Genomic DNA, 72089 nt, shown 5'->3' with positions numbered 1-72089 from the left:
TCACAACCAAGATGGAATGGACAAACCATTGGAGTGGTTGTAGTGTAATTTGGTATTAGTTTATCTAGACTATAAAATTACACTAGTACACTATGAGTGTATTGAACAAGACCATTTGAGGTAATTTCTTTTTATACTGGCTATATAAGAGAACAAAACCTCTATTATTATGCAAGTGCATGCTCTTAATCGTGATATAATATCAAGCACGTATATTTAATATTTATTTCTTTAATTTATCAAAGAGTGTGATTTAGCTCGTTAAATCAATAGATCTGATAAGTTGAGAAATGATATCATTTATATGGTGTGTTATTGATTATAGAATGAAACTGTGTCCTAGTAAACTAGGTTGATGATGTCTCCTTGAGTAGCTCATAAGGATTGTCATGTAAACCCTGCAGGTGGACCTAGTCCGACATGACAATGAAGTTGAGTGGTACTATTCTTGGAGCTAGATATTAATTAAGTGAGTTGTCAGTAACTCATTTAATTAGTGGGCATTCTATATCTTAAACACAGGGAGATTAATGCACTCATAATAAGAAGGAGCTCATAATGTAATTTGAGATTGGTGTGGTAGTTCAATAATAACTCTTTAATGGTATGAGTTATTATTGATGAACTTGAACTGGGTGTTCGGGGCAACACAGGAAGCTCAAGCTCATCGGGAGACCAAAACCAATTTATCCTCTCGGTCCCTGTTGCAGCCTCTATAAAACCTTGTATTCACTAAGTTCACTTCTTATCTAAGTAATCGGTCGGACACAACCTTGCTTGGAGCAAGGGGGCCGGCCAAGCATAGGCTTGGAGCCCAAGTAGTGGCCGGCCAAACCATGCTTGGTGTCCAAGCATGGGGCCGACCACATAGGATTATAGGGAGATTTTATTATTAAAATCTTTCCTTTTATAGTCATTCATGAAAGGGATTTTAAAAAAAAAATTATTTTTTAAAATTTCCTTTTATAGTCATCTTCATAGTTTTAAAAATCTTTCCTTTTATAGCTATCTACACAAGATTAAAGAGAGATTTTAATTTTGTTAAAATCTCTCCTTATTTGTAGTTGTAATAATGTTTAAAAGAAAGATTTTAATTTTTGATAAAACTCTCCTTTTTTGTAATCATGATTTAAAAAGAGAAGTTTAATTAATCTTTCCTTTTTTGTAGTTGTCTACATATTTTAAAAGAGAGAGATTAATTTTTAAAACTTTCCTTTATTGTCATGTGCAATAGGAAATTTAAAAAGAAAGATTTTAATTTTCTCTTTTAAAGGGAGACCACAAATAAGGAAGTTTTAATTATGTTTAAAAATTTTCTTTTTGTAGACATCATGGTTTAAAAGGAAGCTTTAATTTTTTGTTGTAAATTTTTTTTCCTTTTTAGACTTCATGATGTGGTTGACCATAGGAAGAAGAAAAGAAAGTTTTAATTAAACTGTCCTTTTTTTGCCAAGATCAAGGATTATAAAAGAGATGGAGAGGGTGCCTCATGAGATAACACAACCTAGGTTTTCTCCTCTCTTCATTGTGAGGTCAGCACCCTTATTGTTTCTTTAAGGGCCGGCGGCACACAAGCCTTGATTCCTTGGTGGCCAAATCTCTTCCATGCTCTTCTCTTTTGTTTTCTTCCTTTGAGGCTAGCGGTTCTTCAAGCTTCATTATCTTGGTGGCTAGTTGCTTGGAGAGGAAGAAGAAGAGAAGAAAATTTTCTATTTTGGCATCCCTTGATGGCTCAAGAGTCTTGGAGAAGAAGAAGTGGTCCCGGTAGAATTCATCTTGGTAGATCGTCACCCAGACAACGCCCAAGAGGAGGTGAGGAATACAAAAGAAGATCAAGAGGTCTTTAGCTACAAAGAAAGGTATAACTAGTTGTCTTATTCCGCATCATGCTAGTTTTCTTTGTATGAATTTTGAATTACCAAACACAAGAGGCTAACGATTCTAGGCAATCGAATTTATGTTTCGATTTTGTGTTTCTTTTATTTTTCGATCTTGTGATTCGATTGTTCTTAATGGTTAAACCTAGGATTACTATAAGGAGATTAAATATTGAATTTCGTTGAAAGGCTTTGTTTAGGAAGTGGTGGATGATCTCATACCCAAGAAAGCCTAGTGTCTCGCCATGTTTAACCTGGAAGCCGATATCTGAAATAAATATTTAATTAACTTTGTAACATGGGCGAATTTGGATTAATAATGTTAAGCATTATTTGCGATCCAAGTCTAAACCTCTAAGAACAGATAAGTTGAATTTGGAATCAATAATGTTAAGTTCTGTTTGCGATTCCAAATTTAATTTCTAAAGAACACAATAGGTTGTTAGGAAAGGTTCGGGACTTGTACAAAATTTTGTACAGGGGAACCAGTATGATATTCTGAGTAGCAACCAACAATTGGTATCAGAGCTAGGGTTTACCTCTGTGTATTTGGTTTTTAGTTTAATTATGCACATGTCATACATATTTTAGGCAGGATAATAGTAAGATGTGCAAATAGATTTAACTCTGTGGTTGCAGGCATCCTAGATCCAACTATTATGACTCTAATGTGATTGTGTGTGATTGGACCCTTGGACATGTCGAGGGCATTTTATGTGTGTGCATGATTGTATGTATTAAATACAGCAGGAGCTGTATTAGTTTTAGGATTTTACATTATTGTTCGATCTAGACTCTATGTACATTCCTTTGTGGAATATAGGATCGATATATGTAAAATTTTATTTTTATCGCAGATCGTATCCTTACGAGGCGTGGTACTATTTGAGGACCTAAGGTGTAGTGAAAAAAGAAGCAAGATAGATGTGACAACAAGACCCGATGGTCGTAGCTAAAAATGGCAGCAGCTAGAGTTGGCAACACACAGAGGACAGTGATGTAAGAGGTCATAATAGTTGGAAAATTACTTTTCCATATTTATTGCTTTTTATTTGCTGTGATGTGTGTGTGCATGTGATGTGTGCTTGCATAAAAAAAATCATCACCTTAAATAACTAAGTGGAAGAGGGATTTTAAATAAATTCCACGGTCTCCATTACTGGTTTGTAAGTGATGCAAACAAACTTGCGTGTTGGCTCTGAGTGTCTTCCTCCACAACGGATAAGTTTGTTTGCAGATCACTAGATCAAACTTCCAAAATTGATGATTATAGGAAATTATTTAGGAGCGTATGATCTTCTCCAACTGAAGGGGCACAATCATATTTAATGGACTAAGTATCAAGTAATGGTACACACTTAGGCACATTTAATAGTATCCTCCCCAACGGAGTCACTGCTATTATTTGTGTGACCGAAGGAAAACTAACTATTAATTTGTCATAAAACTAAGTGAAACCCCTCTTACAAATGTTTGAATTTGTATACGTCCACACTAACGTGGCATACATAATTCACGGTGTTTGAGATAATTTTATTTGTCATAAAGTTAGGTTGACAAGATAATAAAATTAATGAGTAAAATCTCCTCTTAAAAATATTTGAATTTGTATACGTCCATACTAATATGGTATACAAAATTCACGGTGTTTGAAGTGTTGGTGAATTTAAATGATATTATTTTGAGGAATCAATATTATTTTAAATTCTAAAGTTTTGACCAAATATTTGATTGAAAACAGACCAACTATTAATTTTATTTGTCATAAAGATAGGTTGACAAGACAATAAAATTAATGGATAAAATCTCCTCTTACAAATGTTTGAATTTGTATACGTCCACACTAACGCGGCATACAAAATTCACGGGGATTTTGAAGTGTTGGTCTTGACTAAATATTTTTGTGATTCTTAGGATTTTAAATATTTTTCAATTCCCTAGATGTTAGAGATTACACTTACTAGTCCCAATTATAATGATTGGAAACAAAACTTAAACACTAAGGTGAACTGTCCTCTCAGAAATGAGAACAATAAAGGTATATTTTATTCATTAGTTGTTGAAACATGTTTAGTGGTGTTATCTACCGGTACCTGGTGTGTAGATACGGGAGTCATTGATCATGTCTGCAATTCATTGCAGGGATTCCAGGAAAATATCATCTACATGGGCACTGCTACAAAAGTAGCAGCTATTGCAGTGAGAGATATTTATCCTTTGATAGGAATAAAACATTGATTGTCTTTACGTACCAAGTTTTAGAAAGAAATTGATTCCAGTTTCTAAAACTATTTAAGGATGTATATTCTGTCTATTTTGATGACAAAGTTGTTATCAAGAAAAATAGGAAAGTTATCTGTTCTGGTACGCAATACTAACACAATGCAATAAATAACACATCTTCTAATTTTAATAAGAGAAAGAAACCTTTGGAAATGAACCAAACATATCTTTGACATATAAGGTTAGGTCATATTAACTTGAGTAGGATTCAAAGGTTAATAGCCGATGGACTTTTGGGTTCATTGATGGTGGAAAACTTTTCAACCTGCGAGTCTTGATTGGAAGGGAAAATGACCAAGAAGCTTTTTAAGACTAAGGGGTATAGAGCCAAAGACGTGTTGGAGTTGGTACATTCTCATTTGTACCTAGGACTATCCAGGCAAAAGGTGGTTTCGAATATTTCGTCTCTTTTAGACGACTATTCGAGATACGGGTACATTTGCATAATGTGCCGCAAGTCTGAGTGCTTTGATGAGTTCAAAGAGTACAAAGCTGATGTGGAGAAACATCATGGTAAAAGTATCAAGACACTACGGTAAGATCGTAGTGGCAAGCAATTCTTAGGAGAGTTTAGGAGTCACTTATCAGAACTCAGGGATTCAATCCCAACTAACTGCACCTGGTACACCCTAACAGAATGGTGTGGCAGAACGAAGGTATAAGACTCTTATGGAAATAATTAGATCAATGATGAGTTATTAAGAATTACCAAATTCGTTTTGAGAATATGCTCTGGAAACAACAGTGTATATTCTGAATATGGTATCTTCTAAGTCAATACCCTCTACTCCCATAGAATTGTGGAATGGACGTAAGCCTAGTCTGAAGCATATTCGGATTTGGAGTAGTCCAGCACGTGTGCTAAAGGGAGACACTGATAAGTTGGAATCACGTATAGAAGTTCGCCTGTTTGTGGGATATCTTAAAGGAATGAAAGGTGGTTTGTTTTATAATCCTAAAAATCAGAAGATCATTGTTGGCACCAATGCTCGATTTTTAGAGGAAGATTATGTAATGAACCATAAGTCCATGAGTGAAATTGTTCTAGAAGAAATTAGAGAAGACACGTCTAGTCTAGTACCAACAGTACAAGATGAAATATCACAAGAAACTGCAACACATGTCACAAATGATGCACAGTTACAGACAGTGCCTCGTCGTAGTGGGAGGGTTGTGAGATAACCTGAGAGATTGGTCATTACGATGATGTTACTCTACCTAAGGGGCTATTGGTCATTATGATGATGTTGTGAACAAGAAAGTACGGGCGAAGCCTCTGAGCGGATAATACCAATGCATAAGCCAACTTCTCGAGACCGGTGTAGCGAGACTCAGCATCTTTCAACATATGACTTAGGAAATACACCGGCTGCTCCTTACCATTCTGCCTAACTAGAGCCGAGTTGACTGCATATTCAGTTGAAGACAGGTAAATTCGGAGTGGCACGCCGACAACCGGCTTAGCTAATACAAGCAACGAATTGAGGTATTCCTTAAATTCTTCAAACGCCCAGTCGCATTCCTGGTCCATGAAACTTGGTGGCTCAGCGCAATATTTTGAAGAACGGCAAGCTCTGGTCGGATGACTCGGAGATGAACCGAGACAGGGCTATTATCCGACCGGTGAGACACTATGCTTCCTTCAAATTTCTTGGCGGCGACATGTCTTGTAGTGCTTTTACTTTCCTAGGGTTTGCCTCGATGCCCCGCTCGGTGACAATGTAGCCCAGGAATCGCCCGCTCTTTGCTCCGAACAGACACTTGCTTGGATTCAACTTGATTCTGTATATCCTGAGTGTCCGACAGGTCTCTTCGATATCTGTACATAGGTCAGCTGCTCGGAGGGATTTGATTAATATGTCGTCGACGTATACCTCCATGTTATGGCCGATCTGTCGTCGGAATACTTTATTCATCGACCTTTGATAGGTTGCTCCGACATTCTTTGTTAGAGTGTATACTAAAAGTCTAGCTTTTGTATAAACATTTATTTAGAAATAAAAAATCACAATGGTCAAATACCTACATTTATATGCTAAGTGTAGTTGTTCAGTTAATTTATATTGTAGATAACATGGTGTGTGGTGTCACACACAGAAGATCATGTTATCAATTCCTTATAAATTATAAACAGTTGTTCACGACTAAGATGGAAAGGAACAAGCCGTTGGAATAGTCGTAGTGTAATTAGGTATAGATTATCTTGACTAATAAATTACACTAGTACACTCTAAGTGTATTGAGTAGGATCATTTAAGGTAAGTTCTTTTTATACTGAGATAATTAAAAGAACTAGACCTTAGTTATTATGGAAGTGTGTGCTCTTAATCCTAATATAATAATAAGCACATATATTTAGTATTTATTTCTTTAACTTATCAAAGGGTGAGATTTAGCTCAATAAATCAATAGGCCTGATAAGTTGAGAAATAATATTACTTATAGTGTGTGTTGTTGATTATAGAAGGAAACTGTATACTAGTAATCTAGGCTGAGAATGTCCCCAAGAGGAGCTCATAAGGATTGTCATGTTAAACCCTGCAGGTAGACTTAGTCCGACATGACAATGAGGTTGAGTGGTACTACTCTTGAACTTAGATATTAATTAAGTGAGTTGTCAGTAACTTACTTAATTAATGGGCATTCGTTATCTTAAACATAGGGAGACTAACACACTCATGATAAGAAGGAGCCCATAATGTAATTTTGGATTGGTGCGGTAGTGCAATAATAATTCTCTAGTGGAATGAGTTATTATTGATGAACTTGAGTTGTGTGTTCGGGGCAAACACAAGATACTCAAGCTCATCGGAAGGCCAAAACCAATTTCTCCTCTAGGTCCCTGTCGTAGCCTCATTAATGCCTCTAATCCACTCATGAAAAGTCCATCTTGGTGTCCAAGAAGGGGTCGGGCCATGGCTTGGTGACCAAGCCAAAAGGGTCGGCCATAATCTCCTTAAGGTGGCCGACCACAAGCAATTTGAAGGGTGCCGACCATAAAAATTCAAATAAGAAGGGTTGTTTTGAATTTTTAAAATCTTCTCTTTGTAGATATCTACAAGTTTTAAAAGAGAGATTTTAAAATATAAAACTTTCCTTATTTGAATTAGATCACATGGTTTAAAAGAAATTTTAAAAGTTTTAAAACTTTCCCTTTTTAACCATCCTCATGGTTTTAAGAAAAAAGGAAGAGAAGTTTCAAATTTGAAATTTTTTAATTTTTGTAACCATGTTAAAAAAGAAAATTTTAGAAGATAAGTTTTAAATTTTAAAACTTGGTTTTAATTTTTAAAACTTTCCTTTTTAACATCCACATTAGGAAATTAAAAGATAGCTTGTAAAATTTTATAAGAGGTTTTCTTTTTTGCTTATAAAATTTTTACAAAAATTATTTCCTTCCTTTTTAAGGGGTCGGCCACCCTTGCTTGGTGCCCAAGCAAGGGGCCGGCCAAATCAAATATGTCATCCAATCATGATTGATGATTGAATCAATCAAGAGGAAAGGAAAGGAAAAATTAAAAAGGAAAAGGAAAAACAAGAGGAAGATTTTATTTTTTATAAAAAGTCTTTCCTTATTTGCCTTGGGCAAGTAATATAAAAGAAGGGGAGGGGAGGCCTCATGATACAACAATTCTTATTCTCTTGGTGTAGACTCCTCTTGTGGCCGACCCCTCTCCTCTTCCCTTTCCCCTTGCTCTCTTTTGTTCTTTGTGTTGGTGGTGGCCGAATATTAGAGAAGGAGAAGAAGGCTTTGGGTGGCGTTCATCTTGGAGGATCGTCGCCCACACGACGTCCAAGAGGAGGCGAGGAATACGACAAAAGATCTCGAGGTTATTAGCATACAAAGAAAAGGTATAACTAGTAATTTTCTTCCGCATCATGCTAGTTATTTTTCTTTGTAAGAATTCCAAATACAAGAGGCATTAGATTCTAGTTTTTCGAATTTGTTATTCGAGTTTGTATTTTTTTTATTTTTCGAATTTGTGATTCGATTGTTCCTTTTGGTTAAACCTAGAGTTATATAAGAAAATTAAATATTAGCTTTCCTTAAAAGGCTTTGTCTAGGAGGTGATGGATGATCCCATGCCCAAGAAGGACTAGTGTCTCGCCATGAAGTCCTGGAAGCTAATTTTGGAAATTAATATTTAATTAAATTTATAACATAGGTTGATTTGGATCAATAGTGCTAAGTTCTACTTGTGATCCAAATCTAAACCATTAAGAGGCGCAGCGGAAAAAGGAAACTCGATGGACCCGACGACATGAACCTGAGGGTTGGTAGCACGCGAAGGACAGTGATGAAAGAAGCCATAATAGTTGGAAAATTAATTTCCATATTTATTGCTTTTATTTACTGTGATGTGTGTGTGCATGTGATGTATGCTAGCATAGTCAAAATTCCTCACCTTAAATAACTAAGTGGGAGAGAGATTTTTTAATAAATTCCATAGTCTCCATTACTAGTTTGTAAGTGATGCAAACAAACTTGTGCGTTGACTCTGAGTGCCTTCCTCCATATCGGATGAGTTTGTTTGCGGATCACTAGATCAAACTTTCATTTTAGATGGTTATAGGAAATTAATTAAGAGCGTGTGATCTTCCCCATCGGAAGGGGCATAATCTTATTTAATGGACTAAGTATCAAGTAATGGTATACAGTTAGACACATTTAATAGTATCCTCTCCATCGGAGTCACTTCTATTATTTGTGTGACCGAAGGAAAATCAACTATTAATTTATCATAAAGATAGGTTGACAAGATAATAAAATTAAAACCCTCTTTTACAAATGTTGAGATTTTGTATACGTCCACACTATCGTGGCATACAAAATTCATGGTGTTTGAGGTAATTTTATTTGTCAGGTTGACAAGATAATAAAATTAATGGGTAAAACGCCTCTTATAAATGTTTGAATTTGTATATGTCCACACTATCATGGCATACAATATTCACGGTGTTTGAGGTAATTTTATTTGTCATAAAGATAGGTTGGAAGGTTATTAATGGGTATAACCCTCCTCTTACAAATGCTTAATTTTATATACGTCCACACTATCGTGGCATGTAAAATTCACGATGTTTGAGGTGTTGGTGAATTTAAATGATATTGTTTTGAGGAACCAATATTATTTCAAATTCAAAGTTTTGACCAAATATTTGAGCAGAGATAGACCAACTATTAATTTTATTTGTCATAAACTTAGGTTGACGAGATAATAAAATTAATGGATAAAATCTCCTCTTTCATTTTGTATACGGGTGTTAGTCTTGACCAAATATTTTTGTGATTCTTAGGATTCCAAATGTTAGTCAATCTCCTAGCTGTTATACTATAGAATAGACTTAGTAGTCCCAGTTATGATTGGAAACAAAACTTGGACATTAAGATGGACTGTCCTCTTAGAAATAAGAACAATAGAGGTGTATTTTATTCATTAGTTGTTGAAACATATTTAGTAGTGTTATCTACCGGTACCTTGTGTGTAGATACAAGAGCCACTGATCATGTCTGTAATTCATTACAGGGGTTCCAGGAAACCTGACAACTATATGAAAAGGAAAAATACCGCCTATTTCCCTCTTCTGAACAATAGAGGTGTATTTTATTCATTAGTTGTTGAAACATGTTTAGTGATGTTATCTACCGGTACCTGGTGTGTAGATACAGGAGCCACTGATCATGTCTGCAATTCATTGCAGGGGTTTCAGGAAACCTGACAACTATATGAAAAGAGAAAATACCGCCTATATGGGCACTGCTGCAAAAGTAGCAGCTGTTGCAGTGGGAGATGTTTATCCTCTGATAGGAATAAAACATGGATTTTGAGAAATTGTCTTTATGTACCAAGTTTAGAAAGAACTAATTTTCAGTTTCTAAACTATTCAAAGAACTTTATATTAGTCTCTTTTGATAACAAAGTTGTTATCAAGGAAAAGAGGGAAGATATCTGTTCTGGTACGTTGGTTGACAATAAATTCTATGATGCAACAAATGGAAATTAATAATACATCTTCTAACTCTAATAAGAGAAAGCAACCTTCAGAAAAGAACCAATTATATCTTTGGCATCTAAGGTTAGGTCATATTAACTTGAGTAGGATTCAAAGGATAATAGCCGATGAACTTTTGGGTTCATTTGTGGTGGAAAACTTTCCAACCTGCGAGTCTTGCTTGGAAGAAAAAATGACCAAGAGGCTTTTTAAGCCTAAGGGGTATAGAGCCAAAGACGTGTTGGAATTGATTCATTCTGATTTGTGTGGACCTATGACTATCCAGGCAAGAGGAGTTTTCTAATATTTCGTCTATTTTATAGACAACTATTCAAGATACAAGTACATTTACTTGATGCACCACAAGTCTAAGTGCTTTGATAAGTTCAAAAAGTACTAGGCTGATGTTGAGTAATGTCAAAGTAAAAGTATCAAGACACTACAGTGAGATCGTAGTGGCGAGTACCTCTTGGGAGGGTTTAGGAGTCACTTATTAAAAGTCGAGATTCAATCCCAACTAACTGCACCTGGTACACCCTAACAGAATGGTGTAGTAGAAAGAAGGTATATGACTCTTATGGAAATGATTAAATCAATGATGAGTTATTCAGAAAATTATCAAATTCATTTTGAGGATATACTCTGGAAACGGAAGTGAACATAGTACCTTCTAAAATCAGAACTCTCTACTCACATAGAATTACAGAATAGGCGTAAGCCTAATTTGAAGTATATTCGGATTCGGAGTAGTCTAACACATGTGCTGAAGGGAGACACTGATAAGATGGACAGGAGTTCACTTATTTATGGGTTATCCTAGAAAAACGAAAGGAGGTTTATAGTCCTTAAAATTAGAAGGTCATGGTTAGCACCAATGCCCGATTTTTAGAAGAAGAATATGTAATGAACCACAAGCCCATAAGTAAATTTGTTCTTAAGAAAATAATAAAGGACACGTCTAATCTAGTATAAACTAAACAAGATGAAATATCACAAGAAACTGCAACATGTATTACACATGATACACAATTACAGATAGTGTCTTATCGTAGTGGGAGGGTTGTTAGGCAACCCTAAAGATTCATGTTTTGGGAGAATTTTTGGGCTTGATCCCTAGTGAACATGAACCTGATCTCTGGACATATGACGAAGCACTCCAAGATAAAGATACAACATCTTGGCAAAGAGCAATGAATACAGAATTAGAATATATGTACTCTAATAAAGTCTGGGAGCTTGTAGAACCACCAAATGGTATAAAAGTCATTGGGTGTAAATAGGTCTACAATAGGAAAAGAGGGATAGACAGGAAGGTGGAAACTTTCAAAGCAAGGCTTATTGAAAAAGGAAACTTTTTCACTGGTAGCCATGCTTAAGTCTATCTGGATTCTTTTATCTATATGGACTATGAGATTTGGTAAGTGGATGTCAAGACGTTTTTCCTTAATGGAAGTCTTGAAGAAAATATCCATATAAAGCAACCAGAAGGGTTCATCACAAAGGGCAAAGAACATCTTGTGTGCAAGCTTAATCAGTCTATGGACTGAAGAAAAGCTTCAAGGTCTTGATTCATCCGGTTTAATGAAGTAATCCAGACCTATGAATTTATTCAGTGTCCAGATGAGTCTTGTGTATACAAGTAGTGTGATGGAAGCGTGGTGGTATATCTTGTACTATACGTAGATGACATTTTTGGTAGTTGAAAATAATATCAAAGTGTTGTCGGAAGTAAGGGTATGGTTATCCAAGCAATTCGATATGAAGGACTTGGGAGAATGCACACATATTCTTGGGATCAAAGAGATCACAAGAAAATAATATTGTGCTTATCCCGACCATCATACTATCCTAGTTTGTTTTAACATGCAAGACTCCAAGAAAGGTTTCCTACCTTTCAGGCATGGAGTAAATTTATCTAAATAGATGTCTCCGAAGACATCAAAAGAGATAGAGGACATGTAGGCAGTTCCTTATGCTTCGACTGCCGGAAGCCTAATGTATGTTATGTTGTGCATGAGACCGGATTTTTGCTTTGCCGTAAGCATGGTTAGCAGATATCAAAGTAACCCTGGACAGGGACATTGGACTGCTGTTAAACATATGTTAAAGTACCTGAGAAGCACTAGAGATTATATGCTGATTTACCATGCAGATAATTTGCTCCATGAAGGTTACACAGATTTTTGACTTCCAATCAGATAGGGACAATAGTAAGTCGATCTCGGAGTTTTGTGTTTACTTTAGGAGGTAAAACCATAACAATCGAGGAGTGTTAAGCATAGATGTTTTTCAAACTCCACCATAGAAGTTGAGTATGTGGCAGCCTCTGATGCAACCATAGAAATTAAATGGCTCAGAAACTTCATGATGGACTTAGACATGATTTCTGGTTTGCCCAAAATTATCACAATTTATTGTAATAATAGTGGTGCAGTAGCAAACTCGAAGAAACCATAAGTCCATAAGGCAAGTAAACACAATAGAGCGCAAGTACCACCCAATACGAGACATCGTATAACGAGGAGAAATTGTTGCTGCCTACATTGCATCAGATGATAACCTATGAGATCTTTTCACTAAGGCCCTTAAGGCAAGAGTTTTTGATGGGCATGTTGAAGGGATGGAGATCAGATGTATGACAGCAGATATGACAGCATAGTCTTTTAGTATAAGTGGGAGATTGTTAAAGTGTATACTAAAAGCCTAGCTTTTGTATAAATATTTATTTAGAAATAAAAAATCACAATGGTCAAATACCTACATTTATATACTGAGTGTAGTTGTTCAGTTAATTTATATTGTAGATAACATGGTGTGTGGTGTCACACACAGAAGATCATGTTATCAATTCCTTATAAATTATAAACAGTTACTCACGATTAAGATGGAAAGGAACAAGCCGTTGGAATAGTCGTAGTGTAATTAGGTATTAGTTTATCTTGACTAATAAATTACACTAGTATACTCTAAGTGTATTGAGTAGGACCATTTAAGGTAAGTTCTTTTTATACTGACTTAATTAAAAGAACTAGACCTTAGTTATTATGGAAGTGTGTGCTCTTAATCCTAATATAATAACAAACACATATATTTAGTATTTATTTCTTTAACTTATCAAAGGATGAGATTTAGCTCGATAAATCAATAGGCCCGATAAGTTGAGAAATAATATTACTTATAGTGTGTGTTGTTGATTATAGAAGGAAACTGTATACTAGTAATCTAGGCTGAGAATACCCCCAAGAGGAGCTCATAAGGATTGTCATGTTAAACCCTGCAGGTGGACTTAGTCCGACATGACAATGAGGTTGAGTGGTACTACTCTTGGACTTAGATATTAATTAAGTGAGTTGTTAGTAGCTTATTTAATTAGTGGACATTCGTTATCTTAAACACAGAGAGACTAACACACTTATGATAAGAAGGAGCCCATAATGTAATTTGCGATTGGTGCGGTAGTGCAATAATAATTCTCTAGTGGAATGAGTTATTATTGATGAACTTGAGTTGTGTGTTCGGGGTGAACATGGGATACTCAAGCTCATCGGAAGACCAAAATCAATTTCTCCTCTAGGTCCCTGTCGTAACCTCATTAATGCCTCTAATCCACTCATGAAAAGTCCATCTTGGTGTCCAAGAAGGGGTCGGCCCATGGCTTGGTGACCAAGCCAAAGGGGGCGGCCATAATCTCCTTAAGGTGGCCGGCCACAAGCAATTTGAAGGGTGCCGACCATAATAATTCAAATAAGAAGGGGTGTTTTGAATTTTTAAAATCTTCTATTTGTAGATATCTACAAGTTTTAAAAGAGAGATTTTAAAATATAAAACTTTTATTATTTGAATTAAGCCACATGGTTTAAAAGAAATTTTAAAAGTTTTAAAATTTTCCTTTTTTAACCATCCTCATGGTTTTAAGAAAAAAGGAAGAGAAGTTTTAAATTTGAAAATTTTCTATTTTGTAACCATGTTAAAAAAGGAAATTTTAGAAGAGAAGTTTTAAATTTTAAAACTTGGTTTTAATTTTAAAAATTTTCCTTTTTAACATCCACATTAGGAAATTAAAAGAGAGCTTGTAAAATTTTATAAGAGGTTTTCTTCTTTGCTTATAAAATTTTTACAAAAATTATTTCCTTCCTTTTTAAGGGGCCGACTACCCTTGATTGGTGCCCAAGCAAGGGGTCAACCAAATCAAATATGTCATCCAATCATGATTGATGATTGAATCAATCAAGAGGAAAGGAAAGGAAATATTAAAAGGGAAAAGGAAAAACAAGAGGAAGATTTTATTTTTTGTAAAAAGTCTTTCCTTATTTTCCTTAGGCAAGTAATATAAAAGAAGGGGAGGGGAGACATGATACAACAATTCTTATTCTCTTGGTTGAGACTCCTCTTGTGGCCGACCCCTCTTCTCTTCCCTTTCCCCTTGCTCTCTTTTGTTCTTTGTGTTGGTGGTGGCCGAATATTAGAGAAGGAGAAGAAAGCTTTGGGTGGTGTTCATCTTGGAGGATCGTCGCCCACACGACGTCCAAGAGGAGACGAGGAATACGACAGAAGATCTCGAGTTTATTAGCATACGAAGAAAAGGTATAACTAGTAATTTTCTTCCGCATTATGCTAGTTATTTTTCTTTGTAAGAATTCCAAACACAAGAGGCATTAGATTCTAGTTTTTCGAATTTGTTATTCGAGTTTGTGTTTTTTTTTATTTTTCGAATTTGTGATTCGATTGTTCCTTTTGGTTAAACCTAGAGTTATATAAGAAAATTAAATATTAGTTTTCCTTAAAAGGCTTTGTCTAGGCGGTGGTGGATGATCCCATACCCAAAAAGGACTAGTGCCTCGCCATGCAGTCCTGGAAGCCAATTTTTGAAATTAATATTTAATTAAATTTATAAAATAGGTTGATTTGGATCAATAGTGTTAAGTTCTGCTTGTGATCCAAATCTAAACCATTAAGAATATATAAGTTAAATTTGGAATCAATAATGTTAAGTTCCGTTTACGATTCCTAATTTAACTTCTAAAGAACACAATAGGTTGTTTAGGAAAGGTTCGACACTTATACAAAATTTTTGTACAGTGAAACCGGTACGATATTCCTATAACCAACCAACATTCTTCAGTCCGAACGACATAACATTGTGACAATACGTCCCGTCGATTGTAATGAAGTTGACATTTTTTTAATCTTCCTAGACGAGCGACACTTGGTGATGTTGGAGTGTATACTAAAAGCCTAGCTTTTGTAAACATTTAGAATCACATTGGTCAATATCTGCATTTATTTATTAAATGTAATTGTTCAATTAATTTATATAGTAGACAACATGGAGTATGGTGTCACACTCAGAAGATCATGTTGTCGGTTCTCTATAAATTATAAACAGTTGCTCGCGACTAAGATAGAAAGGAACAAACTATCAGTATAGTCGTAGTGTAATTAAGTATTAGTTTATCTTGACTAATAAATTACACTAATACACTTTAAGTGTATTGAGTAGGATCATTTAGGTATGTTTTTTTTGTACTGACTTAGTAAAAGAACTAAACCTTTGTTATTATGGAAGTGTGTGCTCTTAATCCTAATATAATAACAAGCACATATATTTAATATTTATTTCTTTGATTTATCAAAGGGTGAGGTTTAGCTCGATAAATCAATATGCCCGATAAGTTGGGAAATGATATTACTTATAGTGTGTGTTGTTGATTATAGAAGGAATCTGTGTCCTAGTTATCTAGGTTGAGAATGTCCCCAAGAGGAGCTCATAAGGATTGCCATGTTAAACCCTGCAGGTGGACCTAATCCAACATGACAATAAAGTTGAGTGGTACTACTCTTGTAGCTAGATATTAATTAAGTAAGTTGTCAGTAACTTACTTAATTAGTGGACATTCATAATCTTAAACATAGGGAGACTAACATACTCATGATAAGAAGGAGCCCATAATGTAATTTGGGATTGGTGCGGTAGTGCGGTAATAACTCTCTAGTGGAATGAGTTATTATCGATGAACTTGAGTTGTGTGTTCGGGGCGAACATGGGATACTTAAGCTCATCGGAAGGCCAAAATCAATTTCTCCTCTAGGTCCCTGTCGTAGCCTCATTATAGCATCAAGTCCATCCAAATATAAGGCTCTTCTTGGTGTCCAAGAAGGGGGTCGGACCATTGCTTGGTGACCAAGCAATGGCCGGCCACATCCTCTTGAAAGGAGCCGGCCCTATAGCTTGGTGACTAAGCTTGTAGGGGTCGGACATAATAATTCAAAAAGGGAGGGTTGTTTTGAATTTTAAAAATCTTTTCTTTGTAGAAAACTATAAGTTTTAAAAGAGAGATTTTATTTTTTTTTTAAAAAACTTTCCTTATTTGAATTAGACCACATGTTTAAATAGAGAGTTTAAAAGATTTTAAAACTTTCCTTTTTTAACCATCCTTATGGTTTAAGAAAACAAGGAAAAGAAGTTTTAAAATTTAAATTTTCTATCACCATGTTAAAAAAAGAAATTTTATAAGAGAGTTTTTAAATTTTAAAACATAGTTTTAATTTTTAGAAACTTTCCTTTTTTAACTCATACTTTAGGAAAGAGAGCTTGTAAATTTTATAAGAGGATTTCTTCTTGTAAAAATTTTAAAAATTATTTTTCCTTTCCTTTTAATTATGGCCGGCCACCTTGCTTGGTGCCCAAGCAAGGGCCGGCTAATAGGATTAAACCAAATTCAATCATAAACCAAATAGGATTGATCATAACCATTGATTGGAGATTGATTCAATCAAGAGGAAAGAAAAGGAAAAATAAAAAGGGAAAATGAAAAACTCTTGGATGATTTTATTTTTTGTAAAAGGTTTTTCCTTATTTGCCTTGGGCAAGTAATATAAAAGAAGGGGTGAGGGGGCTTCATGAGATACAACTTTTATTCTTTTGCTTGGGTGATCTCTTGGTGGCCGACCCTCTCCCTTCTTCCTCTCCCTTTGCTCTCTTCTCCTTGGTGGTGGTGGTGGCCGAATTTTAGAAGAAGAAGGAGGAAGCTTTTGGGTGGTGTTCATCTTGGAAGATCGTCGTCCACATGACGTCCAAGACGAGGCGAGGAATACGGCAGAAGATCTCGAGGTCATTAGCTTACAAAGAGAAGGTATAACTAGTATTTTTCTTCCGCATTATACTAGTTATTTTTCTTTGTATGAATTCTAAATACAAGAGACAATTAGATCTAGTTTATCGAATTTATTTTTCGATTTTGTGTTTTCTTCTTTTTCGAATTTGTGATTCGATTGTTCCTTTTGGTTAACCTAGAGTTATTTAAGGAAATAAATATTAGCTTTCCTTAAAAGGCTTTGCCTAGGCGGTGGTGGTTGCTCTCATATCCAAGAAGGGCATGTGCCTCGCCATGCAGTCCTGGAAGCCAATTTTGGAAATTAATATTTATGGAATTAATAACCTAGGTAGATTTGAATTAATAGTGTTAAGTTCCGCTTGCGATTCAAATCTAAACCATTAAGAACAGATAAGTTAAATTTGGAATCAATGATGTTAAGTTCCGTCTGCGATTCCTAATTTAACTTCTAAAGAACACAATAGGTTATTTAAGGAAAGGTTCGACACTTGTACAAAATTTTTTTTACAGTGGAACCAGTACGTTTTCCTAGGTTTAACCAATAGGTGATACCCTTGATAGGCGTCCAACATGCATATTAACTCGCACCCAGCAGTGGAGTCTACCATCTGATCATTCCAAGGCAGCGGGTAGAAGTCCTCTGGGCATGCCTTGTTGAGGTCCTGGAAGTCAATGCAGACTCGCCACTTGTTGCCCGACTTCGAGACCAACACTACATTTGCGAGCCAGCTTGGGAATTGAACTTCCCGTATGTTGCCGGCCTCCAGCAGGTTCTCTATTTCTGCCCGGATGATTAGATTTTGTTCAGCGCTGAAGTTTCTCTTCCTTTGTTTTACCGGTCGAGCGTCCCGTCGGACGTGAAGTTCGTGTTGCACGACACTGGGGAAATCCCGAGGAGCTCGTGCGTCGACCATGCGAACACATCGTGGTTTTGCTGGAGACAGGCGATTAACTCCGCCTTCTGTTCAGCTTTCAGATCGGACGTTATAAAAGTTGTTGCTTCCGCTCGGCGAGGATGGATCTAGTCCTCCTGAGTGGCTCCTCTCTGAGTGATATGACCAACTTAGTTTAGCCAATCGGCTGAACCTCGTTGCTAGTGAACCCATATAGTGGGGTCGCCATTGGTAGTAGCTCGCCTCGGTCGGTCTGGAGCTGATCGAAAGCCTTCTTGAAGATTATGTTTACACTCGATGAATGGTATAATTTGCGATTACTGCTCAGATGATGAGAGCATCGTCATGGGAGACTTCTACGCCCTCGAGGTCCCAGGGTCTGAAGCTGATTTCAGACTTGTTCACCTTTTCTCAGCTGCAACCTACTGCATGTATCTCTAGTCGCCGAACGTATGACTTCCTGGCTCGGTTGGAGTCACCGCTGGTCGGTCCGCCGACGATGATATTTATTTCCCCTCGAGCGGTATTGCTTCTATTTTCTTCCTCCCGAGTAGACGACCTGTTTTGCTCGCGAGAGGCTAGGGAATGGTCGATATTTCCCCTCTGTTGATGGTGGCGTTGTCGCTCGGGTGATCTTCTGGCACCCTCCCGCCGTCTAGTGGATTGATGCCTGTGTCGCCGATCAGGAGAGGGCGATCGGCGTCAGGCCGTGATAGTCACGCGTGTTATGTGACGCCGACTGGTGGAAGGAGCAAAACATGGACATTCATACCTTCCCTTTCGATATCTTTGGCCGGTCAGAAGCCACATGCTGCACGACATGCACCCTCATTTCCTGGTGAGGCCAGCCTTCGACTCTTGGCCTTTTCGACGATTGGTGGCTGCTCGGTGGTTGTCGTTCGGTCGGCACCGAGGACTAGGCTGGTGCCTCCTTCCTTCTTGCCGCCTAGGCCTCCTCCACATTTATATACTCATTAGTCTTCTTAAGCATGTGGTCGTAGTTGCGGGGCGACTTCCTAATGAGCGACCAGAAGAAGTCTCCCTCGACGAGCCCCTCAGTGAAGACATTCATCATGGTCTTAGATGAGACTGAAGGGATATCCGTAGCTACCTGGTTAAATCGTTGGATATATGGCCGGAGAGCTTCTCTCGGTCCTTGCTTCAAAGAAAATAAACTGACGCTCATTTTTTGGTAGCGCCTACTGCTCGCGAAGTGGTGCAGGAAGGCCATTCGAAAATCCTTGAAGCTTCGTATTGATCTGCCTGGCAGCCTTCTGAACCAGCACTGCACCGAGGCGGAGGGTGTGGTGAGGAAGACCCGACACTTCACCCCATTTGTGTATTGGTGAAGTGTAGCTGCGTTGTCGAACTTGCCCAAATGGTCGTCTGGATCGGTCGATCCGTTGTACTCTTCGATCATTAGAGCATAGTGCCTCAGCAACAGGTCTTGCAATATTGCTTCGAAAAACTGGCGATTGATCCGCTCGGGGGACACGTCGGCTCGCTACGCTTTACCTTTCCGGGCATCCCGAACGGGCGCTTCATCCGCAGAAGATCCCCACTCTTAATTCGCCTGTGTGATTTCCGAGGGCATCTAGAACAGAGCCCGGTGGAACGGTATCGGCGCAGGTGGTGCTTCTCCCTGCGTGCTGGTCGACCCTCTATTTTGTCCCCAGATGGAGAGTTGTTCCGGCCGGTCCTCATGCGTTGCTCGACCTCCTGACGCTGACGTGGCCTGTTGCTCTAGCCGATCAGCTACCGCCTTCTGCAGTTGCTGCTCGACTATTTTGGTCGCTCGAGCTTGCACAAGCATATCGAGCTCCTCTTGAGTGAGCGTCACAGTGTGAAGTCATCCAGCTTCTTCTATCTTCTCGGCACGGATGCAGGTGCGTTCCCACAGACGGTGCCAAATTTGATCCTGTCTGAGAGTTGAGGCGATGGATGCTGGGGGACGTGGCGCTCCTGTTGACCGTTAGTGGACTCTGAGCTAGAGGATCTTGCAATCACAACAGCGTCAGTGTCGAGTCAGGGAGGGATTCCACGATGATGACCCTCCGACGCTCAAATTAGTCACCAGCGATGTGGAAGCAGAGAAAGAACCGAATCGAAAGAAACAGAGTAACAGTAGCTACAGTAATCTTAGCATACCTCCGTCGAAGCTTGTGGCCCTTTATATAGGGCTCTGAAGGCGTGCGTGCATGCTCCTCGAGGTGTGCACACTTCTCAAAGCTTTCCCTGAAAAGACATGTCAGGAAAGCATCTTTGACACCATTCCTCAATGACCCGAGTATATCTCTGACATGACAGCGGAAGCTTCCGTCGTACGATCCTCTGCTTGGTCATGCCGCCGATCATGCGTCTGTCGGTGGCACGAGTTCCCACAAGGATATCGGCTGATCCTCCTTTTGTGTGTTAGTGGGCCGAGCGGGATGGTCGCTCAGCCAGTCCTCAGCCGTCTGGGTGGTCTGGCCCTTGGGCCGAGTGGAGTGGCCGCTCGGCCAACATTCCACTGTCCGAGCTCCGTTGTTGTGCCGAGCTATACCTGAGTGTGACTGCTAGGCTGCGATCCCGTTTTGCCGCTTCCGAGGTTCAATGTAAGTCCGAGCGAGCCGATCGCTCGGTGTATGCCTCGCCGACACACGATTTTCTGAGCGTCGGAAGCTTGGTATGCGACCGAGCTGTGGTAACATCGGGTTGATATCGGCTTGACTATCCTTCACCTCGGTCGGGCAAGCGGGTTGTTCGACCGACCAATGATACAGAGGTATTGACCGCCGAGACTTTGATTTTCATCGTGGCAATGACTCTTTGAGGGGTGGACCCTTATCACTGGATCATAATAAATTTAGGAAGTTGGATTGTTGGGCCATTTATTATGAACACTTCAAAATTTACTCTGATAGCTGATGAAAAATCTCAATTAATTGGTCCATAAGACTATACCTATTACTAGCTAAAAGAAATTAACAAAGATTAAGCCCCAATACTCAAGCTTAGTATTGTGGTAAGAGAAAATGTACATTTTCTAGACGGTTCAACTCTGAGCTACCATACTTCTTAGATACCCATTTTGGAATTTATCGGATAACGACAACTATCCCAAGGACTGAATTACTAATGCTAGTTAAAAAAAAAAAACAAAGATTAAGCCATCGATAACTACCGGTGTTGGCAAGTAGTTCGGATCCTCTGTCCCTATTTTTTTCTGTCCCCATGTCTCACTGTCGATCGGACGGGTTAGATTACATCTCAAGGATGCCTTGCATATCACGAGGATCATGCACACATCTTAAAGATGTCATGATGCATTGAGATCCGATCTGACCCGTCGGATTGGCAGTGGGACACGGGAACAGAGAGAAATGGAGACAGAGGATCCGAACTGGTTGGCAAGACACCAGACACATTTCTCAATCAGAGTTCCGAGTTATCGTAATATCAAATATTACTAAATAGCTATATGTTTTTTTTTCTAAATTCCTTTTTTAATAAATATTTATTACTAAATCAACCATTTAGAAATCCACATTAGATACTTTATTTAAAATTTATCTTTAATTTTAGATAAAATAGTTAATATTTTTTTAAAAACAACTATTCTATTTATTCTAAAAATTATGTATTTATGAATTGTACTTTTCCAAATTTAGATAATAAATTATATTCCTTAAATATTATAAAGGAAAAATAAAAATAGACAAAATGAATATATAAATTTAATAAAGTAATATTTTTATTCTAAATTATATATTTTAAATAGGAAAATTGACATAGAATTTTATAAAATAACACATCCATTATAAACTTTCCTGAATAACTTAGGGTGCGTTTGGTTTGTCCCATTTTCATTTTCATTTTTTGAAAAACACGTATTTTTCATTTTTTGGAAAATAACTTTTCCGCGTTTTTCGTTTTCTTATAAAACACTTTCTCATTTTCTTAAAAATGAATGTGAAAAATACAAACCAAACACGTTTTCAATTTTCTCATAAAATGAAAATAGAAAACAACATGAAAAACACAAACCAAACGGACCATTATTTTTTTTCCTAATTCATTGGACATTATCACTATTTTTATCTATTTCATAGCGGAAAAAAATTATTTTTAAAGTGTATAGGTGACATAATAAAAACTAATAATTATTTATTTTTAAAATTTTAAAATTTAAATCTCAAGACAGGTTAAATAAAGTAGAATGTAATTAAATTACACTTTAATTGTGTCACCCACTCAAATATGTAAGTTTTAAAATAAATTAAATATTCAGTTCAATAAAATTTATTTATATATATTTAATAGTAAAACAAATTAAAATTAATAAACTCAAATATTAAGAAACTTAAATATTATTGTTATTTTTTATTAAAAAAATAGATTATCTAGCTCGTCACGCGGCGTCATAGTCCACCGACCGCCGATCGGTGGACCAGTTAAATAATTGATGTGGTCGGTTCGAGTTCGTGACTCGGCGCTTTGTTCCGGTTTCCCTCACGCTCTACCCTCGTCTTCCCCATTCGTGGGTTACCCGGAGGGCAGTCGATCCAGATCGCGAAGGAAAGCGAAGACGAAGTATGGGAGTGCCAGCCTTCTACCGATGGCTCGCCGACCGCTACCCCTTATGCATCTCCGACGTGGTCGAGGAGGAACCCGTGGATCTCTTGAGACCCAACCCTAGCGGCGTCGAGTTCGACAATCTATACCTCGACATGAACAACATCATCCATCCCTGTTTCCACCCAGAGGGAAGGGTAAGTGAGAGTGCTTCCTCTCAAGCAAGGTGCTTTTTAGCTTATCGGCCATCTCCCTATTTTGTTTGCGTGAAAAAAGGGATTGCCCAGATTATTTGTACATTTGTGCAGTTCAGTTTAGTGATAAATTTTGATACCATTAAAAATAGTTTTTTCTTATTAGTTATAAGACATTATTTTTAAAATTAGTTTTTTAATTGTTGTCAATACACTCCGGCATGTCTGTAAATAAAAGTCTGCATGGTTTTTTTTTTTTTTTGGCACAAATTAAGCAAGTTAATGAATCAAATGGCTACTGTTGATGGACAATCCCCTTGAAGTGATCGTCTCTTTCTCTCTTTTTTTGCTTGTTTGTTTGTTTGTTTGTTTGTTTTTTTTTTAAAATTTATGTTGGACAAACTTGAATAAGTTCTTTTGTAGACAAGTATATATCTTGTTCATGTATATTCTGGTCAATTTTCAACCCTACATTAACCCTACATTAACCCTACATTCAAGGATAACAATCTACCTTCTTTGGTTGGATAAAAAATCTTCTTACTCTTTGAGAGCTTTTAGCTCATCAATTGTCAAACACTTCTTTAAAGGGAGGTGCTACTTTTTCTATTCTATTTAAGATGAAAGACTAGCAAATTCATTTACCTTTTTGGGTTAAAGCATTTTTGGTTTGGAGGTCCAAAAGAGCATGTATACAATTTGTAGGTTAATAATGCTTATGTGGTCAAGCTTATTGATAAAATCAAGATTTATCAAGTTGAGAAATGCTTTATTCCGTTGGATGCAAACATGAAATTGAGGTTTGACAAGGCCCTTTTAAATCATGAAATCTTTGATTATTTTACTACTTGTTGCAAGCCTTATTTACTTGATTACAAGGTCAAATAAGCAACATTTCTTTTTTGGATTTGTAAGTTATTTCATCCAACCGTAAAGGAAGCCACATTCTTATGTTTCAAAGAGGATACTAAAGTTTACTCAATTCAGCTCATGATATATCTTATTCAAGATGGGTAGTGAGCTTTTCTTGCAATGCTATATTAATGTTGACTTAGGTGGTGATCCAGATGATCGAAGATATATCTACGAATATATCATCGTATTTGGTTCAACATATGTTCTTTGGTGTATATCATGACAAAGAATGTTGTTTTCCCCTAGTCGAGAATGTGTTTGGCTAAAGGGATTGGTAGAGGTGGTCTATTTTCAGTCCTAAACTGTGGCAACCTAAGTGTGCTCAAGCTTGAGACCAACTTAGTCCTCACAAAAATTGAAATGTGTGAGATTTTTAGAGTGGGTATTCTTTCATTCATAAAAATGTGCTACATGGTGCTATTCAAGTTATGGTATAAAGGTAGGTAGTAGTTCAAGACCTTTATTAATTTATAAATAGAGTGGCTTTTCGGGCTATTTTATCCTAGTGTGCCACTATTAGATAGGGTCCTAGTTTAGTGAGAGTGTTATGGACTTATTTACTATGGTTTAAAGTAGTGTGAGATAATTTTTTGTACCTTGATAGTTGATACTTTAATAGTCACCCAGTGACTGAGACTAATGTGTCTCGGTACTTCAGAAATCAAAGGAGGGAGGCAAACAATGGCAGGAGAGTATGGGTTGCGAAACAAACATTTGGGGAAATATTTCCTCAATTTTGTCTAAAACACGCTCCAGGCAGAAAGTGTTGATTTCAACTAAGTGCCTGTGATTTTATAAAGAAAATAAAAAATAATTCTTTTGATCATTTTATTTGTTTTTATGTTTTAAAAAATTCACAAAATAAAGAATCCTTCCTTTTTTGTCTCCCTCCAGAGAAACACAAACAAGGATCAACTTTGTACTCCTCTTTCTCTATACTTCTTTCCCCTCACGCACTTGTTTTTGCAACACTAGTCTTCTCTCTTTGTAAATATTTATAGTAATTGAAGTGTCTCTATTGCATCTATGAGGCCAAATAATGTTCACTGCGTGCAGCCTGCCCCTGCCACTTATGATGGTGTTTTCAAAACCATGTTTGACTATATTGATCATCTCTTTGGACTGGTTCGTCCACGAAGGCTGTTCTTTATGGCAATAGGTCAGCTTCCTAAATAAAGTTTTCCTCTGTTAGATACAGAGTCTCCATATTCTGTTGTTGGGTATTATTACTTTGCTGTATTTCATTCTTTGCAAACCTTTCAGATGGTGTTGCTCCAAGAGCTAAAATGAATCAGCAACGTTCTCGGCGTTTTAGAGCTGCAAAAGATTCAGCTGAGGCAGTAAGAATCTTATCATTATCAAATGTGGTTAAGGACCTCAGACAATGCTTAATTGAAGTCATATTGCAGGCTGCAGAAGAGGAAAGGTTGAAGAAGGAATTCGAGCTTGAAGGAAGAAAGCTGTTTCCTGTAGAGAAACCTGAGACAGCTGATTCAAATGTTATAACACCAGGGACAGAGTTCATGGCGGCACTCTCAATTGCACTTCAGTATTTCATACATTTGAGATTGAATCATACTCCTGGATGGCAGTCAATCAAGGTGTTACTCTCATTGTATCATCAGATGCATGCGTTAGGATCATTTCCTTGCTCAGCGATGTAATCATTGCTGGTTTATTATTAATCATTTGATTTCAGGAAACTTCTCTCTGTTATAATATTCATGGAGATGTGCATTGGATGATTATTTGAAGGTTATATTGTCGGATGCTAATGTGCCGGGAGAGGGTGAACACAAAATTATGTCATATATTCGTTTGCAACGCAACCTTCCTGGTTTCAACCCGAACACACGCCATTGTTTATATGGCCTGGTGTGCTCTCTTTACCCTGAAATCTTACAAACCCTTAATCTGTGGTTATCCATCTGTTTTAATATTTCTTTGCTATTTTGCAGGATGCAGATCTGATAATGCTTTCTTTAACAACACATGAGGTCCACTTTTCAATTCTAAGGGAGGTATGTGAATTTGACCAATAACTAGCAATATGCCCTTAATATAGAGTTCAATGACGACAGGAGTTTATGTAGCTGACCCTAAACAGTTGGGACTAATAACTTGTTATTGTTCTATGTAAATTTGGTTTGTAATTTGGTCTTGAGTACGTAGAGAAATATCTTGGTAATTATATTACTCAAAATCATATTCTTGCAATACCAGTGTAGGGTTTGAATCGCATAATCCTTTTGTACACAAGGGGAAGATCACATTGTTGGACTCCTGACTTTTAAAGCACCTATTTGCTGAAATTGAAGTCTTTGAGGAAGTGTTTCATTGATGTCAATGAAGTTTGTAAAGCTGCATCCAGAGATTACAAGTTCAATGTATCAAGAAGCTGAATTCTCCGTGTACCATAAACGTTTCTAGTTATGAAGATATTTAGCATGAATATTAAGTATATGTTTGTATAGTTGTATACTTTCAGTAATATGTTTGCTTGTTATTCACTACCATGTGCATCATTTGTTCTTGGTCACCTTTTGCCACTACAATTTACATTTCTTTTAAGTTATCTTCACTGAAAAACAATGTAACTGACAGGTGATAACCATGCCAGGGCAACACGAGAAATGCTTCCTGTGTGGCCAAACTGGACATCTTGCAGCTGACTGTAGAGAGGATAAGAAGTCTATGGAGAGTTCACCTATCTACAAAAAGAAATATCAGGTTTATTCTAGCAACAAAATGTATTTAATTGTCTGTGTATTCATTACATCTGTTGAAGTATTACATTTTAATCGTTAGCCTGCCCCTATAAATTCGACTCTTTTTTTTCCTTGTTCACAGTATCTTAACATCTGGGTTTTGCGGGAATACTTGGAGAATGATATGGAAATATGTGATGCTCCATTTCCAATAAACTTTGAACGGCATGTGGATGATTTTGTCTTTATGTGTTTCTTTGTTGGGAATGACTTTCTACCACACATGCCCACTTTGGAAATTCGTGAGGTTTGTAGCAAACCAATTCCTCACTCTTTATAGTCTCTTATTCCTTTAAACCTTTTTTTTTTTAATATTTTATGTCACAAGGTTTATATTTTCGTTTGGGATTGTGATGTATAATATTTTTAATAGGAGACTTGGTATGTGTTTGTTTATGCTAAAGATGATTTTCTGCTGCAGGGTTCAATAAATCTTCTTATGTATGTTTATAAACGGGAATTTGTAGCAATGGGTGGCTACCTAACAGATGCTGGAGAGGTACTTTTGTTTATTGATGTTCTATTAACTGGTTATTTTTGTGATTATTGTTAATATTTTTTAATTGATTTTTAAATTGCATGTGTATACTTGTTACGCATGATTTATTGTCCAGACATGATGGTTTATGTGAGAGAAGCTGTTACTCATCTTGGAGGCTGATTGGACTTTGACACGTTATAGCAGATGCAATCTTATATTGCTCTATGCAATTTAAATCTATAGATTGCAAATTTAATTATCTAGTATTTTAACCTAAATATCTTCCCGGTTGACTGTTGATCCTAGAGATGTAGGAATGATTCACATACAGTTGGAGGTGTAAACATCAGGAAATGAGAAAGAAGTGTGTTAAATATCGCAGAGAAGTATTCAACTTAGAACTGTATCATTAAGTTTACATCATTTCTGCTTGGACATTGAATTCTTAGCTTTTGCATATGTTTTTCCTGTTTTAGTTGAAGAATGCCAAATCAACAAAAGGTGAGCAATATTTCTCTCATGTTTCCTGGTTGCGATTTCAGTTTTTTCATAAATAAAGGGAATTTGCTTCTTCAGGTTCTCATCATGGCATGCTATCAGTGAATTGTAATCATGTAGCCATTAGATATCCAAATAAGTGGGATACTGCAATATTAAAGTGTTTGTCTGTATGCATTGAGTTTGCATCTAAGGAAGCATCTTATATCAGCTTCTTGTACCTTGGTGATACATCAATAATTCACACTCATCTGACAAAATAATTGTGTTCTCTATGCTTGTGTTGTTGTTTTTTTCTTCTATACTAGATTTATTTTGATATTACATACCTTCATGTCTGCAGGTTTCATTGGATCGGGTGGAACATTTGATTCAGTCAGTTGCAGTTTATGAAGACCAAATATTTCAAAAGAGAGCTCGCATTCAACAGGTGAAAATCTATGTTTATATATTGTTTTATTGGAAATTGGCTATTACTTCTCATTGAAAAAAGTGGGAAGTCCATCCAATCCGTCCCATATTAATCACTTTGGAGGAAGGAGGCCGCCCCCTTAATATAAGCACACCTAGTCTGCTACACTTGTTGATGTGGCATGTTGGGATTCTGGATATGGTGCTTGCTAACATCAAAGTGCCCTTTCATGCTTAAGCACGGTGGATCATATTTTTTCATAAGTAACTTTGGAACTGGGGCTCTATGAGTCTTAACAAACTTATTGAAGTGATTTCATTTAATCATTTTTGTCCTTTAGCCAAAAAGGTAGTCATGATTATTCTGTATGCACTAATTTTAGTGCTTTGACATGTTAACGTTTGTTGGCTTGATTTGATTTGGCATTCTTGTCGTTTCAAGCAAAAAAGTTGAATTTGGATTAATCCATGTAAGGTGGACTATCATTAGTTGGTGTTGCAAATTTAGTTTTAGTAGGAAACAATGTTAATGGACTTTTTAGTTCATTGAATGTGTAAAAAATTCGAGCCATTTATCTTCAACCAATGAGTGTCTTTCTTCTCTATTGTCATTATCTTATCCAGGTATGCTATCTCCTTAATCAATATTCAAAGAGCCAATGATTGGTCAGAGAGTTTCTACTGGTTTATCAGTTTGTCTTTCCAATTCTTTGTTGGTTGGCTTTTAGGGCGTAAATTTAACAGTTTAATAGGAGTAGAATCAAACAAAAATGTTAATGCTATTGTCATGAATGCCACTTTATGTCTAATCACGGCTTCCTTGTACGGAAGCCTTTTCCCAGTTCATTGGTTAATATTATATGGAAATTGTCTCTCTGGTAGGCTAAGCAATATATGGTCCCTCTTGTTCTATGAGAACTGAAAGGAGATTAGCAGTCTCCCTTTGTTTCCATCCTCCTGCTTTTGGGTGTTGTTCGGTTGGATTTCTATGTTGTCTACTACAAAATCCTCCATCTACATTTTCTGTTTTTGAGCAGAATAAAATTTTCTTTCTAAATGGGGTATGAATTTTCTGCCTTTTGATTACTTATCGGCTGAGTAGAAAAAGCTAGTCTTAGTGAGCAGCATAAGCAGGCACCCATATATAAATCCTTGTGTAGCGATGGCAGCCTCATGATTACATGCCTTGCTAAGCTAGTCTTAGTGAGCAACACAACTACACAAGCAAGAACCCATGTATAAATCGTGTTTGCCTGATGGTAGTCTCATGATTTCATGCTTCGATTGGCAATCAGATGGAAGTTAAAGAAAACACTTTTTTTTTTTTAAAAAGTTGAATAAATGAAATAAAATGAAGTCTTTTTTTCTAGACCCTTGCAAGAGCTTATGTGCCTTGAAGTATTAAAATTTTACTAGGATTGCTAGACCCGTATGTAGCTGATGGTAATCTCATGGTTACATGCTTTGATTGGTGATTAGATAGAAGTTAAAGAAAACACTTTCTATTGAAAGTTTAATGAATGAAATAAAATAATGTTTTTTTTGAGACCCCTGCAAGAGCTTAGATGCCTAATAGGTACCAAAGGCATAAATTATTAAAGCGCTCGCTTGGTTGCGCCTAGGTGCAAGACGTAGTCAGGCGAGCCTCTTGTGCCTGTGCACCTTGTAAGAGGAGGAAGAAATTGATCTTGAGGAAATTGATGAAGATTCAACTATACAATTTAGAAATATCTGGTGATGATGACAATGATATGATTGAGGAAGATGATGAAGATTTTGATGATTTAGCTATTTGAATTTATTTATAATTTGAATTATGCGCATAACGTATTTATTTGCTAGTGAATTTCATATTTACATTATTGTTTAATATTTTATAGACTATAGTTTTGTAAGTGAAATATTTTAATAAAAATTCCCTATATATGTTTGAATTGTAAAAATTTATACCTAGAACGCCTTTACTTCGGTAAGGTGTCGCCTCACTTTGCGTTGTGTGCCTTAGGCCCATTACACCTATGCGTTTTTGGGTGCCTCACGCTTTAAATAACTATGATCAAAGGTTTTACTAGATTTGCTAGACCTAGAAAAATAAAGTAAAATTTGTATAATAAAACAATAATTGGAGAAAAATTATTAAAAAACTAAAATTGATTTTTAACAATAAAACTGCATTTCTTGGATCAACCAGGAATCTAAGAGTTCCTTTATCTTTGATTTCTTTTTTGTTCTTTCTATTCCATGCCATTTCTTAGCCTAGAGCAATATATTATTCTAAGACAAATATTGCTGCGAACTATACAATGTATTACCTATTATTTTTCCATCCAATCCCCGTCTCTTACCATATTTTTCATTCAACTATTATGTTACTTTTGTGAAGGTTTCAACAAGCATATGCAGACAATCTATGTAATTGAGTCATTGTATAGTGTAAATGTAGCATTCGGGCATGTGGGTAGTATTATAAACATAAAAAAATGTATTAACAAAAATAACTAATATATAATAGAGTATATTAATCAAAACATCCTATTTGTACTTTCATATTGAAAAAATATTTATGGGAATTATCTAATGAAGAAAACAAGATGTAACAATCTATATTAGTTAACAATTTATATAACAATGTACAGTCAATGTTGTATGTAAATAACATGGATACAATTTCTATCCAAAGTGGTTATCACTTGCAAAACAAGTTTTAAGTGATAGGCTACCAACTAGGGTAGCTTAGCATTTCAGCTTAATTTGATCCTATCTAAACCAGTTCAAACGAGGCAAATATTTTCTTTTCAAACTGCACTTGAGGATTGGATATACAGTCCGTGGACATTTCACTGTCTCCTTACTCTGCCAAGGCCGATGCTTTGTAGAACCTTGCTTGTTGCCATTGAACAGGAATTTTATGCGCATATTTCTCCTTGTTCTTTGAACGATGTTGTTGCATGCTTATCAAATATTACTTTCCCTTTGTGTTAGTGAATGATTTGGTAAGTTTGTTGTTAGGCCTGCTTTCATTTATAGTAATATGTTTTAATGATGGATGCCAGGCATATGAAAACAATGAAGAAATAAAGCTCAAAATGCAGAAAGAGGGTTCAGAATCAGAGGATCTTCAATCTGCATCCACTGACAAGGTTTGCCTGGTGTTGATTATTCGTAAATGTAACTAATTCTGTTTCCAATGAATTAGGTACTTGTAAAGCATAAAATAAATTATCTGGCATCATTGTGCAATGAATTTATCATGAATTGTAATCAGTTTTTTCCTTTTTTATTGTCTCAGACAAACCATACAGATAAACTTACTTAAGTGATTGTTCCCAAGTATTTGATTCTACTTTAAATGCATCATGTTATGTTTATTTGACAGTCAATTTGATATGTTCGTCTGTTTCTTCTTTGTGATGCATTTTTGGACGAGTAATTTGACTGTGATATGATAAAATAGAGCACAAAAATAACTGTTTCAATAAAGCATACTCATTTCATTTCGTAGTCTAAACTTTAGTTTTATATTTCTGGTTCTATTTTGTTATCTATACATTTACTATCTAGCAGCTGAAGCCTACTTTGCTATTTAATTCTTACAAAATGAGATTGTTTTGGTTTTTGTGGAAGGAACCGTGTTCACGCTTCATCATTCAAGCAATCTTTTAAAAATAATTACTTGTGATTTTCTCCTCTCTTTCGTGAGATTACCAAGGCATGCCCCGAGAGATTGCTGATTGAGGCACATGATTTATCATGGTGCTGCACCAATTGGCATGAGATTTGTAACTACCTTGCATTTGACATCTTTAAGCATCTCTTCACAAATTCACTTTTTACTATCCAGTCCCCCTTATCTTACTCGGTGATATTTTTTTATCTTGTCCAAGGTCAAGTGCCTTCTTTCCCTCCCACTCGGGATAGGGAAATTTGATGGAAATTTGATGGATACAGAATTGGTCTGTCCTCCCCTTTTAAGGATATGTTTTTAGCATGATGCCCCCTCCCCTCCCTTTGTTCTGTTGGCCTCATCCTGCTGCGGGTGGGAGCAACACTTGTCCAGTCATTCTTCCCTCACTCAGTAGCTGGGACCTAAAGGGCATTCACTATTGGACCTCAGACAAGGGTATGACTAGATATCCGTAGCTGACAAACTGGACCTGATGCTGAAGGCTTGAGGGTTCCTCAGAGCTCAACACATGAGTTCTGACTGTTGGGCAGTTGACCATAATTTTTTAAAGTAGAAAAGAAATCCATCTTCTGTTAATTTATCCCCCACCTGTGTTTATCGTTTTATCAAAGCTGAGCCTATAATAGATTTCCGAAGCACCTTGTTTCCCCTCTGTGACTTCCTTCTCTTCTTTTCACTTCCACAATCCTACAACCACCCAACAACTTCTCTCCACCTTCACACAGGCACAAAAAAGCTTGCATGTATCATGTCTCAATCTTGTTGCATGCACGACCCACCTGGCACCAAACACTTTCTATTTCCCACCCTACAGAAACATGTTTTCCATTCACACATCAAGGAAATTCAAGTTCGAGCCACTTATCAAATCCCTGAGCCATGCGAATAAGCTCTAGCCCAGAGGTGGGCAATAAAATCAATATATCAGCCCCAAATTAAAAACTGAATTGACCCCCAAAATCAGTTTTTTTTCAGGTTTTAAGGTGTTCTTGTATTTTAGGTTTGGGTTGAGTTTTCAGTTTTTGGTATCAAACTCAAAAGAATGTGATCTGAGCCACTATTTATACCACATAATAGATTAATTAAATTATATCATATGGTTAACTAATAGTTATATATTTTATATGTTATTTATAATCAAATACCAACTGTGCAACTAATCAATTAATATTTTTTAGAGGAGTTGCCTGATCCTTTGCCATTCCTCTTCTGGCTTTTGTGTTCTGTTTTTTATGATCCCATATGTGCAACTTAGTTGCCTCCACCACCCATCCCTGCATCTGTCATATACCCTGTCTTAGCTATCATTTCTTATTCCATGTTGGCAACACAAGTATACTTGACATCCTTCCTGCTTTCCATGATTTCACGAGATTGTTGCTTACGTATGCGTTCACCCCCCTTCCACCATCCCTTCTATTCCCACGATGGCAACATGATTGTATTTCTAGAGTTTTATATATTTAAGTTTCCTATTAATCTTAGTTTTTTGGCTTTTGTGAATTTTTGGTGAGAATAATATAAAAGCCCGAAATCTCAGAAATCATTGAAAATCCAAAATCCCCCCAAACCACACGACCCAATCTGGACAAAAAAAAATCAATATTGATTATTTTTGGGTTTGTGTTTGTATGGGATTTACAGCTTGACAAAATCTAGTATTGTGTTGCAAAGTTCAACAAAGTATTTTTAAATCATAACCAATTTGGAAGAACAGTTCAGTTTTAATCGGCAATAAGATACTAAAATTTTATTCCATGTAGAACTACTTTATTGGGTAAATGTGTCACACAGTTATACTAGCTTTACTGCTTGTTTTACTTACCTTGTTCTATATGTTGTTTTTAGATCACTCAACTGTTTCCAACTTTTGTTTGTAGAAGATAGGGCATCAAAGAGCTTTTTAAAATATTGTGGATTGCTTTTCAGGTGAAATTAGGTGAACCTGGATACAAAGAACGATATTATACCGAGAAGTTTGGAGTACAAGAACCAAAACTGATTGACAATGTCAAAAGAGATGTCGTGAGTCACTTTAAATTTTTTGCTCTTTATATAAGATCGAAGTGACCATATGTCTCATAAAACTTTGCACTGCATTAAACTCATCCAATAGAGGTGTTCGCTAACAATAGTATGCAATCAGCCATTTGTTTGGAAATTGTGCTGGGAGACAATAGATAGGAGAGTATAAAACAAAATTGTTATGTTCATCTTCATAAATTCTCTTTTTTTTCCCTTCCAGAATTGTGTTTATAAACTTCTCTGGCATTGATATTGTTTTTATTCCAAATGTAGCTAAATATTGTTTGAAGAAGCTGCTTCTTCCTTCCAAAATATTGATTATCAACTTCTCTGGCATTCATATTTTTTTATTCCAAGTGGAACACAATATTGCTTGAGGCAGCTGCCTTCTATCTTCTAATTATAAATTATGCTTCACTATTGCATTATGTTTTTGGAAAGTGAAAGGAGCTATCAACCGATGCAACCTTTTTTAGTCCAATTTTTTTTGTCTAACACATGCATTCTGATTTCTCAGGTACAGAAATATGTCGAAGGCCTTTGCTGGATAATGAGATACTACTACCAAGGTGTCTGCTCTTGGCAGTGGTTGGTATTTGTTTTGAGAGCTTGCTGTTATGATAATGTTATTTTCCTATCTGCGGCTGTAATTACTTTACTATGCCTCCTGAGTTTAGTTTTTCTGTCTCTTGCTTTATCCCAGTCTGATATTACTTGAATTGAGGTTTAAGAACTTTCTACTCCTTGTGTAGGATGTCAATTGTCAATAGAATCTGACAAGGTTGGCAAACATATTGAACAATTGTCTTCTTAATGCCAAAGCAAGATTTTTATTTTTTTTTAATGTAATGCAATAAACATGATTTCTAGCTTAGTGTCTTTTGCTTTGTATTCCAGTATTAATATAGAAATAGGTATCGGCACATATGAACTATATACCACTTCAGGCATTTCATGTTAGTTAATTTGGAGATCTACTTAGTAGTTTTTATGGGCTTAATTTTTATAGTCTATTGACAGTGGATAATTTGGTGACTGATAGGATTTCTGCCTTCCTTTTTCTCCAAAAAAGAATAGAAAATTGTTTTTTGATAAGTTGCTACACGCTTGAAAACATATTCTCTTCTATTACTTTGAACACAACACCAATTTTCAGTTTTTTTTGCAATTTAAAAATGCAATGAATTCGTAATTGATAATTTCTCAATCTTTATTTTTTGGTAATAATGTTTACAATGACCAAAACAGTTTAAAACTGACAGATGTTCTTTCCAGGTTCTATCCCTATCACTATGCTCCATTTGCATCGGATCTAAAAGGTTTGGCTGATTTGGAGATCACCTTTTTTCTTGGTCAACCATTTAAGCCATTTGATCAATTAATGGGAACGCTGCCTGCTGCTAGGTCAGTTTAAATTCTGTGTATGATGGTTACGTTTAGTGGTTAAACACTACTTGAATGTGGACATAATGTTAAAAAAACAATGTTTCTGTTGGTGCTGAAGTTCAAATGCTTTGCCTAAGCAATATGGGGCATTGATGACTAATCCAAAATCACCATTATGTTCATTCTATCCAAAAGGTAAACTTGTTACATGCATTGCTTTTCTTATTTGCCATATTTCTTTTCTTATCAAAATGCCTTCCTAATGATAAAAAATATTTATATGCTTTTTGCCATTCAGACTTTGAGATAGACATGAATGGCAAACGTTTTTCATGGCAGGTGTGTCATTCTCTTGCTGACTATGTACAACTGTTTTTTAATCTAACCATTGACATGCTGCCTTATGGTGACTTTGTTTCCTACTTAGGGTGTTGCAAAACTACCATTCATTGACGAGAGGCTACTACTTGCTGAAACTCAGAAACTTGAAGACACTTTAATGGTGTTGATATGTTTTTTCTTATGATCTTTGATTCTGTATACAAAACATTCTTTTGAAACACTGACCATCCAATAATACTTCCAGGAAGAAGAGAAGTCACGCAATAGGATCATGTATGATATAATCTATGTTCATCAAAGTCATCGATTGACAGTGCAGATTGCTTACTTACATCAAACATTTTCCCATCTGTCAATTCAAGAGCAGCCACGCTATTGTATTCCAATCGAAACAAATTTCAGGTTACGATGTTTCCCATCATTATGAAGTCAATGATTGTGTTGGTATTCTTTCACTAATGAACTCTTAACTTTTTCCACTTCATGCCAGTGATGGAATGAATGGGTTCCTTTGTTTGTGTGAGAGGAATCGCTATAGTGCTTCAATATCTACTCCTATTAAAGGTTTAATCGATGTTGAAAACAATAGAGTCTTGTAAGTACTTGTTTTGCAGAAATACTGATTCCCATCTTGGAATTGAAAAACTATTTGAGTTTTACATTAATTAATGAAGCTTATGTTGACTATGCTTATTCCTCTGTCCTTTATTCTGTAGAAATGCTACGTTCATGAATCCTCTATATCACCCACATATCCCTGAACCTCCTAAAGGCGTAAAAATGCCAGCAAAGGTAATTCCAATATTATGATTATGTGAGTATCTACATATATTTGCATCAGTAATGTTTATTATCTAATGATTGTTTTATAAGATATAGCTGTCCATACATTGTTCTTCACATAGCTTTCACATAAAAGATAAATAGTAACTGTTAAATGGATAGGTCAAGCCTCATGTAAATTTTTCTATGAATTTTGCAACGACTAGGTTCCAAGTTCAAAGCATTAATGGCCTTGATGGTAGGCTTATCTGGTATGGTAAGATGACTTGAATCAGCAACCTTAATTTTGTCTGACTATACTAGATATCTCAATGATAAAAAAAAGGGCAGCCCGGTGCACGAAGCTCCCGCCATGCGGGGTCCCGGGGAAGGATCCATTGTACGCAGCCTTACCTTGCTTTTTGCAAGATGTTGTTTCCAAGATTTGAACCCGTGACCTTTTGGTCACATGACAACAACTTTACCGTTGCGCCAAGGCTCCCCTTCTAGATATCTCAATGATAATAGATTAAATTATAAAATGTATGATGGTATGCACCGTGAGGGCACAGAAAGGGATAGTCCTTTTTTTAGCCATAAGAAAGGATAAGCTTTAGACAATGCTCAAATGGAGAATAGGAGCTACAGACAACATACAAGAACAAGGACGAGCTAAGGAGGGAGCAGTATTTTTGCAAAAGGAGGGATGCATAATCTGATACAGGGAGCGAGCAATATTACATGAGAAAACTAAACTCAAAGAGAACCTAAATTTCATTAATCTGAAGATAGTTCAAACAAAGGGGTTGAGTCTCTTTCTAAATGTCCTGCATTATCCTAAAAACTAGACAAGAAATAATCTAACCCTTAACGTGGTATATTAATAATTAATTCTAAAAAATAACTTTCCCTAATAAATACATTTCCTTATTTTTTCTTGACTTCTCCAAATTTAAATCAAATTTTATTGTACATTTACTAATTCCCTATTTCCATAATATTTCAATTATAATATTATAAACCTACATTTAATTCTAGAATCTAAAATTATATCCATACAAATAATGTCAAGGATATTAGATTTAATAAATTTATGAAATAAGTTATTACATCTATAATTTTTAAATAGATCACTAATATTAGCATTAGGTGTGAACTTGGAATTAGGGGTGGCAATTTCCTCTGTATCCGATATCCGACCATAATGGAGGAGGGTATGAAGGTAATTTTTAAACCTGATTAAATAATCGGGTATTCGAGTATGAGTATTTTTAGGTTCAAGTATGGAGATTGATGTGGCAAAATCCTACCCATATCCTACCTGATTCCTTATATATATATATATATATATATATATATATATATACAGTGCTTTATCACAAATTTTTCTTTCTCTATTGTAGCAGCGTCCCGTTAGAATTAGTCGATATTGTGTTGTCGCAGCTACGGAACCATAGCTGCTACAACGTTCTTGTTTGTGGTGCTGCCACGTTCGTAGCTGCTACAACGTTAAATCGTAGCTGCTACAACGTTATGGTGTAACCACGTTGTAGCAGCTATGAAATCGTAGCTGCTACAACGTTCTGGTTTGTGGTCTAACCACGTTGTTACAACTACGAAATCGTAGTTACTACAATGTTCTGGTTTGTGGTCTAATCATGTTGTAGCAGCTATGATTTCATAGCTGCTACAACGTTTTGGTTTTGTAGCTGCTACAACGTTCTGGTTTTGTAGCTGCCCTACAACATGACTCTACTATAGTAGAAAAATAGTTTAGGGTTTTTTTAATTTTGACGGGTGTTGCTACAGTAAAATTCTGACGGAGCATGAAAACCATGCATAGTTGCGTAGCGAGAGTCAGGGAGCATATCAGCTCTGTGTGTGTCGCGCAGCGAGAGTTGGGGAGCATATCAACTGTGTGTGTGTGTTGTGCAGCGAGAGTTGGGGACTTTGTCTGTGCGCGCACATTTAATTTTATTGGGAAAGAAATAACTTTAGCTCCGAGTGGTGCAACTTTAGGCTTATTCCCAATAGCAATTGAATCACAAGGAAATGCAGAATCGGACAACACAAGATCAATTCCATTTTCAATGAACTTCTCGTTAAGTCGTTGCTTGAATGTACCTGTGTTCAATAAGAGATCTAGTAACTCCTCTTCCGAAGGGGATTTCTTTTTCTTATTATCCTCACTCAGTGTTACTTTTTTAATAATTTAATAAATATTCATAAATTCATTGAAATATTTTTTTTTAAAAAAAAGAGAATTGTAGATAGTAATAGGATGATGAGTAGGGTATGAATACCCGATCCTCCGACGGGTATGGGGATGAAAGTTAAATATCCAATGGGTATGAGGATGAATATAATAGATAAGGATGGGTATGGAGGATATGAAATCCGACCTATTGCTGTCCCTACTTAGAATATATACAACAAAAAAAAATCATTTTTACAATAAAATAATTCTAAAAGGTTGCTTGTGTGTTCAACATATAACGAATTAAGATCTTCTAATGGGTTTGCATTAAATCTATCTTCTAAATAAGTTGTTAAAGGTGCTTAAATTTTAAGGTTGATTTTGGTATATAGCTAGATTGACTTCCATCTATGGTATATACATCAGTAGATATTTTCTTATACTTATATGCATGTATCTATATAATATTTTTACAATGATGATTGAACAAATCAAATTGCATTCCTAAACTTTGAAATATTCTCATAATTAATTTTAAGTCCATCTTGTATATAAAGAATTAACATGGAAAATACATCAAATATGAAAAAAAAAAAATTCTACTTAACATGATAGAATTAAATTTTAATTTTAAATTAATTATTGCAGTATCATTATTCAACGTATTATCAAAAATAATTGAAAAAAATTGTCATTTATGCCATGAAAATGATCAATATTATTGGGATGACTAGAAATAGCTTGGGCAATATAGGGATATTAAAAAATTTTAAAGCTAATTATTCCTTTTTGGATAACCCAACTACCATCAATCGAGTGCAACATATATCTGCTTACGTATTATTGTTATTACTCTAGACATTAGAAGTTAAGGTTAGGATTATTGTATTTCTATGAGATTCAATAATATTAATTAAATCTTGTTGTGCTCTCATTAAATATATATATATTTTTTGTGTCTCGAACACATTGTCTTTCTAGATATTTTTTTGAATCAAAATTGAAGATAATTTTTTATAAAATATTCAAAGTCGGTGGCACAGATTTTACAATAAATTTTGTCAATCTTTTCTCTTTTTTTCTCAATTGAAAATGCAAAATTTGCAAGCTCGCTACCAGGAGGATTATATAGCATGAGCATTAGCTATTCTAGTCTTGCTTCATGGTTGTGCATTTATAGTATCCCTTTTTATATTAAAAGGATATGTAAACGGATTTAGTTTCTGATGTGTATTATTATATCACGAAACCCCATTTTCTCATTTGGTAATTCTGATTTGAACATCTGGGACAGATAACAATATATTAATGAAAAGATTATTGCTATGTAGTGCCATGCTATCTTAATGCTAAATAAAAAATTGCTGCTTGGACAGATATTGAGACCATACGATATTAAACCTTTTCCTGGGCTGTGGCATGAAGATAACTATGGGCGACGCCAAAATAGAGAGAGGTATATTTTCATACCCTTTTTAACCTGGAGACTCCACATAGCAACTATGGTGCATATAGGCCTGCTCTGTTCATCAAGTTGGATTTCGATTTGGAGTGGGCTACTCATTTTTATGCTTTCAGTATTACTTGCATTTTTCTGCCTTCTGATTGATTTCAGGCCAACGCTTACATTACAACTTATTTCTGCTTTCTGCTTTCTGATCGATATTAATTTCAGGCCACAGGTCTCTGGAGCTCTCTCTGGTCATCTTCTCGGAGAAGCAGCACATCGTCTTGTTAAAAATTCTTTACAGATTAGGTCCAACAATAATGCTGGCTTGCTTGACTTGGCATATCGCAATGGCCCAACTTTTGGCAGCAAAGTCAAACCTACTGGCCCACTCGGATATGAAAGAGGCTATGAGAGTCCGAATTATTATCAGTATTCAAATTCTGGTATGCAAGGTTTCTCAAACTCGAGGCCAAAAATTCATGACACTCAATTTAGTAAACAAAACACGAGGATGCCAGAATCATCAAACTCTCACGGTCAGTCATCATATTCAAATACTGGTATTGTACCAGATGTGTCGCAGCTGAGATTGGAAAATGGCCCAAAACAGCAGCCTCAGATACGAATGCAAAACCCTGGGTTTTCTGCACCGCAACAACAGTCCATCCTGGATGGTGGTCCGCCTCCTCCATTCCCACCTATGAACTGGATCGATAAGCAAATGACGAGAGGTTATAGGAGCAATATTAGTAGGAATGAGCCTATGGACTCACCTAGTGAACAAGTTACCAGAGGTCATTCTGGTGGATTTGGCAGGCAAGAGTTTTCATCCAGAAACATAAACGATAAGCAGCAGCTGATACCAAATAATAAAGTCTACCGAGTCAAATCAGCGATGTCACAGGACCCGCCCAAGTCTACTTAGTTATGAATCTCTTTGTACGATTGCACCTTTGCTTCCTAACAGGATGCAATTCCCATGTACTCTATTTCCCCAGTATATTTAAAGTATAACAGATGGAGTTTAGTGGATGGATCGTTTATTCCCTCCCTTGTGCTCTTTGCTGGCAGGCTAGCAGCTCAAAGTGAATGGAACGGATCACACTGGTCCAGTGTGTTAGATTATTACTCTGTTGTACGGGGGATAGCGCATGTATTTTGAATTCCCCCAATATGTAGGATATTTTCTAGTAATTACTCAGACTTTCAAAGTTTCAAGGATTGCCTAGCATTTTCGGGTTGTAGTGAATTTTTCATGGTTTCTGGAACGAACATATATTTACTGCTGAGCATTTGATTAAAATCAAAGTGAACAAATTAAATTTTTTTCAATCTGAATGAATTGAATTTTTTTTAAAGATTGAATAAATTGAATTGATTAAATATCAGTTATTCGGTTCTATTAATTTATTTTTCTAAATTTTTACTCCCCCTATCTATATTAATACCTATAATTGAGTACCAGAAAATACACTAATGGGGCGTTTGATTTAGGGGAATAGGAATGAGAATGAGAATCATTGATTGTCATTGTTAATGTTTGGATTATAGGAATATGAATACAAATAAGGGAATGAATCCTTGAAATTGGGTAATAATTCATTTCCATGTACCTCGCCTTCAATGAGCCATTATCCTATTTTCATCAATCAAAATATTCCTTTATTCCAAAAATATCCTTGACCTAAAATTAAAATTTTCTCCCTTAATATCAAATATCAAAATATATTTATTTATTTTTTTTTCATATCATTTCTCCCTCCTTGTTCTCTCATCATATTTTCACACTTTCTCTCTCCTTAATCTCTCCTATTACACTTTTTTTTTCTCATTACACTTTCTCTTATCATACTTTCTCTCTCCTCAATCTCTTCCATCGCACTCTCTTCCTTCTTTTTTTCTCATCACACTTTCGCTCTCATCATACTTTCTCTCTCCTCAATGTCTCTTGTGACACTCCCTCATTTTTTTCCTCAACACACTTTCTCTCTCATCATACCTCTTCCCTCATCATACTTTCTCTCTCCTCAATCTCTCCCATCACACTCACTGTTTTCTTTTTTTTTTTCTCATCATACTTTTTCTCTCATCAATCTCTCTCATCACACTCTCTCTCCTCATTTTTTCTCATTACATGTTCTCTCTCTTCATCCTCTCCCATCATACTTTCTCTCACATCATATTTTCTCTCTCATCTTCTCTCATCATGCTCTCTCCTACCACACTCTCTTTTCTCATTTTCTCTTATCACATTTTCTCTCTTTTCATTTTTTCTCATCACACTTTCTCTCTCATCATACTTTCTTTCTCATCATCATACTCATTCCCATTCCACAATACAATGATTCCCATTCTGATTCCTATTTCTAGGAAAGAACCAAACACCCCCTAAATTTCCATAGAGAATATAAAATTAATTCATAAACTAATCTTAGTACGGTAGTAATCCAACAAACTTATCAAGATAGTGTCGATAGATGTTTTTTTTTTTTTTACATTAGTGGATGATATGGTATGTTATAAGCAGACCCAAAGGTGACATGGCAATCAAGGTAAAGTGATGGTTAAAATCAAAATGAGATGATAGTCAGGGTCAGAGGAATGAGTTATTCTCACTAAGACTTAGCCCTTCACTCCTAGCACTAAGGTCTTCAATATGAATCCGGTCGACCAAAGAATCGGTTGGACCTGAGGGACCTAGTGCTCTACTTATGGAGAGACAGCTAGTATATAGCAGGTTGGCCCAAAAGTCGATTGGGCTTATCTAACTTTAGGGAACAACTCCTTATTCATTAAGTCACACAACATATAGTCAGTCGACCCCTAAGCTGGTTGAACTTAAAGAGACTTATCGCTCCGCTTAGTGCCAAGACACAAGTTAAACCTGAACTGCCCTAGCACCGGTCGAGCATGAGGTATGGGCATATGAGGTACAGTTCCCTCTGTTGGGAAATGCCCGATGCGGGTGCATGCTAGAACATGTTTCGAAAACATGCGCAACGAAAAATAAAATAATAATAATTCTTAATTATTACATTACACACACTACACACACAATGATACAACATGCAAACATGATCGTAAAATTAAAATTTTATAAAAATTGAATTTACGCTAGTTATATTTTGCGGATGACCTGTAACGAGAAGGACATCAACCGTAATGACGTTGTCGAACCTCGCCTCTATTTGTATCCACGCCGAGCTCCTCAAGACAACTTCTTGAGTACAAGCCTCTCCTTCGGAAGTTATTAGCCACGATCGAAGAAGAGAGATCAAGAGGAAGAAGAAGAGAAGCACACTGGGGAGAGTTTTTCTCCCTTGTAGTGGTCACGACAATAAGAGGGAGCACCCTCTTGTTGGCGTCGGGAGAGAGAGGAGAGGGAGAGGAGGATTAGGTTTCTAAAAACCAACCAACTAAATAATGAAACTTGTATCTAATTCTCTCCCAATTACAACTATATATAATTCACTTTAATGAGTTGGATTAGAAGGCCCAAATTCAATCCATTATCCCTTAATAAAAAATTAGTCCATTAACGCTTTGGTTTGATTCACAACTAAACCAAGTTGGTTTATAACTAATTCATTATTAAACAAAATATGGTTCAACTCTATTGATCCTATCTGAGAGTGAATCGACGGATGTTGGGGAGATGACGCTCACGTTGACTGGATGTCGATTGAAGATGACGCGGACCTCCAACGAGTTGAGCCTGCAACCACAAGTTGTTAGTGCCGAGCCAGGGAGGGGTTTCCCGATGACGGTCCTCTGACACTCAAGTCAATTATCGGTCAAGTGAATGAAGAAGAAAGGAGCAACAGCATAACTGTAGCTACAGTAGTGAACATACCTCCGTCGAAGCCTGGGGGATCCTTATATAGGGCTACCAGGAGACGCACGCATGCTTCCCAAGGCGTACACGCTTCTTAAAGAATACCTGGAAAGGACGTGTCAAAAAAGTGTGCCTGATGCCATACCCGAACAACCCGAGCATATCCCTGACGTGACAGTGGAAGCTTCCATCGTACGATTCTCTGCTCGATCATGCCGCCAACCATGCAGCCCGTCTGTGACACTGGTCCCTAGGAAGATATCGCCAACTGCCCCTTTTGTCTGTTACTGGGCCGAGCGGGAGAGTGACTCGACAAGTTTATCATTTGGGGGATACAATGGCCGAGCCGAGCATCCGCTCAGCTAATGATCTGCTACTCGGCTTCGCCTTGCCGAGCGAGGGAGCCCTGCCTGCCAGGTCGAGGCTGCGCCCACTGTTTAGCCAAGCGAGATGGCCGCTCGTCCTTTGTCCCTCCCTACTTGAGCTTTATGAGCGTTGAAAGCTCGGTATTTGACCGAACTGTAGAAATGTCGGATCGGCTATTCTTTATGCTGACCGGGAAGGTAGTTCGTCTGATTGGCCTCATGTCTAGGACATTGACCACTTTGACCTCCTGTCGAATGGGCCCCACTTTACCACTGGATCACGTGCCTTCCTCTCAAGTCTAGTCGAAGAAGACTGCAAGTCCGACTGACTAGACAAGTAGTCTGGCGACCGATTGACCGATCAGCCAATGGGTTGGTTGGATCCCGATCGACCTGTGTAGGACTGATCTTTCTTTGCTGGTCGGCGCTTTGAGCCTTCGTACTTGGATATTTTTTCCTCATTGTCCCCGGAGGGGTGCGAGCCGGGCAATTAATGTCGACGCCACCTGAATCTCCTCGGGGTATGCGTAAGTCACCCTCATTAAGGCCGAGCACGTGCCCACACCCATTAAATGCTGCCCTGTGGGAGGGCGCCACGTGTCGTCGCTGCAGTCGTCGCACGTTTGAGGTGACAGCCGTTGATGTGACGTTTGGTGGTTTGAATTCAGCGACTGGATGCACGCTTTGATTCCTATGCCCTAGATCGGACGGCTCCAGTCTGCCGAGCCATTCTTTATAAAGCCGCGGTGTCGGCTTCTGTTCCATCGTCTTGCGTCTGCTATGTGCTCCGGCGATTGTGTGTTTGGTTTCTCCAACGAACCTCGGCTCTTTGTTGCGGTGCTCCACTGTTCCCTGCGGCAATCCTCTCCCTCTCGTAAGCTTTCCTTCTCCCTTTCTGTCGCTGCTCTTCCGCTGCTTTTTCTCCGCCACTGTTCTGGCGTCTGTCTAGCGTCCCTTTTGCATTTTTCTCCCCCTTCGTTCGTCGAATTCTTTGCTTTTCAGTTTTGCGGCGATGACGAGTTCTTCTCAGCCTTCTGACCCAGCTCTCGGTCTCTGGTATAATACCATAGAGACTTGGTTCGACGCAGGCGACGCCGCGAGCCTATGAACACCTTTGACATCCCTTTTGACCATGAAATAGTTCTAGCCTCCCTGTTCGACCAGCCCAATGATTTGCTAGTCGACACAATTTGTTTCTTCTGAGACCAATTCGTGGCCGGTCTTCGATTTCCCATCCACCCTTTCATAACCGAGGTTTGCAATTACTTCCGCGTCCCGCTCGCCCAGCTTGTTCCTAACTCCTTCTACCTGCTGTGCGGCGTGGTAGTGTTGTTCCGAGTACATAACATTCCACTGACCCCTCAGGTCTTCCACTACTTCTATTATCCCAAACAGTCCGAGCTAGGCACTTACCTTTTCTAATCCCGGATCGGTTTGTTTTTTTTTTTGACAAAATGCCCACTTCCAACAAACATTGGAAGAAGTACTTCTTCTTTTTGAGACTCCTCGAGCGGTCAAGCTACCAGACCAAATGACAGGGCGGGCTTCCTCCTCAACCCGATTTGAAAAAGTACAAGACCCGGTCGGACTACCTCCACGCCCCTAACACGCTGGCCGACTTGAAGTTCAACATCCATAAGTTGTTATCGGAGGGTGTGATGTACGTGTTCGGGCTGAGTCCGACCCGAACGAAGTTCCCAAGTAGCCTAGGTATGCAATTTCTTAACCTTCTTCCCTTGAGTCTAACTAATTTTTTTCTTCTTTTGCAGCTGACATTATAATGTGCGCTCGGGCAATCGACATAATGAAGGTCAGGCAAGCTGAGATTGAAGCAGCTGCAGCCAAGGAGATGGAACGACTCGGCTTAACCTCTGTCGGCTCACAGGAGGGCACAGGTGGGGAGACCCCAACTATGGGTGAGGGGACCGCCGAACGGACGCCCAACGTAGGAGGGGCGGTTGACCCACGCCTGGTCCGAGAAGTGCTGCCCGCCGTCCATACTAAGGGCTCGGGGTCTTCGGGCCATGAGGTACCGCTGACTCGAAAGAGACGCCGAACGGACGCACCCTCTCACTCCGCCACTTCGGCCGTACAAGCTTCAGCGGGGGGAGGCACCCCATCTCCAGCCGCCCTCGAAACAGTGGAGGCTATTTCCTTCGATCGGACTCCGTCTTTGGCTAAGCTACTAGAGCCGCTCGCCGTTCAGTCGATCACTTCCTTGCCTCCGGCTAAGCGGAGGATAACACGGTTCGCTATTCTTCCAGTCCCTCCTGCTCAAGCTTCCGGCTCGACAGCCTCTTCTCAATCGGCGCCGAGCGGGTGACGATCCATCACCGCCACATTCCGCCTGCCGACGGAGAACCTTCTTGCGCCGGGCGACCAACCCAGCTCTCCCCAGAATTAGGTCTATATTCGTGGTCGGCTCGCTCGTATCTGGGAGGAAGCAAGGGCATGAGCGACGATGAAACCTCCCGGCGCACTCGCCAATAGTCATCTGGAAATATCCACCGGGGTTAGTATTCTCAACTATCAATTCATGAGTTACCTCCGATCGACACTAATGCTTGCTTGCAGTTCTGGGTGGAGAACATTGCCATGTGCCAGCGGTTGGCTCAAGTGGAGGACGAGCTGAAGAGGCTCAAGATCTCTGGAGGTGCTTCTTCTTCCTCCCAGGGGCCACCGATCGCTCAGGTGTAGGCCGACCTGGAAAAGGCCCGACAACTTCTCACGATAGAACAGTAGAAGTCGACTGACCTGGCCAACAGGTTGGGTCAGATCGAGGCGCAACTGAAGACTTATGACCGGAAGCTCGAGCTGGCTTCCAAAAGGAAATAGCGGGTCATCGCCGACCTGGAACAAAAGAACCAGGAGGCTTATCAGTTGGCCAAGAAGATCAAAAATGCGGATAACTCCCTGGTTGCCGAGCGGGAGAGCCATTCGGCTAAGGAGGCTGAGCTTCAAGATCAGGTGAAGCGCCTCGAAGAGGATCTGGAGGCCTCCCGTACTGCACTGACAACCTACCAGGAGGCTGAACTGGGCCGCTTCGCGGTCCTAAGGCAACAATATCTTCGCGTTGACCAATTCCTTGAAAAGGCGACCAATCGGATTATCTGATCATTTGAGCTGGCCATCGATGCGATGCTCAACTAGCTAAAGGCGAACGACCACATCTCTGAAGCCCTGTCCGATAGTGATATTAACCGTGTCCAGCTCCTCGACTCCATTCATGACGAAGCCTTTGACTATATCGAGTGAGTGAGGGGTTTGTAGAGAATATATATATATTTTTGGAAGCCTTGAATGTATTCCTGCCGCTCGGCAGTGTTTGACTTATTATCAATGTAGTCTTTTTGTGATTTTTCTTCATATGCTATCTTTTTGCTAGTATCTGGCTGTATAGTCCTGAACGGCTGCTACAACCGTACTTTCATTATTGATAAATTCGCTAGGATCATACCTCCTAGTTTTAAGGTCACCGTTCGACCCGGGGGTTTATAGTCGCCGCTCAACTCTGGGTTTTAACATCGACGCTCGACGGTCTTCTAAGCCGGAATTTTAAAGTCGCCGCTCGACCCTAGGGTTTATAGTCGCCTCTCGACTCTAGGGTTTAACGTCGTCGCTCGACGATTTGGTGAAGACCGGGCTTTAAGGTCGTCGCTTGACCATTGGTGGAGACCTGGGTTTAACGTCACCGCTCGACGATTTGGTGAAGACTGGGGTTTCAGGTCGCCACTCGACCGTCGGTGGATACTTGGGTTTAATGTCGCCGCTCGACGATTTGGTGAAGACCGGGGTTTAAGGTCGCCGCTCGACCGTTGGTGGAGACATGGGTTTAACGTTGCCGCTCGACGAGAATTTTGGTAACCTTTCATTTTTCATTCTAATCCTGCACTCAAAGGAAATAGGAAAAATGGAGAGTACACCTCAATTACATTGGCGTACCTTTTATCTAGCTCGGTATGACTGGAGATGGTTCGCGCTCCAAGGATGTTCTAGTTGCCGCCCGTCTTCATCCTCTAGGTAGTAGACGCCTGAGCGAAGTTTCTCCATGACTTTGAATGGTCCAACCCACGGAGCTTCTAGTTTAGTGACGCTGCTGACCAATTTCACCTTCTTTCACATGAGGTCGTCGACTTGGAACGACCTCGGGATCACCCGTCGATTGTAGTTTTGTCTCATCCTCTGCCTATAAGCCATCAGCAGAATGACTGCCTTGTTGCGCGTCTCATCCACAAAGTCCAGCTCTAGAAGCCTCCGCTCGGTGTTGTCATCGTTGTAGTGTTGTATTCGATTGGACTCGATTCCAACCTCAACCGGGACGACCGCTTCACCGCCGTACACCAGGTGGAACGGGATTACCCCCTTGCCTTCCTTAGGGGCCGTGCGGATTTCCCATAACACGCCGGGGAGCTCATCCTCCTAGCTCCCTCCGATGTGGTTGAGCCGAACTCGGAAAATCCGCAAGATCTCTCGATTGGCGACTTCAGCCTGTCCGTTGCTCTGAGGGTATGCTACGGAGGTGAAGGTCTGCTGGATGCCATACTCCTCGCGCCACTCTTTGAGTTTCCGTCCGACGAACCGTCTACCATTGTTTGACACGACGTGGAATGTCGAACCAACAGATGATATGCTGTTAGATGAATTTTTGGACCATTTGCTCGGTTATTCTTGCCAGCGGCTCGATTTCAACCCACTTGGAGAAGTAGTCCACTGCGACGAGCAAAAACTTTCGCTGCCCAGTCGCCATGGGGAAGGGTCCCATAATATCCATGCCCCATTGGTCGAATGGGCATGACACAGTGGAAGCCTTCATCTCTTCGGTTGGTCGGTGGGAGAGGTGGTGGTACTTTTGGCAGGACAGGTAGTTAGCTACTGTCTGAGCGACATCCTCCTGTAGAGTCGGCCAGAAGTACCCGACCAACAGAATCTTCCTTGCCAGCGACCGACCGCCCGGATGCCCTCCACAGGAGCCTTGATGTACTTCTTGGAGTATATAGTCGGTGCCCCCCATCCGACGCATTTAAGCAATGGCTTGGAGAAGGCCTTCTTGTAGAGCTAGTCCCCGACTAGGGAGAAACGACCAGCTCTTCTTCTTAATGTTGGTGCAACCTTAGGTCAAAGTTGACTTGGTTGACCAGACTCGAGTTGACTTGACTCGAGTTATGTTTTGATGTTTGACGATGTTTGACGAGAAGAGAGTTGTATTCTTGATGTTTGACAAGAATAGGTGTTTGGGAGATTGTAGGTGCAACCTTAGGTCAAGGTTGACCTGATTCGGGAAAAGTCCAAGCAGGTAGCTTGGCACGCGGAAAGTCCAAGTATGGAGACTTGGCACGGGGAAAGTCCAAACAGGGAGTTTGGCACGGGGAAAAGTCCTGGTAAGTGAAGCCAGGCAGTCGGAGAAGTCTTGGTGAGTGAAGCCAGGCAGTCGGGAAATCCTGGTGAGTGAAGCTAGGTGAAAATCCTAGTGAGTGAAGCTAGGTGAAAGTGGAAGCCCTGGTGAGTGAAGCCAGGCAGTGGGAAAGTCCTAACTGGGATGTTAGGCAGTGTGGAAAGTCCTGGTGAGTAAAGCCAGACAGTGGGAAAGTCCGAACTGGGATGTTAGGCAGTGTGGAAAGTCCTGGTGAGTGAAGCCAGGCAGTGGGAAAGTCCTAACTGGGATGTTAGGCAGTTGGAAAGTCCTGGTGAGTGAAGCCAGGCAGTGAGAAAGTCCTAACTGGGATGTTAGGCAGTGTGGAAATCCTGGTGAGTGAAGCCAGGTGAAAGTCCGGGTGAGTGAAGCCAGGCAAGGGAAAATCCAGATGGATCATGGATGATCGGACATCTGGTGTTGAGGAAAGTCCAAGTAGGTCAAAGGGATTGACCGGACACTTGGCGGGGAATTCTAGCAGGTCAAGGGAGTGACCAGATGCTAGGAATGAAGTACCAACAGGTCGAGGTTGACCGAATGTTAGTTTGGAAGGCTTGGGACTTGGTTTGGGCAAAAATCAAGTCACTAGTTATCTGATCGGTCTGGTGACCGATCAGTAACCGATCAGTGTGCTACTGATCGGTATCTGATCGGTCTGCAGACTGATCAGAAGGTGATCAGTAGCCGCGAGAAAGACGCCTGATCGGTCTGTGGACCTATCAAGAGCTTCCCTGATCGGTCGTGGCGACCGATCAGGAGACGATGTCGCAGAAGGAAGAGCTTCAAAGCCAAGAGTTGGGATCGGTCTGTGGACCGATCCAGCTGTGGCCTGATCGGTCCACAGACCGATCAGAGTACGCACAGAATGTTTCTGTGCACTGACTGATCGGTCTGGGGACCGATCAGCGCAGGGCCTGATCGGTCCACAGACCGATCAGGGAACTAGCCGTTGCGACGCAACGGCTATATTCCTTCGTGTTTTTCTTCGCAGGTATAAAAGAAGCTACAGGGCTTCGTTGCTGCCGCTGCTTCCTCCTTAGAACTTCTGTTCTTGTGCTCTAGGGCTTCTTCCTCTTCTCTTATGCTACAGAGCCGCTGTTCTGGTGCTTGAGCTTTGTTGAGCTCTTCTTCGCAAGCTTCGCGTGAGCTTCTTCCTTCGGCTGGGACTCCGACTGAGCTGCTGCTGTGGTTGGCGTCTGAGAAGCTATTGCTTCTTCAACAGTCGACAAGAAGGCAAGGGTTGTTTACATTTGCTGTGTATTTACTTCTTGCTTCTCTTGTATTTGTACTCCTTATCTTGCTGTTGCAAGAAGTAGTTGTAGCGAGGTTTCTCCACCCATAAGGAGCTCATATCTAGCCGGTTCTCCGGGGACTCATCCACCGACGGATTGGTAGGCTTCGTCCACCTTACGGACACGCCGAGGAGTAGGAGTTCATCTCCGAACCTCGTTACATCGGTTTGTTTTTTCTTCTCCTTAGTTTCTTCCTTGTATTTCCGCTGCGACTAACCCTAACTGTAGGAAGAACGCGAGAATTTGGGGCGGCTATTCACACCCCCCCTCTCTAGCCGAGTACGAACGATCCCAACAAGTGGTATCAGAGCCAGGTTGCTCTTCGACGGATCAACACCCGGGGGAGCACGGGCTAGAGATGGATCTCTATGGAGAAGATGTCACGATTCAACCCTTCTACGAGTCTCACGACAACTTCACATATTGGAAGGTAAGGATGATGTATTTTCTCAGGACTAATATGTTAAATTGGTTTTATGTACAAGAAGGGTTTTCCCCTCCGATGGATGAGGAAGGAAAACCTATCAAGAAGAAGGAGTGGACGAAAGAGCAAATCCGACAATCCGAAATCAATGACGAGGTAACAAAAATTATTGAATTTGCTTTACCTAATAATGTTTTGTGCAAGATAGATAGGTACAACAACGCCAAGGAATTGTGGAACAATTTGGCAAAATTCCATGAAGAGGAGCCTAGTGAGCCAAGTAGCTCACATCATGGAGGAAGCGAATTGGGAGTTGAGGGCTACTCAACATCCAAGGAAGAAGAGGAGGAGAGCTCTTGTTCAAGATCGGAGCAAGAAGAGGCATCTACCTCCGGAAGGGATGAAGAAGAAAGCTCATCTACATCCACAACCCTAGGTAACTCAAACACTGTGATTTCAAGCAAATTACACATAATGTGTTTTGAGTGTAGGAAGTTTGGACACTACAAGAGTAAGTGTCCAAAGAGGGTTAGAAAGACTCCACCGGCACCAAAGGTCAAGGAAGCCGGAGTCCCGACATGCAAGAGCAAGAAGCACGTGGTGTGCTTCCAATGCAAGCAACGGGACACTATAGGAGTCAATGTCCAAGGGGGAGGCAACCTCACAAGGACAAGAGGCCAAACACATGTAAAGGGGGAGCTAAGGCAAACCCTAAGGTAACATTTAAAGCTCATTCTTGCAATTCTAGTAGGATGCATGCTAGTAGTCTTATTGCCATTGTCAATAATGATAAGCATGTTAACACTAGAAATCGATACATGTGCTTAGGAGTTACATGTTAGCCTAGATAAGAACAATTCTAGAAATGCTAACCCTAGAATTAACTCATCTAAGGCTAAGGAAAATCTAGATAGAAATCCCAAATCATCTAGACACATGCCTAGGAATACCTCAAAGAAAAATGATAAATCAAAACTTGAGGTATTAGAGAAAGAAAATCAAGTCTTGAGGTCAAGACTTGACTCTCTAGAAAAGATTCTTAAGGATTTGACTCTAGGGTCTAGGGGTCAAAAACCCAAGTCCAAGGACAAGAAAGGTTTGGGTCACAAACCTAAGTCCCAATTGGTCAAGCCCACTTATCATAATGTTTCATTCGATTATGAAACAAAACCTAGGGCTAGGAAGACCATTACCAAGGTCACAAGGGGAGTCACCCCTATAGTTGACCTTGATGAGACCCAAATGACCAAGGCTTTAAAGCCTAAGAGGGTCATTAGGAGGGTTGCTAGGGAAGTTATCCCTAGTGAATATTTAGTGAACCCAATGAGCTCTAATAGGTATTGGGTTCCTAGGAGCATCTTCTCTACCCCATAGATGGGTTAGAGAGTGTCAACTCCGATTAGAAGGGTAGTTAACCCAACTTTGAGGAAATTGACACTCAAGGAGCATTTTCAAGGTTTTGAGAACTTTTGAAAATGAAATGGAATTATCATTTACTCCTTTGAAGAGTTAAATGTGCCTAAAGATTGAAAATTTCATTTTTAATCTCAATTGGCACAATTTGGGAAAATCTAGAGTTCAAGAAGTGTCAAAATTAGGATTTTGGCATTTTGGGGTCTTAGTACTCTCTTAGGAATGTAAGACAATCTAGGCCTTAATTAAAAAGGTGCTGTTCTTGAGGAAATATGAAATATGCCAATATTTGAGGATATACTTAATGTTAAGTGGCATAAATTAATCAAGAAAAATAGGAATGCCAACTTAGGCTTGGACATTTTCTTGAAGCACTTTGAGCAATCTAGGTTTAGATTTTAAGTTAGCTAAGGTGTTAAGGATACTTAGATAGGTAATCTAGGTATTTTATTTGTGCTAACTTACCATGGTTGTTTGCCATATGCCATGCCATGACATCATGTTTAACTCATTATCATTTGAAATGTCATGATCATGCTTAGGTTAATTATATGTCATGCTTTAGTTTAAGTTTCATACTTTATGCCATGACATCATGACATTGGCACATGCTTTTATTTATGATATTATTTCATGCCATGTCATCATCTCTTACATTAATAATCAATGAATTTGATTTAAGGATAAAAACACATTTTGATATTGAGATCAAAGTGTAGTTTAGCAAATGCATGAGAACTTAGCCTAAGATAACCTAAACCCATATCTCACATCAAAATTGACTTGGATGTGTTTGATACACTTTAGATGTGTGTGAGATATTAGGATCATGAGTTAGGATCAAGGTACATAGTTCTTGTACCTAGATGAGCCTAATTCAAGAGATTGGGGGATCATAGGGAAAACTTGTGTACAAGTCATGTACATATAGTCCTAAGATTATGGTCCTAAATTAAAGGGTTTAAAATCATTTTAAAATTGACTTGAAAAACCTTGATGAAGCTTTTCTAGTGATAACATTCATCATTGAGCAAGATGATACAAAGATGAGTTAAACTTTGAACTATTTCAAAAGTTTTTGAACTTTGTATCAAGATTTGAAAATGGAAGTTATTTTCATCTAAAATTATTTTTCCATGATAGTATATGGTATGAGGAATATATCCTCAAAATTTTATAATTTTTGAAATTTTCTGGAATTTCTGGAATACATCAAGAATACAACTCTCTTCTCGTCAAACATCGTCAAACTCGAGTCTGGTCAACCAAAAAGGGGGTTATGTTTTGATGTTTGACGATGTTTGACAAGAAGAGAGTTGTATTCTTGATGTTTGACAAGAATAGGTGTTTGGGAGATTGTTGGTGCAACCTTAGGTCAAGGTTGACCTGGTTGACCTGATTCGGGAAAAGTCCAAGCAGGTAGCTTGGCACGCGGAAAGTCCAAGTATGGAGACTTGACACGGGGAAAGTCCAAACAGGGAGTTTGACACGGGGAAAAGTCCTGGTGAGTGAAGCCAGGCAGTCGAAGAAGTCCTGGTGAGTGAAGCCAGGCAGTCGGGAAATCCTGGTGAGTGAAGCTAGGTGAAAATCCTAGTGAGTGAAGCTAGGTGAAAGTGGAAGTCCTGGTGAGTGAAGCCAGGCAGTGGGAAAGTCCTAACTGGGATGTTAGGCAGTGTGAAAAGTCCTGGTGAGTGAAGCCAGGCAGTGGGAAAGTCCTAACTGGGATGTTAGGCAGTTGGAAAGTCCTGGTGAGTGAAGCCAGGCAGTGAGAAAGTCCTAACTGGGATGTTAGGCAGTGTGGAAATCCTGGTGAGTGAAGCCAGGTGAAAGTCCGGGTGAGTGAAGCCAGGCAAGGGAAAATCCAGATGGATCAGGGATGATCGGACATCTGGTGTTGAGGAAAGTCCAAGTAGGTCAAAGGGATTGACCGGACACTTGGCGGGGAATTCTAGCAGGTCAAGGGAGTGACCAGATGCTAGGAATGAAGTACCAACAGGTCGAGGTTGACCGAATGTTGGTTTGAAAGGCTTGGGACTTGGTTTGGGCAAAAACCAAGTCACTAGTTATCTGATCGGTCTGGTGACCGATCAGTGTGCTACTGATCGGTATCTGATCGGTCTGCAGACCGATCAGAAGGTGATCAGTAGCCGCGAGAAAGACGCCTGATCGGTCTGTGGACCGATCAGGAGCTTCCCTGATCGGTCGTGGCGACCGATCAGGAGACGATGTCGCAGAAGGAAGAGCTTCAAAGCCAAGAGTTGGGATCGGTCCACGGACCGATCAGAGTACGCACAGAATGTTTCTGTGCACTGACTGATCGGTCTAGGGACCGATCAGCGCAGGGCCTGATCGGTCCACAGACCGATCAAGGAACTAGCCGTTGCGACGCAACGGCTATATTCCTTCGTGTTTTTCTTCGCAGGTATAAAAGAAGCTACAGGGCTTCGTTGTTGCCGCTGCTTCCTCCTTAGAACTTCTGTTCTTGTGCTCTAGGGCTTCTTCCTCTTCTCTTCTGCTACAGAGCTGCTGTTCTGGTGCTTGAGCTTTGTTGAGCTCTTCTTTGCAAGCTTCGCGTGAGCTTCTTCCTTCGGCTGGGACTCCGACTGAGCTGCTGCTGTGGTTGGCATCTGAGACAAGAAGGCAAGGGTTGTTTACATTTGCTGTGTATTTACTTCTTGCTTCTCTTGTATTTGTACTCCTTATCTTGCTGTTGCAAGAAGTAGTTGTAGCGAGGTTTCTCCACCCATAAGGAGCTCATATCTAGCCGGTTCTCCGGGGACTCATCCACCGACGGATTGGTAGGCTTCGTCCACCTTACGGACACGCCGAGGAGTAGGAGTTCATCTCCGAACCTCGTTACATCGGTTTGTTTTTTCTTCTCCTTAGTTTCTTCCTTGTATTTCCGCTGCGACTAACCCTAACTATAGGAAGAACGCGAGAATTTGGGGCGGCTATTCACACCCCCCCCTCTCTAGCCGAGTACGAACGATCCCAACACTTAATAAGAGAACTTCCTCCCGATCGGACGGCGTAGCTCCCAATCGTAGAAACTTGACTATGGTCGTTCTCCAATCGCTAGGGAAAGTGAGGCCTTCCATCCTATCGACCTGCGCCACCAAAGATACTTTCTCAATCGGTTGTGTAATGATGACCGACGAGAGTGAGCTTGCCAATTTGGCTAGCTCATCCGCCGCTTGGTTTTCTGCTCGGGGGATTTTCTGGATGATCACCTCCTGAAAGTTTACCTTCAGTTTTTTGAAGGCTTCGGCGTACAACTTGAGCCACGTGTTACTGATCTCAAATGCTCCAATCAGCTGCTGAGTGGCTAATTGAGAATCAGAGTGGATAAGCACCTTGTCGGCGCCGACATGCCGAGCGGCTTGTAGTTTGGCTATAAGCTTCTCGAACTCATCTTCGTTGTAAGTTGCCCAGTATTCTAGCCGAACGGACAACTGCACCCGCTCTTCTTGTGGGAAGATAAGCAGTATGCCGATCCCATTGCCCTACCGGGTGGACGACTCATACACATATACTTTCTAGATCGAGTCAGGTTCAGGGTTTTGTACCTCCGTGACAAAATCCGCCAAGGACTGCACCTTGATGGTCGTTCGGGGTTGATATTGGATATTGAACTCGCTGAGCTCCGTTGTCCATTTGATCAACCGACCGGACACCTCTGTGTTAAGCAGGATTCTTCCCAAAGGGCTGTTGGTCATCACAATGATAGCGTGAGCGAGGAAATAAGGACGGATCCTCCGAGCGGTGAGTACCAATGCAAATGCGAGCTTCTCAAGACCAGTGTAGCGAGATTCAACATCCTTTAATATATGACTCAAGAAGTACACTGGCTGTTCTTCGCCATTCGGCCGAACCAGCGCTGAGCCGACAGCATGCTCGGTCGAAGACAGATAGATTCGGAGTGGTTAACCGACAATAGGCTTAGCTAGTACGGGTAGCGAGTTCAGATACGCCTTGAGTTCCTCGTGTTGGTTAGTCCTAGGAAAATCGTACCGGTTCCACTGTACAAAAATTTTGTACAAGTGTCGAACCTTTGCTTAAATAACCTATTGTGTTCTTTAGAAGTTAAATTAGGAATCATAGACGGAACTTAACATCATTGATTCCAAATTTAACTTATCTGTTCTTAATGGTTTAAATTTGGATCGCAAGCGGAACTTAACACTATTAATTCAAATCCACCTATGTTATTAATTCCATTAAATATTAATTTTCAAAATTGGCTTCCAGGACTGCATGGCGAGGCACATGGCCTTCTTGGATATGGGAGCAACCACCACCACCTAGACAAAGCCTTTTAAGGAAAGCTAATATTTAATTTCCTTAAATAACTCTAGGTTAACCAAAAAGAACAATCGAATCACAAATTCGACAAAGTAAAAAAAACACAAACTTAAAAAAAAATTCGAAAACTAGATCTAATGCCTCTTGTGTTTGGAATTCATACAAAAGAAAAACAACTAGTATGATGCAGAAATTAATTACTAATTATACCTTCCTTTGTATGCAACGACCTCTTGATCTTCTACCGTATTCCTCTTCTTATCCCGGATATTGTGTGAGCAACGATCTGCCGAGATGAGAACCACCCAAGCCCTTCTTCTCCAAGCAAGTTTCGGCCACCATATAAACTCCAAGAGATGTGAGGTTCGGCCACCACCACCAAGCTCCAAGGGATGCTAGAAACGAAGCCTCCTTTTTCTCCTTCTTCTCCTAGCTAGAACCGGCCACCATGGACTTCTCTTATGTTGATGCCGCCGGCCACAAAGGAGGAAGAAAAGAGAAGGAGAAGAGGCCCTAGGGCCGGCCACACCAAGGAAGAAAAAAAGAGGAAGAAATAGAATAGAGTTGTTAGCCATGAAGGCACATCTACCATCTCTTTTATAATCCTTGGTCTTGGTAAATAAGGAATTTAAATAAAAATTTCCTTAATTCCTTTGCCATGAAAAAGAAAAATTATTTTAATTAAAAATAATTTTCTTTTCTCAATAATAATGGCTGACCACCTTTTCTCCCAATCAAGGAAATTTTAATTCACACAAGAATTAAAACTTCCTAATTTGCTTCCGGAAATTTATAAAAAATTTCTCCAATAATTTTTCCCTTCATGGTGGTTTATAAAAAGGAATTTTTATAAATTAAAATCTTTCTTTTAAACATGTGGAAAGAAAGTTATCTCTAAAAATTTAAATCTCTTTCAATCTACAAATAAGAAAAGATATCAAATCTTTTCTTAATCTTTTGTAGAAGCTTTATAAAAGAAATATTTAATTTTTAAACTCTCTTTTAAATCATAAACATGGTTAAAAAAGGAATATTTTCTTAAAATTAAAATTCACCTTTTAATCTACAAATAAGGAAATATTTCAAATCTTTTCTTAATCTTTTGTAGAAAGCTATAAAAGGAAAGATTTAAATTTTAAACTTTCTTTTAAAACCATGGAATCCACATAAGAAAAAAAATTTATAAATAGAATCCTTTTTAATATGATGTGGCCGGCCACATCATGCTTGGACTCCAAGCATTGGCCGGCCACCAACTTGGCTCAACCTTTGGGTCTTGGCCGGCCCTAGCTTGGGTTCCAAGCTAGCTTGGCCGACCACCAAAAAGTGGGTAAGAAGGTGGGTATGTGGTGGGTATAAATCTCTATATACAAGAGGCTACGATAGGGACCGAGAGGAGGAATTAATTTTGGTCTCCCGATGAAATTAAGCTTCCCGTGTTCGCCCCAAACACACAACTTAATTTTATCAATAATAATTCATTCCACTAAAGAATTATTATTGAACTACCGCACCAATCCCAAATTACGTTTTGGGCTCCTTCTTATTACGAGTGTGTTAGTCACCCTGTGTTTAAGATGTCGAATGCCCACTAATTAAATGAATTACTGACAACTCACATAATTAATATCTTAGTCTGAGAGTAGTACCACTCAACCTTATCATCATGTCGGACTAAGTCCACCTGTAGGGTTTAACATGACAATCCTTATGAGCTCCTCTTGGAGACATTCTCAACCTAGATAACTAGGACACAGTTTCCCTCTATAATCAACAACACACACTATAAGTAATATCATTTCCCAACTTATCGGGCCTATTGATTTATCGAGCTAAATCTCACCCTTTGATAAGTCAAAGAAATAAATACTAAATATATGTGCTTGTTATTATATTAGGATTAAGAGCACACACTTCATAATAACTAAGGTCTAGTTCTTTTATCAAGTCAGTATAAAAAGAACTTACCATAAATGATCCTACTCAATACACTTAGAGTGTACTAGTGTAATTTATTAGTCAAGATAAACTAATACCTAATTACACTACGACTATTTCAATGGTTTGTTCCTTTCCATCTTAGTCGTGAGCAACTGTTTATAATTCATAAAGAACCGACAACATGATCTTCTATGTGTGACACCACACACCATGTTATCTATTATATAAATTAATTGAACAATTACATTTAACAAATAAATATAAATATTGACCAATATGATTCTTTTATTTCTAAATAAATGTTTATACAAAAACTAAGATTTTAGTATACACTATAATAATCTCCCACTTATACTAAAAGACTATTCTGCCATATATCCTGCCATACATCTGATTCCCAAACCTTCACCATGCCCATCAAAAGCTCTTGCCTTAAGGGCCTTAGTGAAAGGATTTTCCAGGTTATCACTTGATGCAATCTAGGCGGCAACAACTTCTCCTCGTTATACGATTTCTCGTATTGGGTGGTACTTGCGCTCTATTGTATTTACTTGCCTCATGGACTTATGGTTTCTTCGAGTTTGCTACTGCACCACTATTATTACAATAAATTGTAATAATTTTGAGCAAACCAGAAATCATGTCCAAGTCCATCATAAAGTTTCTGAGCCATATAACTTCTGTGGTTGCCTCAGAGGCTGCCACATACTCAGCTTCTATGGTGGAGTTTGAAAAACACATGCTTAACACTCCTCCACAGTTATGGCTTTACTTCCTAAAGTAAACAAAAAATCCCGAGGTCAACTTACTATTGTCCCTATCTGATTGGAAGTTAAAAATCCATGTAACCCATAGAGATCAAATTATCTGCCTTGTAAACTAATATATAATCACTAGTCCCACTAAGGTACTTTTAATATATGCTTTACTGCAGCCTAGTGTCCCGTTCCTGAGTTACTTCGATATATGCTAACTATACCTTGGGCAACAGATATCCGGTCTCGTGCACAACATAACATACATTAGACTTCCGACTGCCGAAGCATAAGGAACTACCTTCATGTCCTCTATCTCATTTGATGTCTTCAGAGACATCTCTTTAGATAAAGCTACTCCATGCCTAAAAGATAGAAAACCTTTCTTGGAGTCTTGCATGCTAAATCGAGCAAGGATCGTATCTATATATGAAGTTTGAGATATGCACAACATTCTTTTCTTGCGATCCCTTATAACTTGGATCCCAAGAATGTGTGCTCATTCTCCTAAGTCCTTTATATCGGATTGCTTGGACAACCATACCCCTACTTCTGACAACACTTTGATATTGTTTCCAACTACCAAAAATGTTATCTACGTATAGTACAAGAAATACTACTATGCTTCCATCACACTTCTTATATACACAAGACTCATCTGGACACTGAATAAATCCAAAGGTCTGGATTACTTCATTAAACCGGATGTTCCAAGACCTTGAAGCTTTGCTTCAGTCCATAGACTGATTGAGCTTGCACACAAGATGCTTCTTTGTCCTTTGCAATGAACCCTTTTGGTTGCTTTATATGGATATTTTCTTCAAGACTTCCGTTAAGGAAAACTGTCTTGATATCCACTTGCCAAATCTCATAATCCATATGAGCAACAATAGATAAAGGAATCCGGATAGACTTTAAGCATGACTACCGGTAAAAGGTTTCCCTTTTTCAACAAGCCTTGCTTTGAAAGTATACACCTTCCTGTCTGTCCTTCCTTTTCTATTGTAGACCTAATGACTTTTACACATTTGGTGGTTCTACAAGCTCCCAGACTTTGTTAGAATACATATATTCTAATTCTATATTCATTGCTCTTTGTAAAGATGCCGTATCTTTATCTTGGAGTGCTTCGTCATATGTCCGGGAATCAGGTTCATGTCCACCAGGGATCAAGTCCAAAGAATCTCCCAAAACATGAATCTTTTAGGTTGCCTAACAACCCTCCCACTACGACAAGACACTTTTTGCAATTGTGTATCATTTGTGTTACGTGTTACAGTTTTCTTGTGATATCACATCTTGTACAGTTGGTACTAGATTAGACATGCCATTTCTTTAAGAACAATTTTACTTATAGGCTTATGGTTCATTGTATAGTCCTTTTCTGAAATCGGGCATTGATGCTAACAATGACCTTCCGATTTTGAGGACTATAAATCTCCTTTTGTTTCTCTAGGATAACTCACAAGCAAGTGAACTCCTGCCCAACTTATCAGTGTCTCTCACGTCCTAGACCATCCAAATATGAATATGTTTCAGACTAGGCTTACGCCCATTCTGCAATTCTATGGGAGTAGAGAGTTCTGACTTAGAAGGTACTATGTTCACTTCCATTTCCAGTGTATATCCTTAAAATGAATTTGGTAATTTTCTGAATAACTCATCATCGATCTAATTATTCCATAAGAGCCTCATACCTTCTTCCACTACACCATTCTGTTGGGGTGTACCAGGTGCAATTAGTTGAGATTGAATCCCTTTTTCTGATAAGTGACTCCTAAATTCTCCCAAGAGGTACTCGCCACTATGATATTACCATAGTGACTTGATACTTTTACTTTGACGTTTCTCCGCATCAGCCTTGTGCTCTTTGAACTAATCAAAGCACTTAGTCTTGCGGTGCATCAAGTAAATCTATCTATATCTCAAATAGTTGTCTATAAAATAGACAAAATATTCGAACCTACCTCTTGTCTGGATAGTCATAGGACCATACAAATCAGAATGAACCAATTCCAACACATCCTCGGCTCTATTACCCCTTAGACTTTAAAAGCTTTTTGGTTATTTTTCCTTCCAAGTAAGACCCGCAGGATTGGAAAGATTTCCACTACCAATGAACCTAAGAGTTCATTGGTTTTTTATCCTTTGAATCCTACTCAAGTTAATATAACCTAGCCTTAGACTGCCAAGGATGTGATTGGTTCATTTCCGAAGGTTCCTTTCTCTTATTAAAGTTAGAAGATGTGTTACTAATTTCCATTTATTATATTGTGGGAGTTATTGGATTTATAAATTGTCAACCAACGTACCAGAACAGATATCTTTCCTATTTTCTTGATAACAACTTTATTATCAAAATAGACACAATATCTATTCTTTAATAGTTTAGAAACTGCAATCAGGTCCTTTCTAAACTTAGTACATAAAGATAATTTCTAAAAATCTATATTTTATTCCTATCATAGGATAAGCATCTCCCACTACAACAGTTACCACTTTTGCAACAGTGCCCATGTAGACGGTGACTTCCCCTTCATATAGTTATCGGGTTTCCTGGAACCTCTGCAATGAATTGCAGACATGATCAGTGGCTCCCGTATCTACACACCAGGTACCGGTAGATAACACTACTAATCATGTATTAACTAATGAATGAAATACACCTATTTTGTTCTTAGTTCTAAGAGGGCAGTCTACCTAAATGTCCAAGTCCTATTTCCAATCATCACAATTGGGACTACTAAGTCTATTCTATAGCATAACAACTAGGGGATTGACAAACATTTTAAATCCTAAGAATCACAAAAATATTTGGTCAAGACCAACACCTTAAAATCCCCATGAATTTTGTATGCCACGATAGTGTGGATGTATACAAAATCAAAGAGGAGATTTTATCCATTAATTTTATTATCTTGTCATCCTAACTTTATGACAAATAAAATTAATAGTTGGTCTATCAAATATTTGATCAAATACTTGAATTTGAAATAATATTGATTCCTCAAAATAATATCATTTAAATTCACCAACACCTCAAACTCCGTGAATTTTGCATGCTACGATAGTGTGGACGTATACAAATTCAAACATTTGTAAGAGGAGAGTTTTACCCATTAATTATCTTGTCAATAAGTCTTTTATGACAAATAAGATTACCTCAAACACCGTGAATTTTGTATGCCATGATAGTGTGGACGTATACAAAACCAAACATTTGTAAGAGAAGTTTTTCCCATTAATTTTATTTTCTTATCAACCTGACAAATAAAATTACCTCATACACTGTGAATTTTGTATGCCACGATAGTGTGGGCGTATACGAAAACTCGACATTTGTAAGAGGGGGTTTTAATTTTATTATCTTGTCAACTTGTCTTTTTTGACAAATTAATAGTTGGTTTTCTTCGGTCACACAAATAATAGCAGTGATTCCGATGGGGAGGATACTATTAGATGTGCCTAAGTGTATACCATTACTTGACACTAAGTCCATTAATAAGATTGTGCCTCTTCCGATGGGGAAGATCACACGCTCTTAATTAATTTCCTATAGTCATCTAAAATGGAAGTTTGATCTAGTGATCTGCAAACAAACTCATCCGATATGGAGGAAGACACTCAGAGCCAATGCGTAAGTTTGTTTGCATCACTTACAAACTTACAAACCAGTAATGGAGACTGTGGAATTTATTAAAATAAATCCCTCTTCCACTTAGTTATTTAAAGTAAGGAATTTTAAACTATCCTAGCATACATTACATGCATACACACACATCACAGTAAATAAAAGCAATAAATATGGAAATTAATTTTCCAACTATTATGACATTTTCATCACTGTCCTCCGTGTGCTCCAACCCTAGCTGCTGCCATCTTTAGCCACCGCCATCGGGTCGAGTTGTCGCATCTATCTTGCTTCTTATTCTGCTGCGCCTCTGATCCTACGATAGCACCACGCCTCGCAAAGATACGATCCGCGACAAATATATAATTTTACATACATCGATCCTATATTCTATAAAGGAATGTACATGTATTCTAGATCGAACAAAAATAAAATTCTAAAAATAACACAGCTCCTGCTGTATTTGATACATACAATCATGAATACAAAATAATGCCCTTGACATGTCCAAGGGTCCAATCACACACAATATCTATATGCCATAATAGTTGGAGCCTGCAACCAAAGAGTTAGCACATCCTACTATTATCCTGCCTAAATTATGTATGACATGTGCATAATCTATTTGAAATCAAACACACAGAGGCAAATCCTAGCTCTGATACCAATTGTTGGTTAGTCCTAGGAAAATCGTACCGGTTTCACTGTATAAAAATTTTGTACAAGTGTCGAACCTTTCCTTAAATAACCTATTGTGTTCTTTAGAAGTTAAATTAGGAATCGCAGACGAAACTTAACATCATTAATTCCAAATTTAACTTATCTGTTCTTAATGGTTTAGATTTGGATCACAAGCGGAACTTAACACTATTGATCCAAACCCACCTATGTTATTAATTCCATTAAATATTAATTTTCAAAATTGACTTCCAGGACTGCATGGTGAGGCACATGACCTTCTTGGATATGGGAGCAACCACCACCGCCTAGACAAAGCTTTTTAAGGAAAGCTAATATTTAATTTCCTTAAATAACTCTAGGTTAACCAAAAAGAACAATCGAATCACAAATTCGACAAAGTAAAAAAAACACAAACTCGAAAACAAATTCGAAAACTAGATCTAATGTCTCTTGTGTCTGGAATTCATACAAAAGAAAAACAAGCCTCCTTTCTCTCCTTCTCCTAGCTAGAATCGACCACCATGGACTTCTCTTATGTTGATGCCGCCGGTCACAAAGGAGGAAGAAAAGAGAAGGAGAAGAGGCCCTAGGGCCGGCCACACCAAGGAAGAAAAAGAGAGGAAGAAATAGAATAGAGTTGTTAGCCATGAAGGCACCTCTACCTTCTCTTTTACAATCCTTGGTCTTGGCAAATAAGAAAATTTAAATAAAAATTTCCTTAATTCCTTTGCCATGAAAAAGAAAAATTATTTTAATTAAAAATAATTTTCTTTTCTCAATAATAATGGCCGACCACCTTTTTCTCCCAATCAAGGAAATTTTAATTCACACAAGAATTAAAACGTCCTAATTTGCTTCCGGAAATTTATAAAAAATTTCTCCAATAATTTTTCCCTTCATGGTGGTTTATAAAAAGGAATTTTTATAAATTAAAATCTTTCTTTTAAACATGTGGAAAGAAAGTTATCTCTAAAAATTAAAATCTCTTTCAATCTACAAATAAGGAAAGATATCAAATCTTTTCTTAATCTTTTGTAGAAGCTTTATAAAAGAAATATTTAATTTTTAAACTCTTTTTTAAATCATGAACATGGTTAAAAAGGGAAAGTTTTCTTAAAATTAAAATTCACCTTTTAATCTACAAATAAGGAAATATTTCAAATCTTTTCTTAATCTTTTGTAGAAAGCTATAAAAGGAAAGATTTAAATTTTAAATTCTCTTTTAAAACCATGGAATCCACATAAGAAAAAAAAATTATAAATAGAATCCTTTTTAATATGATGTGGCCGGCCATATCATGCTTGGACTCCAAGAATTGGTCGGCCACCAACTTGGCTCAACCTTTGGGTCTTGGCTGGCCCTAGCTTGGGTTCCAAGCTAGCTTGGCCGACCACCAGAAATTGGGTAAGAAGGTGGATATGTGGTGGGTATAAATCTCTATATACAAGAGGCTACGATAAGGACCGAGAGGAGGAATTAGTTTTGGTCTCCTGATGAAATTAAGCTTCCCATGTTCACCCCGAACACACAACTTAATTTTATCAATAATAATTCATTCCACTAAAGAATTATTATTGAACTACCGCACCAATCCCAAATTACGTTTTGGGCTCCTTCTTATTATGAGTGTGTTAGTCTCCCTGTGTTTAAGATGTCGAATGTCCACTAATTAAATGAGTTACTGATAACTCACATAATTAATATCTTAGTCCGAGAGTAGTACCACTCAACCTTATCGTCATGTCGGACTAAGTCCACCTGCAGGGTTTAACATGACAATCCTTATGAGCTCCTTTTGGGGACATTCTCAACCTAGATAACTAGGACACAGTTTGTTGGGACTTTGACGTCCGCTAGAGGGGGGGGGGGGGGTGAATAGCGTCTCACCCAAATCGATCGCTTTCTATAATGTTAGTGCATAGCGGAAATACAAAAACAAATACTAACAAGAGAAAGCAAACCTAACACGTTGATTTAACGTGGTTCGGAGATAAAGCTCCTACTCCACGGCTGTCCGTAAGATGGACGCTCCCGATCTGTCGGTGGATGACTCTCCGGAAAACCTCCGGCTAGCTCAAGCTCCTTGTCGGTGGAGAAACCTCGCCACAAACACTTGAATACAAGCACACCGATCACACTAGGGCTTGGGAGACTCTAATAGGCTTTAACCAAGTCTATTTCGTCAACCATGCCCAAGCACCTCAAGCTCTTTTAAATAGAGCTCGAGAGGAAAACACTAAGCTGTTTTCCCACTACCAGTCAGCTGGTGTATGCACCAGTCGACTGGTGCTTGAAGCCGACCGTTACCCAACGTTCGACTACCAGTCGACTGCTACAGTGTACCAGTCGACTGCTACAGTGTACCAGTTGACTGCTACAATAACCAGTCGACTGTTACAGTACTGCTACAGTGTCACAATAGTACTACTATAGTGTCGCTATAGTACTGCTACAGTAATCCTAAAAACACATAGAATTTTGCCCTGAGTACAATCACTCAGCACTCGTCCTCGCCCAACCAACCTAAACCTAGCCTTCTAGCCTCCTCCATCAGCCTCGCGTCCCTCGGATGTCTCCCCATCCTTCACGTCTTACCTTCTGGAGCTTCCTTCGGCCTTGTCCATATTGTCGGGTCTTCCTTTGCCAAGAGGCTCCTCACCTCCGGGGCTTCATCCATTGCCAAGTCACACTTGGACTTACGTTGCCAAGACTACATGCTTGGACTTACATCGCCAAGACTCATCCTTGGACTTTCCTCCTTTGCCAAGATCACACTTGGACTTTCCTTGTTGTACCTGTATCTTGCACACTCACAATGCATATCAAATACAACAATAAACCTAACTTAAACCTTTGCCCAAACATCAAAACTTAGGGCACCTAGATTGCTCCAACAATCTCCCCCTTTTTGATGTTTGGCAACCTGTTTAAGTTAGGGAAACATAAATGCAATACATATGCAAATAAATATGCAAATCAACTCATGCATAAATAATGGAACCTAAATCCTTAGGCTCCCCCTTCACCTAAGCTTCCCCTTGAGCTAGGATTTCCCGCAAAGGTAAACTTCTCCCCCTTTGCCTAAACAATCGCTCCCCCTTCACCTAAGCTCCCCCTCGAGTTAGGATTTCTTGCAAAGGTGTATAGGTTTCCCACTTAAACCTAGACTTCCCCCCCTTTGCCATACATCAAAAAGAGCTCCAACAATATCATAATTGTTGAAAACATGTCATCCAAATTGACCCTAAACTCATGTATTTATCCTCCATGGATCTCATACATTTAAACGAGTTGACACGGTCAAGAACAATGTTGAAAAACACTTTTAGGCTGGTATCAGTCGACTGAACTAGGTACCAGTCGACTGCCCCCTTCGATTTCCATTCACAGAACCTTCTGTGTTCGAAATACACTGTTACCAGTCGACTAGTATCGGAACTAGTCGACTGCCCTCATCAAAATGAGCTTACAGAGATATTCTGTGCTAAAAAAACATTGTTACCAGTCGACTGACACCTTAATTCTGCAAAAATCAACCTTTTTAGGCCAACTTCAGAAATGCACCAGAAATTCCCTAGACCTCCAAACATTTCCAAATTTTGTGGAGAGGTCTATTGTACCCTTGTCTACTTGGAAAAAATACATTACAAAATGTATCTATCACCAATCCCAAGATTGACACAAAATCCAAAACTAGCTAAATGGTTTAATTGAACCTTGCCCTAAAGTCCTAGTTTTGGCTTCCTCTTGATGTATTTGCCCATACCAACCCACAATACATCCCTAGCATTGGTTTATATGACATCTATACATCAAAAACTAATTATCATGCAATATAACTAAAATGTCACATTTCAATGCATGAAATACATCCTAATTGTGTCAACCCCACTATGTTAGAGACTTAAGTCCGTCTCCTAACCACTTGGTACATTTGATAACCCATCTACCATGGGTCCCAAAGGCTCTTCCTAATCTTAGGAATCTTAACCTTAGTCACCTCCCTTGGTGACTCATCCACTATGGCTAGACCACTTCGGTGCACCTCGGGTGACACTTGGCCTACAAAACTCACCTTCTTAACCTTAGACACATTGTCTTTGGTTAATTTCTTCTTGTCCTTAACCTTGGACATCCCATCCTTGCCATAATTATATGCCACCCTAGCATATTCCTTCTTATTGGCCTTGGATGACTCTCCCTTGTCCTTGGTCACACCTCCCTTACCAATGTCATGTGCTACCTTAGCACTTGACCTCCTTTTGGTCTTGGAGGGACCTAATTTGACATTTTTGGGTCTTTGACCACCCAAATACATGTCAAGTCCTTTAGGTCGAATAATGAACCTCTCTAGGACTTTCTCCATTTCCTCAAGCTTTGTCTTCAAGGCTTGATTTTCCAATTCTAGGGTTCTAACCCTAGAATCAACATGTCCATCATGGGCATTCCTAGACCTACCCTTCCTAGGCATGTGTCTCCCCTTCTTGGGATTAATGCTTAGGATTTCACCCACTTTCCTTCCCTTAGGCAAAGTGGTTTGGGTCTTATTAGGTCTACCCTTAGTGTATGATTTCTTAGGGTTATCTACCATGTTAACCCTATTTCTATCATTATACCTAAATCCATGATTATGCTTAGATAAATAATCTACATTATTTTTAACAAGCATATAAGAATTGGAGATTGGATTAAACTTCAAAATAGGGATTACCTTCCCTTTTACCTTTGAAGCTCCCCCTTGACTTGTGCTCCTCTTCTTTTCCCATTTCTTCAAGTGCGTCAATTTCTTGAGCTCTCCTCTCCTTGGGCACTTTGTGTGGTAGTGACCCCACTCACCACATGTAAAGCACCTAATGTGCTTCTTCTCCTTCTTCTTCCTACGACTCACATTAGTTTCTAAATTAACTTTAGTGAGTTTAAGATTTACCTCCTTTACCTTCTTGAGCGAAGGACACCTACTCTTGTAATGCCCCATCTTACCACACTCAAAGCATTTGATGTGATCCTTTGTGCTCTTCTTGGTAGTTGAGGTGGAGGGTTGAGCTTCCAAGATCTCCTCTTCCTTGGATTGCTCTTCTTCCTCTTCACTTGAAGATGTGGATGATATCTCCTCATCTACCTTCTCCTCCTCGGATGTTGAGCTCGTGTCAAAATTCGATTGGTCCTTCTCTTCTTGGACCAATGAGTCCTTCTCCTTAGGTTTCTTCTCTTCTTGGATTTGTGTAGGACTCTCATGAAGAACAATTACCTTTTTCCAAAGGTCACTTGCATTCTCGTATTCACCTACATTCAATATCGCATTAGGAGGTAATAAATTAATTAAAATTCTAGTTACCTCCTTGTCCGTCTCCGATTGCTCCGTTTGCTCATCGGTCCAATATTGATGTCGGAGATGCTTTCCCTTCTTGTCCGTTGGAGCTTTAAACGGTTCCTCCAACGCAATCCATTGGTTCCAATTCATTTGGAACCACATCTCCATGCGCTTCCTCCAATAGTCGAAGTCCTCGCGCTCGTATGGAGGTGGGATTCGGATGTCCCATCCGAGAGGTCCCTCCGACTTCATCTTCTTCCTCTAGCCGCACTCTTGGCGATTAGTCCAACAAGAGCTCACCTAGCTCTGATACCACTTGTTGGGACCATGACGTCCACTAGAGGGGGGGGGGGGGTGAATAGTATCTCACCCAAATCGATCGCTTCCTATAATGTTAGTGCATAGAGGAAATACAAAAACAAATACTAACAAGAGAAAGCAAACCTAACACGTTGATTTAACGTGGTTCGGAGATAAAGCTCCTACTCCACGGCTGTTCGTAAGGTGGACGATCCCGATCTGTCGGTGGATGACTCCTCGGAAAACCTCCGGCTAGCTTAAGCTCCTTGTCGGTGGAGAAACCTCGCCACAAATACTTGAATACAATCACACCGATCACACGAGGGCTTAGGAGACTCTAATAGGCTTTAACCAAGTCTATTTCGTCAACCATGCCCAAACACCTCGAGCTCTATTAAACAGAGCTCGAGAGGAAAACACTAAGCTATTTTTCCGCTACCAGTCGACTAGTGTATGCACCAATCGACTGGTCCTTGAATTCACCGTTACCAAACGTTCGACTACCAGTCGACTGTTACAGTGTACCAGTCGACTGCTACAGTAACCAGTCGACTGTTACAGTGCTGCTACAGTGTCACAATAGTACTGCTATATTGTCGCTATAGAACTGCTACAGTAAATCCTAAAAACACATAGAATTTTACCCTTAGTACAATCACTCAGCACTCGTCCTCGCCCGACCAACCTTGTAACGACCACCCTTCTTAATACTCTACTACGATATCTAAGAGTGACTGTTACTTAACTACTAACTCTACTTAACCGGTATAATTAAAATCACGAGGAATCCCTACCGAAAAATTTCGGCAGAGTCTTCCCTGTACCGGTGACCATAATCATTAATACATAACATAATATATATAGCCACAGGTGGCTGGAACATTTATCAAACAACCACGCAATTTATAAGACACAACAACTAAAAAAAATAAACTATTCTAGCAATAACAAATGAATAAAACTCCAACAGTGGAAAATAACCAAACTAACAATGCGGAATGAAAATACAATCTCAAAAGACATAAACCATAAGGTACAACTCAACTATTTCTATCCACTAAACATGAAAACTCAAAACTTCCCAGGTCTCTCCATAGTCCTGGCATCACACATCCTTCGAACACCTCCTTGTCGCTTTCCTTTCTATATCTTTTCCTTTTCTGTATCTGCAGTGAGAGGAAATGCAATCTATAAGCAAAATGCTTAGTAAGCGCTATCTAACTCACAAAATCTCGATATGCATGTGAGTATACTGAAAACTAAAACTGAATGCTCAAAAGGAAATCTACTCATGCTCATCTACTAGTAAAAGAAACAAACATACTGAAATGCTAAACATGTAAAGCTACTCATGCTCTTCTAATAATAGAGAAATCAAGCAGGCTGAAATGCTAAACATGTAAAGCTACTCATGCTCAGAAAATAGCAATGAACAGTAAGCTAATCTAAGTAACATGCTAGCATAAAAGAAAACTCAACTTGCTGCTTTTAAGACAAAATGAAACTTAATTCATCTGTTCTAAACTTATTCTTTAATTCACTTGTTTAAAACTTATTCTTTAATACTTTATACTTATGTAAAACTTGTTTTACTTGTTCAAAAACTTATACTTATAATATTTCAAAATAGTAATCAACTTCTCTTGGGCCCGACAACTGTACTTGCTTTTACTTTTGTAACGACCCGACCCATTTGGCGGCCCATTTGGCGACCCTCGGGTCGTCGACCGTCGACCGTCGGCCGTGCCGTTACTACTAGATTATCTAAACCTAGGGACGACTATGAGAGCCCAACACAAGGACAACTGAGAGTCCAGTACGGTGTACTGATGAAAGTAAAATACTTGTTATCTTTTAATACTTCTATATAATGCCTCGGCATTTTCTTTAGCACCTTGTGTGCCAAAATCCCTAAAGTCTTGACTTTAGGATCTACTTAAGGCCTTGGCCTTTTTCTTTCTTTTCTTTATCTTTCTTTACCTGTTAATACCTCTAAAACAATGTCTCATACAAATTCTAACTTTGAAATGCTTAGATAAACTGAAATTTACACTTGAACATACTAAGAGTGAATGCTTAAACAAATAATTTTGCAGACTATAACTAACAAAAAAATATGCATGCTACATAACAAAAATCTGCTCTATTACTCATTGAAAAATCTGCACTATTACAAACTAATTTCTGTTATCTAAAGTTTATACATGAATAAAATGATATGTTAGAACCTACAAGGAACCAAAGCATAATGTATGCAGAAGAATTTCTTAAACTACTCATTAATTCCAGGCCATCCTAATGCTGTACAAGAGTATAAACATATAAGAGCCTAAAATCTTAACGACATCACAGTAGTAAATCAATACTTAAAGAGACCGATTAAAACCAACTCAAATTCTATCAATAAGTGCAAGCTAAAATAATAACAGTTCATGCTACCGATTCTTTACCCACTCGTGTCCACTTAAGCCTGCTGGAAATCTAAAACAGAAACCATAGAAAACTTGTTCACAGCTTAAACCTATATAAGACACCCAAAATCTGTGCTAACAGTGGAGCATTTTAACTACTTGCCCATTTGAGGTACACGACAGCAAA

The 72089-nt window shown here is 38.8% G+C and overlaps 2 protein-coding genes across 2 annotated transcripts; one reads left to right on the top strand and one right to left on the bottom strand.

Annotated features, from left to right (window-relative positions):
* Positions 1-19108: 19108 nt before the first annotated feature.
* On the bottom strand, positions 19109-19582 carry LOC122031516. The gene has a single exon (XM_042590624.1). It carries the CDS (start codon positions 19580-19582, stop codon positions 19109-19111), a length of 474 nt encoding a protein of 157 aa, XP_042446558.1.
* Positions 19583-22613: 3031 nt separating this feature from the next.
* On the top strand, positions 22614-41048 carry LOC122032375 (5'-3' exoribonuclease 4-like). Its single transcript, XM_042591661.1, has 22 exons — positions 22614-22913; positions 24882-24984; positions 25089-25165; positions 25235-25426; positions 25581-25700; positions 25784-25846; positions 26430-26555; positions 26676-26840; positions 27015-27092; positions 27916-28002; positions 31037-31123; positions 33598-33693; positions 34211-34281; positions 34969-35097; positions 35198-35274; positions 35378-35418; positions 35507-35581; positions 35666-35823; positions 35912-36016; positions 36138-36213; positions 39757-39836; positions 40056-41048. The coding sequence occupies exons 1-22, from the start codon at positions 22737-22739 to the stop codon at positions 40753-40755; spliced, it is 2883 nt and encodes a 960-aa protein (XP_042447595.1). The 5' UTR covers positions 22614-22736; the 3' UTR covers positions 40756-41048.
* The last annotated feature ends 31041 nt before the right edge of the window (positions 41049-72089 follow it).

The sequence above is a fragment of the Zingiber officinale genome, chromosome 11A (assembly GCF_018446385.1).
Source record: "Zingiber officinale cultivar Zhangliang chromosome 11A, Zo_v1.1, whole genome shotgun sequence".
NCBI classification, from domain to species: domain Eukaryota; kingdom Viridiplantae; phylum Streptophyta; class Magnoliopsida; order Zingiberales; family Zingiberaceae; genus Zingiber; species Zingiber officinale.
The sequence above is the reverse complement of the archived record's forward strand: the minus strand, read 5'-3'. Positions and strand labels throughout refer to the sequence as shown.

Bases quoted from the DNA above. Each gene is read 5' to 3' on its own strand.
- LOC122031516 (XM_042590624.1), bottom strand. From the start codon at position 19,582: ATGATCGAAGAGTACAACGGATCGACCGATCCAGACGACCATTTGGGC.
- LOC122032375 (XM_042591661.1), top strand. From the start codon at position 22,737: ATGGGAGTGCCAGCCTTCTACCGATGGCTCGCCGACCGCTACCCCTTA. The intron at 25,166-25,234 runs GTAAGAATCTTA...GTCATATTGCAG, and splicing joins CAAAAGATTCAGCTGAGGCA to GCTGCAGAAGAGGAAAGGTT. The intron at 35,098-35,197 runs GTCAGTTTAAAT...TTGGTGCTGAAG, and splicing joins GGAACGCTGCCTGCTGCTAG to TTCAAATGCTTTGCCTAAGC.